The following is a 72,089-nucleotide window of genomic DNA, read 5'->3' on the forward strand; positions in this document are numbered from 1 at the left end:
AAAACAACGATGGATACCTCAGAGCCCTACACTAAGGCAATGAAAGGCACCATGCATAAACCTCTAGTGAACTTAGGGGCAGATTAGAAGTTCTCACCCAATAGGTTCCCAGCTACAAGGTCATGATGAAAGATAACAATTGGTACCTCAAAGCCTTACACTAGGGCAATGAGGGGCACTATGCATGAGCCTCAAGCGAACCTAGGGGCAAACCAAAAGTTCTCACCCGTCGATGTTTTTAAACAAAAAAGGGGGGGACAAACCCTAGGATTTCAATGGATTGATTAAATGTCAAATGGCTCCATTGTCGTCACTCCAAAATGGTCAAAAGACTAAATCAAATAGAACATACACTCTGGTTACGGGCCTCTGTTAGTCCTACAGGGTGCCCGACCCCCCCCCCCCTGCCAACAAGGTCACGCCATCGTGACATAGGTAAGTATGCATCGCTCAACTGATTTCTGATGTCATCTATTGTTTGCAGGGATCACGCCCGCAAGACACCCAGTGGACCCGGAGAAGTCCAACAGGGTCTTGGGGTTTCCAGCTCTGATTACGGGCCTTTGTCAGTTCTACGGAGTGCCCGTCGCCCCCAACAAGGTCATCAGGCCCCCTATTAACCGGGCTTTCATCAAGAAGTATTGCGCCCCCCAGGCAGGCGCAGAGCGAGACACCACAGTAGCCTGGGGATGGCTGGCAGCGAGCAATAGACTCATCGCCGCCACCTCCAGAGCCCCTCAACTCATCTACAAAGGCTAGAGCATGGCCTACGACCTGTGGCCGACCAGCAGGAGACCAAGTCCAAAGCCAAAGGTAAGCAAAAGTACTAGGTCCGTGACCGACAAGTCATCACGCGTCCAGCTCAAGACGTTAAAGAAGCGCTACTAGGAGGCAACCTAGTACCTTTTATATTTCTGCTTGTTATTTGATCACCTTTGTTTCTCAAGTCATAGTAGGACACACCTAGTTGCTCATGATCCTTGGAATTTAAATAAAACAAGCACAAGCTCGGAAGGTAGTCATACCTCACAAAATATATGTATCAAAAAAATACCTCACAATATATATATATATATATATATATATATATATATATATATATATATATATATATATATATATATATATATATATGTATGTATGTATGTTTAGGTAGCAAAATACCTCATGAAAAAAAACAGAAAAAGTAAAATAAAAATAAAATTGGTTAGCTAAAAAGCCAACATGCTTTTGAAAGGAAATGAACTTGCCATTCATAACACAAGATTTTTGAAGAAAAATATGTATGCACCTGAAGGCTGAATGCTGTGAAAATTTTCCCGAACGCTCAAAATGGACTTGGATGAATGCATGAATTGATAAAAGAACATGTTTTGGAAACATTGGGTTGACTTAAATAGGAAAAATGAATCCTAAGCCCTAGTGTCACATGACCATAAAAACTTGATGCTTGAGTGTCCACATGGGTGTATGCATGACCAGTTTTGCATAAAATTTCCAAATCATCATTGTTGTATGTGTGTCATGGAAATAAATGTGGGACATCCCCTTTATCCTTGAACTGCTGGCCATACCAACACCCTGACATACATCATGTTCGGCCGTTCTACAAGCCTTTTGACCCAAGACCTCAAACCACCTTAAACCTTGACCCAGGATGAGAATTTCCATCCCTGTCCTCGGAAGAAGGAACAATGGGGTCTCCCAAGAAAAAAAAAGTCATTCACTATTGAGCTACTAACACGCTTCCAAAACAAAGAAAGTTCCCGATCAAAGATCGGAAGAAAACAAAAGAAAAAGAGAAATTCTCGATCAAAGATCGAAAGAAAACAAAAGAAAAAGAAAAGTTCTCGATCGAAGATCGGAAGAAAACAAAAGAAATATACAGAAAGGTCTTCGAACTAGACAATATTTGAATTGTCACAAGCAAATAAAAAAAGAAAGGAAACCACGACTTGAAGTGGTCCTCTCCCTTTGATTGCCAACCAAAATCCTGTGCGTCGGTGACTTTTTCGACCCGCACTAAACAAAAACAGAAAAGGAAAACAAAAAGGGCCAAAACACTCAAAGCCAAATTTCCCACCAAAAACACCATTCCCGAAAAAGTCTTATTGATCCATGATCACACATGTAATCTTTGATTTGATAGGAGATGATTTGCAAAATCAAGTCATGACATATCTATGGTTCAGAATTAGGATAAAACACTTACATGCGTGAGATTGATACACTTTGAGTGATTTTCTTCTATTTTGTTGGACCCAGTGTTTCCTCTAAATGGTCGTTTCGAAATGAAACGCTAACATCCAAAATCTCATTTATGGTTATGAGAAAATTTTATCAACATACCCTCCTTCCCCCTGGTAGACACATTTGTTTTTCTCCAAAAACTATACGTTGCTCTGACCTATTGGAAGTTTTGTTTCTTTGCTAAAGCATGTTCGCATTTTAGGGAAAGAACACCGAGACTATTTTAGTCTCACACAAAGTCAAGAACTACGTAGGTCTGAGTTCCTCATCACAAATTGAGGATACGTAGGAGCAAAACCCTCGCTTTCTTTTACCGCCCCACCTTTTGTTACCGTGACCCAAGAGTCTGGTGGCATGCAGAGACACCCGACGGTAACCCGCACACACCCTTTGCTATCCAGCGACCCGAGAGTCCGATATCATGCGGAGACACCTTACGGTTATCCGCACCTCATCATTAGGAGACCCTAAGTCCGATTGACAAGCAGAGACCAATGTGGTCATCTGCACCCTTTCCTGAGATGTCAACATCTTCCGATAGAGACTCTTTTAGTCTCACACCGCTTTCGCAAGAACTACGTAGGTCTGAGTTCCTCATCTCAAATTGAGGATACGTAGGAGCAAAAGCCCCACTTTTGTCGACCACCCCACCTTCTACTATCGTAAGACTCAAAGCCCGATAGCATGCAGTGACTAACATCGTCACCTGCACCTTTCTCGGAGATGTCAGCATCTTCCAGCCGAGATTTTTTTTTAGTCTCACACTTCTGTTAATCCTAACCCGTGAAGTCAGGTGGCAAGCGGGGGTACCTTATGGTTATCCGCACCTTTTGTCAACCAAAGGCAAGCTAGCCCGTTGACACGCAGAGACTAATATCGTCATCTGCACCTTTTGTCAACCAGAGGCAAGCGAGCCTGTTGACACGCAGAGACTAATGTCGTCTTCTGCACCTTTTGTCATCCAAAGACAGCGAGTTTGATGACATGCCGGGGTACCTTATGGTTACCTGCACATTTATGTTAATCCAGACCTGTGAAGTCAGGTGGCAGGCGGAGATACCCGAGTGGTTATCCGTACAAAGACAACTTCTGTTAATCCAGACCTGTGAAGTCAGGTGGCAGGCGGAGATACCCGAGTGGTTATCCGTACAAATACAACTTTTGTTAATCCTGACCCGTGAAGTCAAGTGGCAGGCGGAAATACCCCAAGTGGTTATTTGTACAAAGACAACTTTTATTAATCCCGACCCGTGAAGTCAGGTGGCAGGCGGAAATACCCCAAGTGGTTATCCGCACAAACACACTTCTGTTAATCCTGACCCATGAAGTAAGGTGGCAGGCAGAAATACCCCAAGTGGTTATCTGTACACACACAGTTCTGCTACCCCGACCTGTGAGAAGTCAGGTAGCATTCGGAGATGCCCTAAACGGTAATCCGCACATATTTCGAAGACAAAAATGTCTTCAGTCATTCCATGCCTTCAAAGGCGACAATGTCCTCATCTACATGTCGAAGACGATAATGTCTTCAGTCATTGCATGCCTTCAAAAGGCAACAATGTCTTCGTTTGCATTTCGAAGACGACAATGTATTCACCTCAAAAACTTCAATATCCTTTTTTCCCTGTGCTTTGTAGGACTCGACGTCCTTTGTTTGTAAGCTTTAAAAAAAAAGGGAGAGTGAAAATGAAAATGAAAATGAATTAAACGAGAAAAGAAGGAATTTCAATATCTTCATGTCTTCACGAGTTTTACTGCTTGGATTTGCGCTAGTGGCCAGTCGGGTAAAGATTCAGCTCGAACGAAATTAGTCTTATATTTACTTCCCTTTTATCTCCAATGAAAGATAAGTAAAGAGGGGCAACTATCATACCCTAATTTCGTCCGGGGACCATTATTTGTTGGCATGTGACCTTCGCTTGACCACCTCAAAATGTTTAACACCCATCGTTGTGTAATCTGTAAAGTCTCGCAACATTCCGGAAGTCAAAACAAGCATTGTTGCACAATCCGTAAAGTTTCGCAACATTCCGGAAGTCAAAAAGAGCATTGTTGCGTAATTCGTAAAGTCCTGCAACATTCTGGAGGGCAAAAAGAGTATCTTTGCATAATCCGTAAAGTTCCGTGATGTTTTGGAAAGAAATAGATATAAAAACACAAAAAGGGGTGTATTTAGTAAAATAGGGGTGCAAATAGAAATTATCAAATCTGGGCCATTTTAGAGGATTCTGGGCATTTCCTTGCTTAAGGTGGAAGCAACCTAGTTTTCCTAGGCGAGCTGGGCAGCAACCACCTCCCCTGTTTTGTTAAAAAATGGCTTCCGGGGCTTCTTGGACTTCCGAAAAATTTCCGAAAACCTTGGGTAAGCATATTTCACTTTATATTGGTGAAAGGGAAGAGGAAAAAGAAGAAAATCAAGTCCTATATGCTTTCATAAGGCTTCCGTAACTTTTTTGTAAATTACGAAAAAGGGGGTGAACTTAACAAGATGGGGGTGCAAATAGCCATTTTCAAATTTTCGAATCTGGGCCCTTTCAGAACATTTTTAAAGCTGGGTTACTTAAGGAAGAAGCAACCCAGATCGCCTGGGTGAGCTGGGAGGCAACCTCCTCCCTCTTTTCTTATAAATAGGCGAAGGGAGATTGTTCCAAAGGGTCCCTAACCCCTATGCTATGCATTTTGGCTGTTTTGGGTGAAAAAAATTGCTTCCGTAACGCTTCCGAGACGTTTTCGTGAGCAAATCCGTGAAGGTTTTACGCCGTTCTTCATCCGTTCTTCGTTCGATCTTCGTTCTTCAACCAATAAGTTTTCGAATCCGAGACTTTCAATTCATTTCTTGTTTTGTTGGCTTTCATCTTTATTTCGTTCACTTTCGGTTTTTTTTTTCTTCCGTTTTTAACAAGCTTTAACCGATCGTTTAAGCCGTTATCTCACCTAATAAATGATAAAATGAATTTCAACCAATCATTTGCATTGTAATCTCGTTTAATCACTGTTAAAGCAAAATCTAATCAATTGTTCACACTACAACCACGGTTAAACCAAAAAAAGTCAAAATAATAATAAAATAATCAAAATATCTTTGAATAAAATAATCAAAAAAATCAATCGGACGTTTTTCTTTGGAAGTTTCCTTGAATGAATTGACTAATAACCAATGTGAAACTAAGGCTAAAATCAACTCACAAATCAAGCTTTGTCCGCAAAAATCACTAAAGATCGTTTTAAGGTCCAACGCCTTAAACGGTCCTCTTTGCTTTTATCGGTTAACATGGACCGTTCAAAAGCATAAAATCAACATGTAACTTTGCCGCTTTTGCAAGAACTACGTAGGTCTGATTTCCTCATCGCAATTGAGGATACGTAGGAGCAAAAGCCCCGCTTTTGTCGACCACCCCAAGAGATCGTTAATGGTCCAACGCCTTAACGTTTCTCTCCTTTAAAAAACAAGAGATCGTTAATGGTCCAACGTCTTAATGTTTCTCTCCTTTTAAAAACAAGAGATCGTTAATGGTCCAACGCCTTAACATTTCTCTCCTTTCAAAAGAATCAAAAGATCATTTAAATGGTCCAACACCTTAAACGACTTTTGTTCGGTTAAAATATATCTTGCGAAAAAAGATAAAAACAACTTAACCAACGTTTAGTTCTCAAAGAACTACGTAGGTCTGATTTCCTCATCGCAATTGAGGAATACGTAGGAGCGAGGGAAACACCCTTGTCGACCACAAAAAGTCCCATAAAAAGCTAAAAAAACATAAAAAAAAAGGGAAAAATACATAAATTTTGAAGTCATGTCCTTGCACACTTGATTAGAGGCTGTTGTCCCTTGTGATGGACGCGTGAGGTGCTAATTCCTTCCCCGTGCGTAAAAATAACTCCTAAACCTTTCACACTTAAAGTTTGTAGACCACACCTTTTCGGTTTTTCTAACGTTTTCCTCGAATAAACGTTGGTGGCGACTCCTCGCGCCTTCCTCCCTTGGAAGATGCACCCGTGAGCCCCGCGTCGCCCTCCCGCTGAAAGGTAGGTTGTGACACCCATCATATCATCCGAAGAAATGAAAAATACCAAAAAGTTGGAATTCACAGCTAATAACATTGATTCAATTGGCATTGACATAATAGGAATATTTCGTCTATTACAGAGGATTCCCCAAATACCTAAAATAGAGAATTGTGCCTATGCCAGAGGTTGTTATTCCTTCCGAGTCAAATTCACCACCAACGAACAATCTGATGTCCTCTTTTGGATATGATTCCTCATCTGAGGATACTGAGGCCATTTCCCCTACTCTGATGTCTCATCAATCTGTGTTGCCTGAGTTTCAAGTACTGCCTAGGGTAGACTTGGTGGATCTCGTGTCGGAGGATGAGGAAGAGGAGTTGGAGGAGGACACATCTTTCGAGGAGGACCCATCGATGGATGAGGATGACCCCTTCACAGAGTCAGAGTTTATGGATGAGTCTTACTAGGAGGCTCCTTATATTTGACTACACTAATTCTTATTGTGGATACAACTAACTTTGGGCTTAGGTATAGGTGATTGTTGTATCCCAATTTTCCATGTGTGTGTGGTAGACAATGTTATTGTTTTGTTATGTGATTGGGTAGTGTTTTTAGATTATTGAAATGGTAAAAAATGAGATGTTTAGGATACCTAGGCATGGTTAAACTCTTAAGTTTTTAAGCTAAAGTCTAGAAAGAATAAGGATAATTCAGAGAAAATTCTTTGGTCAAATAATGGTCAACTTATTAATGAGCTAGATGTTAATAATTGGATTTTGGTCTAAATATAGAAATTAGAAGCTTAAAAGAAAATTAATAATTAATGTAACTAAAGTTAGAAATTAAGTGGGGATAATTAAGGTTGAGTAATGGTGATTTAGATTCTAGAGAATTAGAAAAGGGATAATTAAGTCATAAGTGTTGGACAAGTGGCCTCAATAACTTAAGAGGGAGGGGAGGTGAATTAAGTCTTACAAAATTTTCCACTAAAAAATTTTAACCCCCTTTTAAATGATATATGATAGGCTCAAAATGCAGAAGAAGAATAAGAAGCAATCAATTTAACAATGTTCTATTAAATGCGCAAGACAAAGTAAACTACAGTAAAATAACTGAGACAAGGGTAGAGAGAAATGCAAACTCAATTTATACTGGTTTGGCCATTTCCCGTGCCTACGTCCAGTCCTTAAGCAACCTACTTGAGATTTTTCACTATCTCTGTAAATCCTTTATAGATTTTGAACACACCTTGGGATCCCTCACCCTTGTGTTCAAGATTGTTACAATCCAAGAGACAAACAGTCTCTTGATTACAACTGAGTTTATGAGATGAATAGAAAGATTTCTCTCCTTTAGAGTAGATGATACAAATTGAAGTTCCTTGAAGAATTCTCAATAGATTTACAAGTTTTTGGCCAATAGTTGTTTAGAGAGCATTCGACAATTAAGTTCTCTTAGAAAAATGTCTCTCTTGCTTTTCAAAGTCAGACACACACATATATATAGGCCCATTGTGCCTTTTCAAAATGGTTGGAAGAGATGTGTCTTTTCAAAAAGCTTTTCTGAAATTTTCAAACTTCAAATTTCAAATTTTCAATTTTCAAATTTCAAACTTTCTGAAAAAGCTTTTCAAAATAATTTTACTTCTAGTAATCGACTACAATGCCTGGTAATCGATTACCAGTGAAAAAATGTCTTTTTCAGAAAATGTTAAAAATATTCTAAAACCTTTTTATAATCAATTTAAAAACTATGTTGTGAGGCCAAACCTTTGCAATCACTAAGAGAATCTTTTAACGAAGATAGACTAAGACTTAGCTTTCTTCTTGATCTTTGTTTTCATGGTCTTGATTTAATCTTGAAGCAATATCTGTTTGCTTAACCTTGAATGTTTCTTGAAGCAATCTTGTTTGATTATACTTTGGCATCATCAAAAACCTGTATTCATACATTCACAATAAGAGTTTAAAGTGGAGGACATTTTCATAAATGATTATATAACTAGTTTAAAGTGGGTGACTAATTAAAGTGTCTAATTGTATGATGTAGAATAATTAAAATAAGTTAGAGTTGTAGGATCCTGAAAAATTATAGCTCAGACTGATAGAGGAAATTTTGTGTTGTGTCATCTGTGCATGTATGAATTTAATTTCAATTTTTAATCATAGAATTTTGTGCTATGTATATGTGTGTGTGTGTGTGTATGCAATTGATTTAGTAAAACTTAACAGAGAAATAGAAATTGTCTAAGCTAGATTTCCATCTGTGCAAGAATTGCGCTGTGCATTGAGTCGTAATGTAATTTGTCTCTGTGTGAGTGGACTCTATGCAAGGTTCACTCTGAGTACATATATCTCAAGGAAGTTTAGGACACTAATCAAGGAAGTTAGCACACTAATCTAGAAGATTAAGATAAGATTTACCAGTTTTAGCAAAAACAATTTTTACCATTTTTGGCAAAACTCTACTTTATCCTTTTATAGTTAGTTTTAGAAAAGTACAAGAAGCCATATAAGGCATGGCGGAGATCGTGGAGAGCACATCAAGAGTTGTCCAAGCTTCCAATTAGTCATTTTAATGGTCATTCAAAGTGCTTATATTAAGAAGATAAGGATTCCTTGCAATTCCATTGGTCCAAGCATTTCACCTACAATAAGTGTTTTTTTAAAAGCCAAAGCCTAGGTCAATTCTCCCATTTTCCAGAAGCTTTTGAAGAAAGAGGAGACCATATTTTTCTTCTTCTTCCAAGTTTTACCAAGAGTTCTTGAGCCCTTCCTCCATTGAGCTTAGGTAAGTGACCTCCATTTCAACTCTAAACATGATTTTCACTTCATTTTGTTGCTCTATTCTCACTTGCAGTTTCAAAACCTTATTTTTCACTCTTGAAGGTTGGAAACTTGAATCTAAACTCCTTCATTATTCCTTCTAAATTTTGTGCAACTCTTGAACCATGTTCTTGTTGTTGAACTTCCTTGAACATGTTGCTTTGAAATTTTCAAGCTTGTTGTCATGTTCTAAATTTGTACGTTGAGCTATTTTCCTTGAGTTTTTTATGCCAAAAATGAGTTTTTCCCATGTTAAAACATAAATTTATCCTTAAATTAAACTTAAATTGGAGTTTCCTAGCAAAAGTTACAAATAGAACAAGTTTAAGGACCTTTAGTAAAATGAAAAATCTGTCACAAATTTGGACTGAGAGTTATAGAAGTATGGACTTTTTTATTAAAGTTTTGACCTCAAAACTGAGTTTTTTAGGTTTGAAAATGTAGAGTAGCATATAAGATTTGAGAAAATCCGACTCCCAAAACACCGAGAGCGCTAAAAAAAAGTTAGGAGCAAAACTGTGAAAAATCGAGCAATAGAGTGATTTTAGACCGTAAATAACTTAACTTTGTAATCCATGTCTCCATATAAATTATCTTAGAATTATTTATTTTTTGGAACTGCTGATTTATTTACTATTATATTGCTGAGGTAAATGCAAGATCTTATGACTGATGCATATTCTAAAATTGTGATAATTCTCTGCTGATAAAATTACTGAAATGCATGCTTTAATTCTATTTTGATTATTAAATGATAAGACGACAGAGTGTGAACTCCAGTAATTATATCTGTGGCATGTGAATTTATTTCTAGTGTGTGTGTCTGCTTATTGTCATTTTTATCTGTACGCGTTTTGAGTTTGGGGGTGTTTGACTCTCGACAAATTGTTTGTTATGATTGATTAGATAGCTATAATTACAGTCGTTATGTTGCCCGTTTTTTTGCATGGCAAGTGGTTTATACCACTTAAGGGATCACGATTGGTTCCTTGAGAGTAGTTCGTAGGCTTGAGTCTCGTCTCTCTTTCTTTGTTTACTTGTTTGTACGTGTTTGTTGATGTACGTGGTACAAGGATTGTGCACATGATACGGTGGCAAGATTCAAGAGGACTGGATAGAGACTAAAAGAACCAGTGGTTCTGTTTCCTTCTGTGAGAAGGTGAGGTTGCATTAAGGAAGTGGATGATAAATAGAGATGCACTGGGGTGTAGTGGGCGAAAAGGTTCAAAGAACCTAGAGGAATTAGCGAGTGGTGACTACCTAACATTTGGTGCACTCATTTAGTGCGAGTAACTCACATGCCTCACTTTGTTACTCTTTACGGGCTCTAAGACTATGCTTTTTGAGTTGGGAGATGAGGGGTCGATGTACGATGTATCCATATGTAGCGATTGCTCCCAACTATATCCACATGATTTTTGTAAGACCATCAAGACTTGGGAGGATCGGTGGTAGTGATTGGGCTTTATTGTGAATTAAGAGTAATAGTTATGCGCTTAGGATGCAACAGTGTTGTTTGTTTAGATAACCACATGCAATGGTTACATAAATTGTATGTTTTATTTTTGTTTTACTATTGTTTGTTGTTTGTGGCATTCGAGGAGTGGGGGACTCACCCCTACAACCAACAACTTTTAGGTACTGACAATGCCAAGTACACTAAGGCATTTCCAAGCTCAATGTAGCTTGCAAAGAGAGCAGGTATGACCTTCCACCGTAACGCATACTACACGTTACACCTGTCATACTCGAGTCCACATAGTGTCAGCTGATAGACCGGATACAATGTGCATCGAGTATACCTAGTGGAGGTTACAAAGGACCAAGGTGACCATTCAAACATGTCGTCTGAGGAGATTGAGGAGTATCAGAAACTACTGAGGTAGTTGGAATCGACATCTGAGGAGGAGAGTGAGGATTCTTCCAAGGACACATCTTAGTTAGTTTTGTACTTCTAGTGTGATAAGTGGTCTACTCTGGTCCTAGTTTCTTTACTGTTTTGATATATTTTGAGAGATATTTTCTCCACAGACATGTATTTTGTTGTAGCAAGGATCAAAAGTGTATTTTGTTTATTATCACACTATTATGGGTTGTATCCATATATTTCTTTGTGACATTACTAGTTTTTATTTTATTTATGTATGGAAACTAAATTACTCTACATTTGTATTTATTTTAATTTGATGCAACTATTTTTCATTTTTCGACTATCGCGTTTTGTTTTTAAAAAATACTAGGACAATCCTCCCTACTAAGAGTAACTTTTATTCCTATTGGCAAATAGTCACTTTTGGAGTTTCCATGTTATACCTCTTTAGGATGGTACCAATGTACCTAGATTGGGAGAGTCCAAGAACCTATTTAGATCTATCTCTATAAATCTTTATTCCTAGAATATAGGTTGTCTCTCCTAAATCTTTCATGGAGAACTTTTCTGATAGCCAAATCTTTGTACTTTTCATTGCTGGTATATCATTTCCAATATGTCATCCACATATAACAATAAGAAAATGATTACATTCCCACTAACCTTTTTGTACACACAAGGTTCTTCCTCACATCTAACAAAATAAAAAATTTCAATTGTTTTGTTAAAGTGAATGTTCCAACTTTTGGAACCTTGTTTCAATCCATAAATGGATCATTGCAACTTTTAAACTTTATTATGATCAAACAAGGATGTGAATCCCTTGGGTTGTGTCATATACAATCCACTTTTAGCTCACCATTAAGGAAAGTTTTTTTCACATTCATTTGCCATATTTCATGATCATAGTATGCTGATATAGAAAGAAGAATTCAAATTGATTTGAGCTTTGCCACGGGAGAAAAGTTTTGTCATAATCTATACCTTCCTTTTGACGATATCCCTTGGCAACAAGGCAAGCTCAATAGGTCTCAACCTTCCCATCTGCTCCAATCCTTTACTAGTAAACTCATTTACAACCAATTAGTTTTATATCCTTTGAAGCTTCAACTAAAGTCCATACTTTGTTGATCTTCATTGAATCCATTTAGAATTTCATAGCTTCTTGCCATTTCTTACAATCTAAGTTTCACATAGCCTTTTCATAGCTTCTTGGATCATCATCATGATAAACCTCATTTGATGTGTCATCTAGGACCATCAAGTTTAATCTATCAAGTGCACAATGCACTCGAGTAGATCTTCTAGAAGGCTCATGCATTTGGTTCATAGGTTGCTGAATTGGCTTTAAGATTGGTTCATTAACCTAATCTTCAACTATAGCTGGCTCTTCAACCACAATTTTTGGAGGTGATGACCTTTGTGGTAACTTTAGAACATTAAAGAAAGGTATCTCAATTTTCATCTTATAGTCTTGAGTTGTTTCATTGGCTAATTGAGTTTTATAAAGCTCAATTTCTTTACAATGACTTCCTCCAACAAGGAATTCCTTTTCTTAAAAATAACTCCTATTGTCACAAACTCTTTATGGTCAGAATGTTGGTGTAAAAAATATCCCATAATTTCTTTGGGATACCTAATGAATCTACATTTCTCAGACCTTGCCTCAAGTTTGTTTATTTGCAATCTCTTAATGTACATGGGACAATCTCAAGTCTTGTGTTTGAGATTCATTCTAGCCCTTTCCATATCACATATGGAGTTGTAGAGAGTGATTTTGTAAAAACTTTATTTGGCAAATAAGTTACTGCTTTTAAAGCATATATGCACATAAACTTACTAGAAGACATAGGTAAGTTGATTCTCATAGTCAATTAACATATTAAGCATCTTATGCATGAGAACAATTCTTAGGTGGGAAATTCAACCAATTTTGTTTCAATATTTCTTTAAGTGGGAAATTCCTTAAAACTATGAATGAGTCACTCGATTGTCAAGTCATTTCTCAAACATATTCTAAGGCAGAATATATCACATTTTTCTAAGACATGATGCATCACATATACTTTGAAAAGATAATCATACCAAATAAGTACTTGGTTGTCAGGTGAATCCTATTGGTATCTACAAATTAAATTTAATACCCCTCGGGTGGTCAAGATGTTTAGTATAAAAAATAATTTCGAAATCCATATCTCATGTTATATTAATTGATTATAAGTCCTCTCGTTGTCAAGTTGTTCCTTATTATTAATTAAATAAATAACTTTCATCACATGCTTTTATTTTAAGTTACAAGTCTCTTGGTTGTTAGGGCAATCCTTTTGATAAAAATAATTATTTCCAAATTACAAGTCTCTTAGTCAAGTCATTCATTGTAATAAAATAAATCAAAACAGTTTACATCATATGCTCCAATTTATTTTTAAAAAAACAGAAGTTTCTTGATATTGAGGTTGTTCCTTGTAATTAAACAATTTGGTATGTAAAACAAATTGGATGATATATCAACATATAATAAAACACATATCACCATATGTATTACCATAAAGACTATAAACAACATGTGGAGAAACAAAATTTTACTCCTAAAATAAGATTTTTATAGTCATTGACAAGATACAACTTGAATTAAATCATTTTGATTTGAAATCATATTTTTATATTAGTTGTTTGAAATAGAATTAACTTTCACTATCAACTTCTTTGACAAGCGGAACAAAGAAAAAACTTGAAATTTTTGTGTGCTTCCATTCTTAGAGAATAATAAGAAAAGGGGTAACTATGTTTTTTGATCAATGTGCATTCTAAAGCTCTTCTTACGGCACATAAGAAACTTCTTTTCTTTTCCAATAGGAAAATACTCACATTCATCCTCTCTCTTGTTTCTATCTAATAGCTATTTAAAATTTTAAACCAATGTGTCTTTTGTTTTTTATCTACTAGCTATTAGCATCTTCAAATTTAAAAACAAAATCCATTTTTGTTTCTAACTGCGCGCTATTAGCATATTTAAATTTAAAACAAAATATTTTTTTGTTTCTATCTGCCAACTATTAACATATTTAAATTTAAAACAAATTCCTTTTTTTTTATTTCTATATGCCAACTGTTAGTATATTTAAAAACAAAATCTTTTTTTGTTTTTAATCAATAAATCAAATATCTCATGCAGAAGTATATAATAAAAAAGATACATAATATGATCGACATAATATCATATATTATTAACTTTTATCACAATAATCAAAATCTTGTACAATCTTATAAATTATATAATACAATATATCTCTATATATATATTGCAATCATATAATGTATCTAATATATATTATATGTATATAATAATATAATAAAACTTTTGCATATATTATCAATATAATATAACAATCTAATTAATAAGTCAAATATCTTTATAAAGAAGGATATATCATCCTGTCGACATAATATCATATATAATTGACTTTTATCACAATAATCAAAAATTTTGGTACCATCTTGTAAATTATATACTACAATATATATCTATATATTGCAATCATATAATATATCTGATATATATTATATTATATATGTATATAATAATATAATAAAACTCGTACATATATTATCAATATAATAATAAGAATCATGAAAAAAAATCATCAATAAAAAATTGACACATATTAATATATATGATATTTCACAAATAAATACTAACAATGAATTATAGAACAATTTAAATGTCTCTCCAAATATTTAATAAATATTCATGTAAAAAAACATATGTGAGATATTAATTTTAGAATTTTTAAACATCTAAATAAATATATCACACTTTATAAATGTATATTTTGTGAATAATTTCACAATGAAAAGTGTCAATTCTAATCATTTTTTAAATTATAAAAAATATAATTTCACTTAAAATGAATGGACTCATCAACATTTAATCGGACACATTTTCATGATTTCAATATTTGATATACTCAATTATACCAAAATCATCAATATATATAGCAATGTTGAAAACAATAGTTTTCATCTTCAAAGCTAATGAAAACATGTTACATCTAATAAAGATTACCTTAACATCTTATAATTCACATATTTAATCTATATTTATATAACCTTTCAATACTGAAAATTAATCTACTATTATATATTTGATATATAATAAAAAAATGTATATGTCAATACATCACATGTACACTAATCCAATATCACATGGTAATCATGATAAAAAAATCTACTATTATATTATTTTTACTTGTGTAGTCTTAAAAAATCGTTGGTTTTATTCCATGTAATGAGAGAGCCACAAGCAAAATAAATGAATCCTACACAAGTAAGGGTGGGTCATATTATAATTATTCTATGCCTTTCTCTCTTCATAACAAGACCATAACAAAGATGAGAGGATCCCAATCCATGGATAGATGAATACCTCTTCCTTCATGCAAGCATCCAAACACATTATCCGCATTCCATAATTTGATATAAACTCTGTTATACACAATGCTTTGTTACTCCTCATGGAGCTCTAAAGATCAGATTGTGAAGGGTCAGCCAAACTCCAGAGTTTCAATGTTCCTCTAGGATCAGCTGTGAAGACATACCTACACAATTGTGTCACCAGAGAATGATAATATTTTGTTAATTTGAAACAAAGCAAAATAAAAGAATAGTTTAAGAAATGGAATGGGGCAAACTAGAAAAGAGTGTAATATACTGGAATCTCCTATTTGATAGTGCTATGTGGTATATACGGTAAGATGAAACTAAAGAAGTACATTTTTTTTAATTACATACACTCAATAGCGAGACCAGGACACTCATCAGGGGAAAGTAAAGAAGGGTAGATTCACATCTCATCAACGAGCATTATGTATCTATGCATGGTTAAAGAAATTCATTACCTACATCCCATAGAGAAACTTTCTCAATTTATCTTTTAATTTAAAAATACAGCCTGCACAGTGCACACTTTTTGTAACAACAATAAATTACAGCTTGCATGCACGAGCTCCTTTTTTAGATTAGTAATATTATGTGCTAAAATTTAATTAAGATATAAATTATACATTTCTCATATAAAGGGTTATAGTATAATATTCGTTTTCTTAAATAAAATAAGAAATAAGTAGTTAAAAGGAATTTATCTCCTAAATGTTGTTGTCCTAAAGGTAAAAATAAAATAAAATTTAAGAAAATATTGTTAATAATTTTTATCTCCCAAAAAATTTACTAGGACCTTGGAATCCCTCAAGATAAAAAAATAAAACACTAACCACGTACAGGCCATCAAGTTCAATTTAATTGACTACAACTTCCTAGGCAAATATTAATTGACTACAACTTCCTATACACTAGTACCCATGAGTACTGATTGCATTTTATCATGTTATACATGAACGTACTATTTCCTAAATGCATTAACTAATATTTCCAAATTAAAACTTCCCAAACAAAGGAATTGAATAATATTCAAGTCTTAAGGAAAGGTAAATTTTAGCATGTTTATATAATGATTTTCTTGTTAATTAAATTTACCTCACAAAAGACAAGTTTAGATTTTTTTATTCTTAACTCAACTAATGATCGTAATCCAAACTCGTGCATATGTCTCATAAAAATTAAATTGTTAGGAATATACACACATAAAAGTTGGAATTGATAAAAGACAAAAGTGAAATGAAACTGACCTCATCATTACAGTCAACATGGTATGATTAAGATATCCATTCAATAGAGAGAGAAAAAAAAGAATAATATGACTAGACATAAGAGGGAACAAAAAAAAAGTTGCAAGTTATTTTTTTACAGGGCAGGAATATATGCTGCTACTCCCACAATCAAAGATTCAAAATTAACAGTCATCCTCTCCTGTTATAATAATGGAACTCTGTAACCATTAGCCACAAACACACATTAACGATTCAAGAACCAGATTTCAGAATTGATTAAATTAAATACCTCAACAAACAAATAAAAAGGATAAGCTATATGATATTACTTAAATATTGGGCATGCTCTAAATTATCAGGCAGAACACAGAAAGGCCAAGATAGCAATGAACACTAACGGTGACAGAATGAGTAGTATAACACATATAAACTATGTAAAGTGCGTCTACAAGAACATTAAATCACGCAAACATAGACTCAGAGAGTAGCCCAGTTCCCCTTAGTTGTAACTTGCACATACTAACGGTCAGAGTGCTGTAAGGATCAGCAACCAACAAATACAACAAAAAAAGAGGGACTTAAGCATCCAATTTCAACAGATTAAAGTCTCCTAGAACCAAATGGAAATGAATCAACAATATTCCACCTTCTTAAAAGAGGAATAAAAAATAATCGTGAAAGCCTTTCAATTGCATCCAACCACCCACTATAATTGTTTTATTAACAATTTAATTTTAATGAGACAAAAATTATACTCACAAAAGTTATAATAACACTTAATAAAAGGCCAAATAAATTACTAACACATTGTTATATCTCATTGAGTGCTAATATAGAAATAACAGAAGCTATAGAGAAGTTAGTTGGCATAAAGGTAACCTGTCTAGCCACATGCGCATCGAGAGCACTTAGGGGATCATCAAAGATGTACACATGAGAATTGGAGTAGACAGCTCTAGCCATGGATACTCTCTGCTTTTGGCCACTGCTGATGTTTACCCCTCTTTCACCAATTTCAGTAAGATCATGACCACCCTAGTCATTAAAAGAAAGAAGGAAGCAAGGCCTACCAACTTAAAAATCTAATAATTAAATTGAAAATTCATTGTATGCACTTAAATGCTATAACTCATATACACTCACCGACAGTATATTAGAATCATATAACTTGACTAAGACACACTATATAAATAGCAAAAATGTACCTGCAATTGATGATCAATGTTCCCCACAAATCAGTCCACTCTGCATCCTTGAAGACATGTAGCCTGTATATAACAACCTTAAAGTAGAAATTGCATTCATTCTTACTGCCTGTCCTATCACTTCTAACAATCTAAATTAACTTTATAAGCACCAAAAATACATGTTTTGAATATCTTCTACCATGATCACATCCAGAAGCAAGAGTACAGAATTAATAACATTGTTTTAAATGAGAAAAAGGAGGAATACTAGTAGAGCATGTTCCTGTACGTGGAAATATATATATATATATATATATATATATATATATATATATATATATATATATATATATATATATCAAATATAAAATTCATGAACCAATGTCAACTGTGTACATGCTTACAAAAAATTGTATATTATCATCTGTGTACATCACAAGCAAGGTACTTCATCATTTTTTTATTCACATGAAATGTATTCTTAAAAGGAAATGTTCCAGGCTAAGTATAGGGAAGGAGATGGATCCCCAAGCAACTTAGGCATGATTTGGTGGTTAGCTGAAGAGAGAGAATGCTAAAATATCAATATATATTTGATAAATTTATATCCATCCTTGCTTCTAAGATGGATTGAGAACATCAACCATAAGAAATATATAGTTCAGAAAGCATAAGCAAAATAAATAAGTGCGAAGTACTGAACAAAGATATCTTACATACCTAAAGAAGTGGCCCATAGACCAGCAAGTGCATCAAGATATTTCTTCCCGTTAATGTCATATACATAGCTTCCCTGGATCAATTAATCAGGTAAATAACATAATTGAAAAAGTAGTTATCATTAAATCTTTAAAATGAAAACAAAGGAAACTGTGATTTCCTAAATATATCACATTAAAGTAATATCTAAAAAATCACAAAAACAGCAACAAAGTTCACCTCTGACTTTTCTATGACCAGAGAATGCAAATTAGTAGTCTGCCACCCAGCTGTGAAAGGAGCAAGCATGCTATGGCCTTTGAACCTGACAAAATTGAAGCAATTCAGCAATTTTACTGACACTAAACATATAGGGTTTGCAAATTTATAACTTCAAAATGATTTGTCATTGTTTTGTTAAACAAAAAAAAAAGAATAGAGTTCATACATGGACTCTCCAAATGAATATCTTTTCAATTTATAGTTATCATAACTGCCAGTGAACTCAAAATAGGAATCTAAAGAGAAAAGAGAGGTGTTAGATAATGCATTCAACATATTTTATTATAGAAAGCAATGATTATGATATTGAGTTTAAAGGCACTATACCAATTAAGAGACATGCAAGACAGAGCTACTATCAATACACAAAAGCAAACATGATCAGAAAGTGGTAAGAAGTTATCATAGAAGAACCATATACCCTTGACCATTTTTCACATCATTAGAGGAAGTATCCTTTGCCAAGGAAGCCTCCATGCTATTTGATCTAGACAATAAGGGAGCCTGAAGGAGATTTTCTTGACCACTTCTGGAAACCGCAACATATGCTAAAGATGAAGCAGTTTGTAAATAGAAAACAAAATAAGTATCATAAAACAAATAAGAGTTATGTGTAACAAATAGGACTGTTTTTGGACCATCCATTTACATAAAAAGAAATCAATAAAATTGAATGAACAACGAGCTTCTTCCAACTTCCGTTGTCCAAGGTAAAACTGCCCAAGGTTGTGAACAGCGACCCCAACCCTGCATGATCAAAGATTCAAATTGAAGCCACCAGACCAAGGTTGTAGAAATGTGGACATATTAATTTTTACTTAATTAATATTTGCAAATCACATGGCACGTATAAGTGTGATTTGTCCATAGCTTAAATAAGAAAAGGCACATCTAGTTCAAGGACCAAGCCATGTTTATCGATACCATAACCTAAGGAAAACTGGAAGAGCAACCCACACGTGAGATTGTTTTATAATATGTATGATCAATATGGTTTTCTTATTAGACCATGAAAAGTAAAAGAAAGACTGAGGTTCCCCTTTGAATTGAATGCTCTAATTTATTCTTCAATCTTACAATTGTGGGGCTCCATATTTTGTTCTTTAATCCTTTTCTTCTTTTATTTTTTTTTCTTCTATAGCATAAATAAATGTAAAGATAAGGTGCCATTCAGCACCAACTACGAGCTTGCTGGAAGCTGTAATAGTCAGAAGAGCTGAATGTCCCTCTCAGAAAAATTAAATTGAATGAACCCCAATTCCTGTGACAATGAAAGTTGTGTTCTAGTTTCCATTTTCTACTGGCAAGTTTTGTATTAAAAATGTTCTTTAGCAGCAAAACCTTAGACAAACTATCTCATAAGCATCAAGAGGAACATCAATCAGTACATCCTATCAACTAAGTCAAGACCCTCGGATATTTAAAGTTTTTTAAAACAGAAAAGAATGGAAGGAAGACAAAAGAAACATATTTGCAAATGATGTAAACTCAAGAAAGAGTCAGGGTACCATTTGATTGGATGATGAATCCACAATCAATGAGATTAGAGCATCTAAGCATGCACCTTGCTCAAGCACTCCACGAGTGGATAATATATTCATTAAAACCTGCAAAGGGGGCAGCAAATTTTACATAAACAACTTAGTAGCTAACAAAGTGTTTTCACAGAAATGGAAAAAACGAAAAGATGTAAACAAAAAAATGATGGACACCTGACTTGAATAGCGTTGTGTTGATGGGCGAGAGCAGTACTTTGAGGGTGAAGCAAAAAACACCCTTCCAAGACTCTAAGAGCGAGTTCAACTTCAGCATCATCAGATCTGGTCTGACCCGGTCACTGACCGAGTCGACTCTCCCGACTCACCTACCTCCACCGAGTCCCAATCACTCCTCTCCAAGGACCACATCATCGTCGCCATCTCCGATTTGCACACTCACAGCAACAATCGGTTCAACTCGCTCTTGAAAAGCGCGTGTTTCATAGAAGATTTCAAGGAGAACTGTGATTTTCTCTTCGGAACAGAATGCTTCATGCCGGTGCTGGTTGGAAGCTGCGAGAGAGGAATTCACATTCAAGAGAGAAGGCATTGGGTTTGGTTTCGGTGGTGGATGCGTCTTCTCGAGAGCCTAGGGAAGATGAAAGAGACAATGAAAAAAGAAAAACGAGCGAGACGAGGAGAGAGGAATTGAAGAGTCATGCGTTTTTTTAAAATTACTCTGAGTCAACTATGATTTTTATGAGAAACCGTTTTTGAATGGTACAAAACAAAGGCGGTTTTCATAAAACCGCCTTCGTAACATTTATATCAAATGCGGTTAACGAAAACCGTCGTTAACGCTTTATAAAAGTTTGATTTAATTTCAAAAATTCCACCAAAAGTTTTATTACATCGTTTTTCTCATAACCGACTTAAATTTAACGATGTTGAATCACACTTTTCTAGTAGTGTAAATGCCATATTAGTAATAAGCAAAAAAAAAATCTATTTATGTTAAAAGTACAATAAAAATAAATTAAAAAATAGTTTCACCCTAATAACTTAATTGTTAATGTAGTTATAGGTAAATTGTTCCTTTCCATGAGTTAAGTGTAAATTTCCCTGCATGATTTAATAAAAAATGTTCATCCCAAGAGTTTGACTTAAAAATTTAGTTTTTCATTAGATTAAAAAAATACAAAATTATAATTGTAATAAAAATGCTTTTTAAAGGCCAATAAAATTTAATATCTTAATTAAAAATCTTCTTGCTTAAATTTGTAAGATAATATAAATTTTTACAATAAATCATGATCAATTATATGCATTCATAAATTTTCATGCTTCATTTCAAAAGAGAATGTTCATCCCATGTTTAGATAAAATAACATATTCAACAAGTTAATTAAGTCACATGTTATTAAGCAAGATAATTTATTTTTATATTAAAAGTATAATAACAATAAAATAAAATAAAATAACATTAATTAAACTCTAATAATTTAAATTTTAATGCAATTATAGGTAAATTGTTCCTTCCCATGAGTTAAGTATAATTTTGCATTCTTAATTTAATGAAAATATTCATACCAAGAGTTTGATTTTATACATGATATATATGCATGATTTATATTACTAAATTTACTTATATAGTATCAAAATATAAGAGAAAAATTAATTTCTTCTAGGTTTAAGAAATAATTTATAATTTATATTGTACTAATATGATAATGAATTAAATAGAATTAATTTAATCCAAAAAAATTAACTGTTAATAGGATTTTAGGTAATGCCTACTTGATTTTGCAGAAAAATGTTATTTTCATTAAATTTATTTATATATAATTTATATATTAATAAGCTTATATATAAATATCATTGTATAAAAGAAAACTTAAATTTGCATACACAAAATAATTTCTCAATAATTAACATATTGAAAGATAAGAAATAAAGAATAAATAATAATTTATAACAACAAATTTATATTAACTTGTTCAATAAATTATTTAGGTTTAAATATATTTTTTATTCCTAATAAATACTCAATTTTAGTGTTTTCTCCCTAATAAATTTTTGCTTTGCGTTGAGTCCCTAATAAAATAACACTTTTATTTTTTATCCTTGATATTTTGTTTTAGTCCCTAATAAATTAGAAAATTTTGTGTTTGCTTCCTAATAAATTAACAAATTTTATTTGAGTTTCTATTAAAAAATGGGAAATATTTATCATGGAGCAAACACAAAATTTGCTAATTTATTAGGGGTTAAAAATAAGTGTCGAGGATAAAAAAAATTATTGTTTTATTAGAAATTCATCACAAAATTAGGAAATAAATGCAAAATCAGATATTTATTAGGGATCAAAAACATATTTAAGCCAATTAGTTAAATCAAATGATGGAGTTAAGTCAATAAAATATTTATGTCTTAAAGATGAATCAAGACCCTTAATTATTTTGGTTAAATGAATCAAGACCCTTATGCGATATCAAACCATGTCTCATACATCTGCATTTGTATTATTAGACAATAAAAGAGACATGTCATGATCTAATACAATATTAAATCAATGACATTTAAGAATTCATTTATTACTTTGTGTTTGAGATTCATTGTACAAATATATTCTCCTAGGATATGTCGAATCCTATGAAGAATAAATGAAGTTCAAGATCTGAAAGTTTCAAAACACCATTAAAAGATTTGCACAACTAATGAAAAACTTGCTCTAACTTAAAGCAAGTGATTTTCTACTGAAGTGATCGACATGAAAGCTCACAAGAGTGATGTCCCAACATAAAGGAGTACTTGCATTTAAATGAAAGCATTAAATGCTCCAACAACCACAATCTTTAGATGCGAGCTCAAGTGAAGAAATCTAATCGCTTAGAGACTACAAACACTTACTGAAAAGACCTATAAATATTAGAAGTTTTGAAGACATGAACGAGGAACTAACGCGCTCTTATTCGCTTTCTTTCTGTAAAAAAAACTTTCAATATATTTATGTAAAGTTCTTTAAAAGCTCTTAAAACATCTTAAGAGAAAAGATTAAGGGCTGAGATTGTATACTCGTCTGTAAAATGATTGAGAATTAATCATTGTGCAATCAAACAACAATTCTATTTGATTTGTATAAAGCCAGCAACGGTTTGGTAGGACAAAAAATATTGAGTTATATCAAGCTTTAGGTAAAGCTTGAGTTGTAGAGTTAGAAGTGACAATGACTAATACTTGTAACTTATAAAAGTTAGTGGAGCTTGGTGGTTTGTCAAGAACTTGATATGGTCTCAATGATAGAGACGAAAATGTATAAATTTTTATGTCTTATATGTTTTTCTTATTATTCTACTTTAAACTGTCCTAGGTTTGAATTTAATTTCTTTTTGGAAAATCATGTCTATTTTGTAAAATATATTTTCATCGTTTAAAAGTGTTTTCTGTCAAAAAAATTTATGTCTTATAAAGTTTTTCTTCAAACAATAACTTTGTTTTCTTCAAAAAAGTCTTGAAAATTTTCTAAAATTATAATTCAATCCTTCTTGTGATATTTGCCTTTACAGGTGGTAAGCAACAAAAAACACATTTATATTAAAATTATTATGAATACAAATCTATAATATACTATAGTAATCACAATAAGAAAATCATTTAATTATGAATACAAATGTATACTATATTATAGTAATCACAATAACAAAATCATAATAATTACAAATGTTGCCAAAGAATTGCATACATCAATTTTCAACTCTCTAGATGCAATTAATCTATACAATAACATATCATGCCACAAAAGTTAAAACATAATAGAATGTTAACGAAAAATGAAGTAATTAAGGGATACATAAAAAAAGGAATACATATATAAAATAATGTTGTTATCATATATGATTCTATGTGCATGTAACACTTCCTTTTGAACTATTGAGCCAACCGAAGTCTTATTTGTTTGCCATATAACATATGTAATTTGAACAATCCCTGAGTTCTTCAACTTTTCTGTTCTGTTTACCTCTGTGCAAGTACCCTCGACAATTCTTCTTCTCAGCAAGAAAGAAAAGAAATAAATTAAATAATATATAATTAATAAATAAGTTAACTAACAATAAAAAAAAACTCAAATCTAACTATGTAAAAAAAAGAAACATAACAGTGTTACATACACCTTGTTAGCTATAAGACTCATGAATTCTACCAGTATCATGATATTGTGACTATAGGAACGAATTAGAAGGGAATGAAATGTTAAAAATAAAAATAAATTATTATACTTGATTATAGAATGTCCAAGTCCAAACTTCATGGATAAGGAGCCTTAACCAATATGATGTTTTTCAGAAATTATTCATCAACATAACATGCAAATCAATTTTCAAATTTATAGGGTCAAATTTGTATTGATAAAAAAAATAAAACTTTTAATAACAAAAAAAGGATAAATGTCGATAGATAAAAAAAAGAAACTAACAGAATCACAATAGGATAATTTTAAATAAAAATTATTTTTTAATAATATAAAAATGGGGTAAAACATGATAATGAACCTAATACAAAGATAAAATTTGAACAATTAGCCTATCAATATAAAGATAAAATTAAATAATAAAAAAACAAGATAAAACAAAAATTTATCAATACAACATACCACTTGACGCTAAATGATATAAACATAAAATTTGAATTGATAAAAAGAGATAAAGTTCAAAAGATAACAAACTAACTAACACAAGCATAACACAATTTCAAATAAAAAAATAAAATTTTAAATAATATTATAAAAGGATCAAAACGAAAAATGGTGAATGTTTTTATAAGAAGAAAAAAACATAAATGTGAAGGTCAGTTTTAAAACGAACAATTTTAAAATAATTAAGGAATAGTTTTAAAATGGATAATTTTTTATTCATAAATAAAAGGGCGAGTTTAATATCGAAATGAGTTTTAAAATTCACAAAATAACAAATATTCAAATCAAAATGAGTTAAAAAATTAAATAAATGGACAATTTTAATTAACAAAATTCAAAATCGTATTACAATCATTCTTTAAAAATGGTTTATTGTTAATTGGTATATTTAAATATTAAAATAGAGATTAACACGGATTGGAAATTAATTAAAAGAAAAGGAGATGAATATGAATAAAAAATGGAAAGGTGGGATAAATAATTGTTGGCATTTAAAGAGCAATTTCAAAATGAGTGGTATTAGGTTTTAAAATTTAAAAAATGTACAGTTTTAACTTTTAGTTAGAAATTTGTAAAACGGAATAAGAAGAAAAAGAAATAACAGAAAAGATGAAGAAAAAAAGTTGCAGAAGAAGAAATAAAAAAAGAAAAAAAATTAATGTGTACTTGGTTCCAAGTAAAAATAGAAAATGTGTGAAATAAAAAAATGAATAGACATGGATGATATGAGATCAGAGAATGAAGTAGGGAAAAAGAAATTGTAATAATGAGTATTGGAAGGGAATCAGCTTATCGTTGTGGGAGAAGAAAAGATTTGAGAGTGAGAGACTTTATAATTGTGGAGAGCTTGTGGTCACTGAGATTGTAACAGGGTCACTCCTGACATTTTAGACAAAATAATAAGCAAGGGCCGGTTAAATATTTAAATGTTTTAAAATATAAATATATATTATAAAAAATAAACATGTAATTTCATTAAAAATAATATATTTTATTACATTGAGTAAATAACATAATTTAGACAATCTTAAAATAATGTATTTTAATCAACTCCATCGTTACCCTTTATCATCAATCTTTTTTTTAATCTTCTTGCCTGTTGAATCTTTAGTAATTAATTCTAACTTGTTATTTTTATTATAGTATTACCCCCACATTTTTGTTATTAATTTTTAAAGTAAGTAGTGAAATATTTCTCTCTCTCTCTCTCTCTTTTTTATGAAAATAAGGTTTCTAATTTATCTTGTACCAATTTCAACAGCTACTAACTAGGTTAGTTTCTTTTGTATCTGTTTTTGTCTATTAGTGTCAGTATCACTTTTTTTGTTTGACTTCTATATCATCAAATCTTCATGCTAATAAAAACACATTGCTGCCACAAAGGCATAGACCTAGAAAACAGTGAAATTATTTTAATGTTTTAAAAAATTTGAATCTTCAAATAGTTGAGAAGTTGGAATGAGATTAAGTCATTGGGAGTTGAATAGGATAAGTTGGAGAAACAAAAGGTCACACATGTAAATTTCTCTTTAAAAATATCAAAGCTAGAATTTTTTAATGGGCCTCTTTTCCAACATAGGCCCAGTGTGGGTGTCCTGCCAAATCATGCTCAGGGCATGGCTGGATTATAAGTGGATAGATACAAATGAAACCAAGTTCTAAAAAGTAAAGAGTGCTGCTAGGTGCACCCAGCAATTAAGAGGAAAAGACAAATGTACTCCTGGGCTAATTAATTTAAAAAAAGCGGTTCATTTCCGCCATTTCTTCTTCTTCGCCATTTATGTTGCTTCTTCCTCTTCCTTGCCATTCCTCTTCTTCCTTGCCATTGCTGCTTCTTCGTGACCTTCATTGGTGACCTTCGCATCCTTCTTCGAATCCTTCTTCTTCCTCTCGAAAAAGCTTCTTTTGCGTCTTCTTTGTCACCTTCGCTGGTCTTCTTCGTGACCTTCCAATTGCGTGCTTCGTTCGTCTTCTGTGGGTGTTGACGGTGGTGTTGCTGCGTCCTCGCGTCGACATTGTCAAGGTAAGTTCCTCTTCGTCTTCATCTCCGCCATGGGTGTTGACAGGGAAGCTTACGGATCAACTTGATCCGTAAGTAGTGCAGAAACAGCTTACGAATCATGTTGATCCGGAAGTTGTCTGAAACTGCATTTTTAAAATTGCTAACTCTGAATTTTGTGTGTTTTTTATTCTGAAATTTGCAACTTACTTCATCAAGGCTATTTCTTTAATACAAGGTCTTCGTTTGAACTTTGAACAAGGTGAGTACTTGATATATTTGACGAATTTTTTTTTCAACATTTAGCATTACTTTGGTAGAATAGTAAATATTGGTTGTAATTTGGATCATTCTTATTAGATTGTTGTTACAATTTGTTTTGACCTTAGTCACAATTTGGTTGTAAATAATGACATGTTGACATATAGATAGATAAATAGTATTGATTGATTAGTATGAATTATGATTATATATACATATATTGATTATCCAAATATTATGAATTATGATTATATTGACATGTAAATAGTCAATGTTACATTCAACCATTTAGACACTTTTTTTACCCCAAAGTCTTTCACAAAACTTCTCTTAACACTTCTGTAAGTCTCTTTTTTAATTAGGTACATTTCCATCAAAACCTCATTAAAGATAAATGACTTACGTTGTAAACCTTCCTAACATAAATTGATTCTCTGCAATCCTCATGTCTTCCTTTATAAAGTTTCGAAGTCAATGATAAAGGGTCCAAAACTAGCCTCCCGGATGTTGAGAGAAAAATTGTCCCTAGAAGCTTGTTTACATTGATGTAGACTACAAGTGTAGCACAATTTAATCTATTAGGAGAGGGTAGTGTAATTTTAAAAAATATAAGAGAAAACAATATTATTTGAGCATCTCTCAAAGGGAGGGGAGTGTAATTTATTCTAATAGATAAAATAAATGGTTTAGTGTTTCTAGGTTACACCACTATATGACCCATGTACTATTTGAATGTGAAAAGTAATTGATCCTTACAACAACAACAACAACTATAAACACCTTATTCCAACATGCATGTATAGAACCAAATCCCTAAATTTGATCCTTACACCAGTTAAATATATCCAAATGCTATTTTCCAATATTTTAGTTTATTTATATAATGCTTAGCACTTTGGTTAATTTACATTAACACGATTAGCCACACTCATTGTGACTATCTTAAATTCCTCCAAAAATGTCTCTTGAGAAACAGGCTTATCCAAATCAGAGTCATCTTGAGATAGCAGTGCCGGTTCCACAATGTTGCTCAATACCTAAACCAAAAAAAAATGATAAGCCAAGAAAGGAAGGAATTAAATGAAACAAGTTTGAGATTTTTATGTTTCTTGGTTAAAGTATAAAAATAAAGCTTCTTAGCAACAAATGAAAACTTGTTTTAATTTCTCATGACTTTTTTTATAACATAAGTAGCATCTCTAAGTAACATAAGGAATTCCTTGTTCAACAGTGAGCTTGCCAAGAGCTTCAATTATATGGTCATGAAGTGATCTGTCAGGGGACTCAATCTGAGAGAATATGGATACCATTTCAGCTTCATAACCTGAACCATTCCTGCTTCCCATGTGTAAATTCATTCAACACCTATGGAATAAATCATTCTACATGTCAATTCTCTCTTCCTGATTGGCTCAACATCAAAGTCTTGATACACAAATATAATTAATCTTATAGACGAAAAGGAAAATTTAATGAAGAGATAAACAATCCATTTAATCCTCGTAATGTCAAGTTATTTTAGAACTAATTGTTGCTACTTTTTTTTTTGGCTTCTTGTGACATTTATAAAACCATGCATGAGGACATTTATAAAACAATCCATTTAATCCTCATAAGGAAAATTTTACCCTTAATTCTCGCAACAAAGTCCTAAATTCTTTGATCCATTGAATTTTGTGCCTTCTCTGGCCTGAATTAAATTGTCCATACTCTACTGATGTTAGTATCAATGAGACGAACACAACCAAAACAATGCATGGAGTTAGGGTATACTATACTGATGTTAACAGGAATGATCTGTTTCTCAGATTCCTGAATCAAGGTCAATACCACTAAGCATTTGAGATGCTATTGACCATTGTTTCTCAGATTCATAAAGCTGAGCAAGTTTCTCTCTAATAACTAAAACATATGATAAAACAACAAGTTGACATTTAGAGTAATTGAATTGAGTCAACCAAATGCTTGAACAACTATTGGGTGATGGTGCTTTGTTGTCCCAAATCAATTTCCTATATGCGTTAGACGCTTGAAATTTGAGAAAATGAAATGAGTGATGGATTTTGCGGTACTCATTTGCAGATCATGGTTAGGACCAAAGGATTATGTCGTGCCTTAGGTCAGGTAACTGGCAGAGGTGTGGGCAGAGGAGATCATGATGATTCCGATAATGCTCCACAACATCAACGACCTACTGCATCCGCACGGAGGCAGCGACGCGCTGTGACTATGGATCACGTCGATGAGCCAGTCATCCTTGACCCAGATATTCAGGATGACCCGATGGAGGCACCAGCTGCTGTGGAGGACATTCCTGCGGACGTAGGCGCAGAGGCGGCTGAGGATCAGCATCAGGGATTTCCGGGTGGTCCAAGTGACCCATCCGTGTTGACAGCGTATGCGGATCACGTTGCTTGCAGCGTATGGATGGGAGAGGTATTTATACTATTTATTTTTAGTTACTTGTAAATTATACTTTATGATTGAAATTAGTTTTCCTTTAAATGATAATTTTAACGAATTTTGCGTTCCTTTATACTTCAATTCAGGAGCGTCCTGAATTGAAGCTATCCTCTCATGGGAGGAAGGTCCACAGTTTAGGCAGGCCTGTCCCTGTCATTGAGGGACTTATTGTTGGTACCGGACTAAGTCCTCTGATCGCGTGTTCGGTAGACACCGGCGATCGGGGACTTTTGTCCGCGTTTGTGGAGCGGTGGCACTGGGAGACGTCTAGTTTCCATCTCTCGGTGGGAGAGCTCACCATCACATTGGACGAAGTCTCCTCTCTTCTCCATCTTCTCGTTATTGGTGACTTACATGCATTTCAGCCCTTGCACGTGGACAATGCGGTTCAGATGCTGGTGGACTTGTTGATGGTCTCTCCAGAGTCTGCTAGGGCTGAGACAGTCCAGTGTCGTGGACCGTACGTACGCCTACAATGGGTACGTGATATATATCAGCGCCGATGCCAGGCAGGTCATTGGACAGTTGCGGCTCGTGCATATCTTCTTCACCTATTGGGTTGCACTCTGTTTGCTAACAAGAGTGCAACCAATGTCCATGTTGTCTACTTGGAGGCCCTTCGTGACCTCAATATGACAGAGAGGTACGCCTGGGGAGTGGCTGCTTTGGTTCATATGTACGACCAGCTGAACGATGCATCTATGAGCCACAGTCGATAGCTTGGCGGTTACATCACACTGTTGCAGGTAACAAATATGTTTTTCATTCATTCAGGCTAAACAATGTTCAACTTTAAATTTTTTTACACTTTCATTATTAATGTTTATAATTTGAATGTTACATCTGTAGTGCTGGATTTACGAGCACTTTCCCTCGGTTGCGGAGTCCACCGCTAATCAGGACTACGGTGAGGCTTCTCCGCGTGCGTGCAGGTGAATTGCGATGAAGAAGACCGTGAAGAGCATTCGCACACCGTCGTACAGGGAGCGCCTGGACTGACTCCGGATTCTGGATGTCTGTTGGATCCCTTATGGGGAGCATCGGGAGGTCCGGGACTTCCACGTCAGATCATGCTATTCTGGTCTCTTGCGCTGGGGGCCTGTTGCTGTTTATTATCGTCCGGAGAGGGTCGTGCGGTAGTTTGGCTACACGCAGACCATTCCTGCTCCTCCTGTCAATTCATGGGTCTCGTATGATGATATACACGACAGGTGGATGCACTACAAGGATCATATCGTACCAGCAGGTGAGGCGTGCATTGTGCCAGGGGTGTGTTCCAGTGACTACATCGACTGGTTCTTCCGCATCTCCTATCCTTTCATGACACCAGGTCACGCATTAGATCCTCTGCCTCATGGTCATGCCCCGCAGCCCCGAGTCGTCCCTGAGGCCCCGCAGACGGATATCCCTCACGTGCCGGAGCTAGGAGCATTGTCGACATCTGTGGAGGATCCCAGACATGCAGTGGTAAGTAATACTAATAATTTACATCATTTACCTCAATATTTGCATAATAATTTGTGTAATCAGTTTGTTTTGTATGTAACAAGAAGTTTGTGATGACATTGCTGAGAGGTTGGAGCGTCATCTGAATCTAGGGGTGGTCACGCCTGGCTCATCGACACATGAGGTGATCGAAGAATGCCTCAGATTGGCCAGGAGTGTGACACAGGACCATCTAGTATACGTTAGGTGTAGACACAGGCGGCGCACTGATCAGGCGTAGTTTATGTACATATTTTATATTGATATTCCTTGTATATACAGATATTGTACATGAACTCATTTCATGAGTATTGTTGGTTTTATTTATTTTCATTACTAATGTTAGTTTTATTTATTTTCATTGATTGTGTATTCCATTTGTGTCTATATACACGCGTGTTATTAAAATGGTCTAGTTAACTTAGTTATAGTATATGTAAATTATTATAAATGGTCTAATTTAAAATATAACTTTAAATATAATTGAAATAAAGAAGTTGAAAAGGGTGTAAAAAAAAATTAAACAAAAAATGGACATCATTCGTTATCTAAGATCCTTATTTTATATAACGTACTAATATTTTTAAATTCTCTTATAATTACTATTTTCCCACTTATACTAATAATCATGTAAAAAAATGTATTATAAAGTAGTTAGTATTTTAATTTTTAATATAATAGTAATTATTTTTTTATATTCTTTATAATATTAATAATGATATGATTAATTATAAAAATAAAAAATAAATTAATGATGATAATATTAATTTTATAAAATTATTATTATCTTTTATGTATTTATTGATTTTTATTAATATGTATAAAATAACCTTAAATAATATCTTTAAATATGTAGTTAAAAAATTATTATTTTTCTTCTTACGGATCAACTTGATCCGTAAGAAACCAAAATGCTTAACTTTCCTTTCTATTGAAAAACTAATTACCCGATTCTTGTGAATCTAATTCACAGAAATTCCATCGAGTAAAATGGACGAATTATAAATCTCCAAAATAATAGATAGAAATATCGCAAATAGAGCCATTGCAACACCCATCAAAGGAGTAGTTCCCCACCCCGAAGCTACTTTACCATATTTTGAATTTAATGATTTCAATAAATCCAAGTTACGGATCAACTTGATCCGTAAGAAGAAAACCAAGCAAAGATAATTTCGCCATTTTTATAAAATGCTGGGTGCACCAGCAATAATGCTAGGTGCACCTAGCAACACTCAAAAGTAAAAGGATGAGTACAAAGGAAGAAATTACACTAGAAGAAAAAATCACATGTCTAAAGGAGAATGAGATAAATGCCAATTTTTCAAGATTAACTCACAAATGTATATTTATTGATAATGAATTGATATTGATATTGATATTAATATTGATGATATTAAATATTAATATTGATTAATTATAGATATAGATTATAGATAGATTGTATATTTTTTTAAAGTAAATAAATAATAAATCATATCAGTGAAAATAAATTAAATAAAATGTTGTCATGTGACACTTGGCTAATATTCAACAGTCAAACTTTATATTTTTAGAATTTTATTTAAGCATTTAATATAGGAAGAAATTGTGAAAATAAACTAATAAATTTGAGACTCACATTGATATGTATGTCAAATGTTAAAAAATGCACATTCAAATTAAAATTAATATTATAATGAATTAATGATATCAAAATTAAATTTAGCAAAGAAATTAGGATTAAGAAAAATTTTATTAATTGTTTTTAACACAAGAACACGAATGAAGTATTTATGACACTTTAATGTGAAACGAGAGTGAAAATCTAGTGAAATTCCTCCTACAACATTTCCTAACATCAGTTACATCTTTACAATTTTGTTTTGTTTTTAAAATCACATAAAAACATCTACTTTTCTCGCTTTGACACTTGATCTGTTGTCACTTCACAAAACCCACTCAAAGTTCATGTTTTTATTGCTCTCTTGTTCTTTAAGCCTAAGTTAATATTCACACTACATTACTTGTATTGTACAACTCACTTGAAGAAATGATATATAGACTTATTCATTGTGCTACTTGTACAATTTGTGCACATACCAAAATAATCCCAACAATATAGTATGTCAAATATTAAAAATTCACATTCAAATTAAAATTAAAATTAAAATTAAAATTAAAATTCACATTCAAATTAAAATTAAAATTCAATTTATTAAAAAAGGAAAAATATATTTAATTTGATATAGCATAGCAAGATTTAAAATTTAAGCCAAACTAAAAATTAAATTTTTAATATTACAACAACGTACCCATAACTCTTTAGAATATTTTAGTTAGAGAATAAAAATTAAATTAAAAATATTACAATAAATTAAAAAAAAATAGTAGGAGTCGGGGTCCCAAATTCCCAATGATTGGATAAATGAGACAGTTACGTAGGGCCTAGACGGTGGTGGGCCACAGTGAAAGGTGCTGTGTGTAATGTGTATCGAGTTACAAAGTCGCCTTTCTTCGGCCTCATCGAGGGACACTTCCTCTCATACGACACTATCAACCAAAGCAAACAACAATTCCATGACATAACAACTTCAACAACAACACATCATCATCATTCACTATCATCCTAACCCCCTTTATCTTCCAATTCCTCTCTCTCTATATATTCATTCACCATTTTCTCTTCTCTCCCATATTCTCTCGTGCCAACACCTTTTACGTGCACACAATTCATTTAGGTATGCCTTATTCTTATAATTATAATTTTCATCTTCATTGTTATTATTATTATTAAAATTAAAATAATTGGTATGTTTTGTTAATTATGGTAATGGTGGTACAGGAATCTTGCACTGATCATTCAATCAACGAAAAGTAGTACCTTGGTTGTTGCTGCCTCTCCTTTCCCCATTTGTGTATGTTTTTCTTCGGTCCTTTTAATTGAAGCCACGTATTTGGTTGTGTAGTACCATGTTTCATGTTTTTGTTTGTTGGTACTTGATAAAAAAAAAAGTGTTCAATCATGCACATTTACTTGTAATCAAAGAAAATTTCTTGCAATGGAAATTTAACCTAATGCCAGCTGAGCCAAATCCTTTGGCATAGCATACTTGAGGTGCGGCAAGTGGAGATTCTAAGTCGCAAGATGACAAGACTTTTTTGTCCAACTAATTTAGTGCAGGCTTAGTAGAGTCAGGTGAGTGCTTAATGGTGCAAGTTGCAATCCCATAAGTTTCATCCTGGCTTGTGAGGGTAATGACCACATCCTGGCTTGTCACAGTTGCGATTGTGATTTTGTCACATTTCACGATATTGTGAGAAATTGCGTTCAAATGTGGTTCATGTGTCCACAGTTACAGTCACAGACATTTAAAAAATCTTGATGTTGCAGCCAAAATTGTGGCTGCAAACTGTTTTTTACAACCTTGGTCATATGTTGGAATTAGTTGAGCTATACAGCTGATTAAATTTTGCCACTTGGCATATAAAGTTTTAAGAATTTATGATGGTGCTATTATATGGTTATAGATGTCACAAGTGATATTTAACTTGGTTACTCTGCTTTTGACATGTATTACTTTTTCAGGGGTGAACATTTGGCGATTCATTGTCACAGGAAAGACATTCTGCATACTCATGAGCACAAACCTCAAAATATAATTGAGTGCTATGGGGATTCCCATACGAAGGTGTGACTTGGATACATTTTTATGGCATGAATTGCTCTCCCTACAAGAGAAACAGCAAAGAATTTTGCTTTATACCTGATTCCTATAATTATTTTTTTTCAATTCCGGCATGCAGTGGAAATATAAAAAGACAAAATGAAGCAATGAGGCTCACCCTAGCAACCTTTGTTGGAGTTGTTTTTGGCTTCTCTCTAGGAGTATCATTTCCAACACTGGCATTGACTAGGGTCAGTAGGGTGTATAATTTTTCCTTCATATTCTTAAATTGCTCTTTCATAGCTTGTCAAGTGAGAAGTGACCTAGCTAACACATGAATTTTGTCCCATGTTATTAATTGTTAGATGAACCTTCCATCCAGCCTTTTACCATCTATTGATCTAACTTATGTTGATGACAATTACTCGAAAATTTCAACCAAGTCTTTGTGGGATGCTTGGGCTTCATTTAGGAGGGATAGAAGCATGTACAAGAAGGTTCACAAATTAAATGACACAAAGGTATGGTTTTATAGTGTTTTAGTATTTCATCATATCTCATTAATTTTTCACTTCACCTTTTGTGGGAGAGATATGACTGGACTGGTGAAGTGATATTTTATTATAAGGTCTATCAGACAATTCTCTTTGTCTTTCATAATTAGAAGGTATCTGAACTCCTGAATCATGGTTAAAAAAACTAAATAAAAACTTGAGATGGTTCTCTAGAAATTCATAGACCATATTTTCTTGTCTTTCATGGAAGGCACAGGGGTTAGCTGCTTTAATCCCCTACTTACAACTATTGATTGAGGGTAACTTGTGGACTGATGGCTATATGTCTACTTTGTTCCGTTTTTTTTTTTTTTTAAAAAATGCTTTAAGAAAAAGTTACTCTCAAGATGAAAAGTATACCATCATTAGCCTATTTTATACTTTGCTGGTTTTAACCATCGATTGTAAAGGAATTAATAATAGTTGGATCCATTTCAGTTTTGTTTCTCAGTTTACCAAGATATGGTATTTTTTTTTATCACCAAACAAAAGATGTTTTAATGAATAAACCAGTATGGCACAAGTTGTACCAATATTAGTTATAATGGAAGTACATTTTGCTACATATAAAAGTTCCCCTCCCTTCATTATAACACATGACACTTCTACTCTTTCCCATAGTATGCTGTATCTATTAATGCACAATGCTCCAGTTACAATGACCGAAACATCATACTCCTATACAATTCGGTCAGCTATGTAGGAAGCTGTAACTAGGATCCCTTTCCCTCACACTAGCACCTGAATAGACTTATGCATAGTACTCACACCTGCTACACGTGAATTTTTGAACAAATTTTGGCCAGCAGACTTTTGGCGCTGACAGACGCAGAACCGTGTTGTTCATGACTATCTTCATGACTTTGCTCTTCACCTCCTTTGAGTTTCAAATATTTGCCTCACCCTGCACACTTCAATGAATACAACATCACTAATATTAACTCATCCTCCCACAAATGCCACATATTGCCATCAGGATCTAAGATACTGTTAGTAACCAAGAATTGAAATGAGAAAGAAAATAATGGATTTTATTGACTAGTAAGAAAAGAACAGAAAATAGGAGAGGAAACTCTCCTCCAAGGGTTTCCCCTTCTCAAATGATTTTTCCTTTCACAAAGAACTAATGCTCGATCTACAAGTGATAAGATCTCCCTCTCTCCCATCCTTCCCCTGTTTATATCTAATAAACTCCTTTATCTAACTAACTAACCACTTAACTAACTAATCAATATCCTAGCTGTAATAACTAATTTATTAATAGTCTAACTATGTTAACTAACTTTCCCATCTCCTTATATCCTAAAAATAAACCTTTCCTAAAATCATGTCCTCAAGGTTGGAATTTGAAAATTGAAGTGACACACTTCCTCAAGTTTTTTCCTTTGCTCTTCAGCCTTTCACCAGGCTTCCTCAGCCAATGCAACTTGACTAACAAGTTCTTGTCTCTGTCATACTAGCTGCTCTTCATGCTCAGATGCTTCAAGATTAACTTTAGCAGCCGAAAGCAAGTGGTTGCAGTATCCAGCATGAGTGTCAATTCAAACCCATGAATATGTTGGTTGGAAGCAGAAGACAACCGACTAAATACACGAACAACATTTTGCAGCTCAGCAACAGTTGCTCTCACCTCGTCAGTAGTCCTCTTTGCTTTTTGTAGTGTTGATGTTGAAAACTTTTGCATTGCAACCCCTGCATCAAACCTTAAAGTATAGTTCGAGGGTGCCAAATGGATGGCTCTCAATGGAGTTTTTATACAGTCTTGCCACCGTTCAGGCTCATAATGTGTACAAGCTAAATAAGAAGTATTTGAGAGTCTGTGTTATAATAAAATTCCGCAAGTAGTTTTGATATATTTTCACAACCAAAGTAAAATTCCCTTGAGCTAAATAAACATGTGCCAGATTTATCCTCACATCAGGCATCTGGACAAAAACACTACTACTGACAGCTTCTTGAACCAGTGTAAAGATATCCTTTGACACATCAAAATGGCTCTTTTCCGCTAAGACTACTTCAGCACCATTGGCAGAATATAAATTAGAAGAATGCTGAATCAGAACTTTGGTATAAAGTTCTTTGGCATTTTCCAAATGAGTAGCTTCTAGCTTTGGATTTCGCTTCTCATTGTAAACTGCTGCAAAGTAGTTCTAGTTTCCCTGTAGTGACTCTATTGCCCTTAACATCTTAGAGGATGATTTACTAGTTGTTGCAAGTGGGTTGGTGTCTAGCGGTTTGGCTTACATGCCGAAATTCCTTAGCTTTGTCAACAAAGAAGACCCATCCCTCTTCTTGAGAAGTTGTAGCTCTGTTAATGATAACCCATCAAGGGTCGTATGTGAGCTTGCATCCAATGTTTCTGGTGGTGGTGTAGGCGCAATCAGTCTCCATATAATCCCAATTTTCATGGTTATGGTTTTCATAAAGAAACCATTATCACCCTCAACTTCTATGAGATTTACTACTCAAGAATGAGATTCTTTGATGAAATTGAGAAATCCCCTTCTTGTTCCTGCATTTCTGCTGCAAATTCTCAGTCTCTTCCACCCTGATCTGCTCTACCACCCGACATCAACGGTTTTCGAGTCTTTTTCTTCAACACCAAGCTCCTCCCCACGGTGGCACCAATTATCTCATTGGAAGAACCCTCAAGGGTTTTTACTGAATCACTGTCTTGCTGTGACTTTGTTACCCACACATTCAAATGTAAAGTCGAGACTGTCTGCATGGGTTGTTTATCCTCTTTTTCAAACTCGAGACTAACGCCCTTTTTCTTGATCAACAATTGTAGCATCTGTTTGATTTCTTTAATTCCCTCAATGGTTATCTTGATCTTGATTTCAGAGGGCTCCTCCTCCTCCATGCTTTCCTCCCTTTTAACCTCAAGAACGTTTTCTGAACTTTTTAGTCATCCGTGCTTCAACTCTAAAATGCTGATTTTGCAAGAATGATGGTGAAACCCCCAAGAATTGGGTTCCTCTTCCTCACTGTCACTGTTTTCCTCTTCCGGTTTATCTCTGTTGATCGAGTTTTTCCAACCATCTGAAGGCCTTTCTTGAATTCAAGAAGTAATTCCTTGTCTCATGTCCAGCAATCTTTCTTTGATGAAATCCATGTTTGTTTTTAGGTTTGTAATCACTTTTCCATGCTCACTAGCCAATTTCTCCAAAGCGCTCACTCTACTCTCCATCGTGCAACTTGAATCCGGCAAGTCAGACCAATTGCTAGGAACCAAGAATTGAAATGAGAAAAAAAAAGAAATGATTTTATTGACTAGTAAGCAAAGAACATAAAATAGGAGAGAAAACTCTCCTCCAAAGGTTCCCCCTTCACAAAGGATTTTTCCTTTCCCATTAACTAACTAATCAATATCTTAACTGTAGTAGCTAACTTATTAATAGTCTAACTATGTTAACTAACTTTCCCTTCTCCTTATATCCTAACAGATTTATGTTGACAGACGTGCGTTTTGACATTCCAGTCTTCAAATTGTGATTGACCCCACTGTACTTACCCTTCCTAAATCACAAGCCTCTCAGACAAATTCCTGGATTGGTTATCCACTGGATGGTTAGTTTATAAAAAGGGATGATTAATGGTATTGCTCCCTGACAGATAGAAATTGAGAAAACATATGTTCTTTTTTTCTGGAAAATCATATGTTCTCTTTTGGTTTAATTTTTCTATTAGAATGAAATTGATGGTGATTTCTAATGCATTAACCAGTTAAAATATGCATTGGATATTTCTTACCTTTGAGCAACCTGACTTTTAGTTTTTTTTAATACTCAACAATATTTTTTACTTTTTTTTTCATTTGATTTTTTTATATTGAATGTTTAACAATCAATGTGGTCTAGGTAATTCCAAATAATTCATCCTTTCTTTTTCTTTTTTTTCCCTTCTCGTCTTTCTCTTGTTCGTTTTTTGTCCTCCTGTAGTTCATTCACAAGATGATTATCACTGTTTTAAAAGTTGCAAAAAATAACTAGTTTCAGATAGGCATTGTTGATCACAGATTCCAAAACTAATGACATTTTTATGTTTGACTGGTTATTGGGTAATCTTTATAAGCCCGGTTTCCTAGATTTTCTTAAATTCCATTTGGTTGAGTGATACATTCTTACCTTATATTTACATTATCTGTTGCCTTTAGCCTACTTTTTTAACATGCTTACCTTATATTTGCATAATATTTGGTGTGATATATACATGTCTGTAATGCCATGCTTTTTGTCAATGGCAACCATTGTATACCCTTTACAATCTTGTAGAATCTTGCACTGAATAGATACATTTGATTATGATGCAGATTTGGGTTCCTACAAATCCTCGAGGGGCTGAAAGGCTTCCCCCAAAAATTGTCAAATCTGAATCAGATTTCTATCTTCATCGGTTATGGGGCATGCCCTATCAGGTGCGCATTTTCACTGCCCCTTAATGTAAAACATGCATTTGAATAAAACATTATTTTTCACCGTAAAGGAAACTTAGTTAACTAAGTGTTCACTAGTGTCAAAGAATCTAACCCTTTACTTAGAAAGTAAATTACATCCGTTTTGGTGGTGAAAAAATGCATTGCAAAATATAACATGTATTTTTGTAGTGCAACAAGCATTAGCTAATGAAACTTCTTCTAGTTGCTCTAGTAAGATTGAGGTTCACATGTGAATTTGAAGAAGAAATTAAGTGATATTAATGAATTCATACAAAAATAAGCTGCATATGCTAGCTTGTGACCATGCTTCTGATATGGACAACAGGAATTTCAAAGATTTTTGTTATGACTGTTGAGGTACAATTTTGTCCTCTAATCTGACTCTTTTCTTGATGGAGGTGGCACTTGCAGGACCTAAGTATCAAACCGAAGTATCTTGTAACATTTACTGTTGGGTCAGATCAAAAAGACAACATTGATGCTGCAGTAAAAAAGGTCATTTCTGTTTCTGCCCTGCATCAATCTGTTCTCTGACTAGTCTTCACTCATTGACAGCATTCTGCTCATTCTGCCTATTAGTTAATTTCAATTTGCTTAGCTCTTTATGTGACCCTTGGGTTTAACATTACAGTTCTCTGAAAACTTCACCATAGTGTTGTTTCACTATGATGGACGGGCTAGTGATTGGGAAAAGTTTGAGTGGTCAAAGCGAGCAATTCATATCAGTGCTAGGAAGCAAACTAAATGGTTTGTAGTGGATCTTGTATTGAATTTTTTGTTTCATTTTACAAATTTTGATCAGGCTTCCTATTTATCAAGTTTTGACATGAAATCCATAAAATTCTGTTTAAGGTGGTATGCTAAACGCTTTCTGCATCCTGACATTGTGGCTCCTTATGACTACATCTTTATTTGGGATGAGGATCTTGGTGTGGAGCATTTTGATGCAGAAGAGTGAGTATCTAACAGTCAAAACCGTTCCTTATAGTGTGGGAATCAAAGTGTTAGTGAAATTTTTTTAATCAAATATCTCTGTCCCAGGTACTTAAAAATGGTAAGGAAACATGGTTTGGAGATCTCACAGCCTGGTATAGACCCAAGTAGTAGTTTTACATGGCAGATGACAAGGAAAAGGGATAGTGGTGAAGTCCATAAGTAAGTGAATTATGTTCTTATATGTTTTAGTTTTGTGTATTATATATGTATTATAAAAAACTGGTTGGAATTTTGTCACAAGAGATGTCAAAAACTCCAACCCAGAGAACAGTACATAAATTCAATTACACAGTACAGCTATAACAGAATTACAACATAAGCACCCTATTAATTTCCTTCTGTATTCCAACTAGATAAAATCATACCCGAGGCCACAACAACCTGCATGTAACTGTGTCCAGTTGCTGCTATAACCTGGTGTAAGCTCTCCTGCACAAGTTTTCCACAACCACTGTCATTTCTGCTACATCACAACAGCTCTTATATCATACCAGCACATGTTACGATCTTCAAGCATTGAAGAGGTTCCATACACCGTACATACAAAGGCACATCAAACCTCGTCATATTTGTTCTAAGCCAATTCCATGATCTATAATTGAAATCACCAACCACAACAGTAACATTAATAAAGCCTATTCATGTTATAAGGGACCGTTACATGTATCAAACAATGCCATTGTGCATTTGAACTCAAAAATCAATTTTCTGAAAGGCCATTTAGATTAAGGTCTTCTTTATTGAGTTGTTTCTGAATTTTCCTCAGTTTTCTACATCTGATTAGCAGGATATCCTCCATTAAACAATTATTGCTGCTTAATCTTTTCTTTTATAGTTGTTCCATGTTCTAGCTTAAACTATATTTGTCAATCTCTTGCAGGAAAGCTGAGGAAAGAAGTGGTTGGTGTTCTGATCCACATTTGCCACCATGTGCTGCGTAAGCAAATATTGACTCCTAAGAGATTTAGCGCATGTTTAGTTTAGCTTATTTTGATGATAAAATTATTGCCAAGTTCATGAGGGAATTTTGAAAAGAAAAAAACTATTCCCCCTAAAAATAAGTCCCCAAATATGCACTTAGTACTTAATAACATGCACCTTTCTTTCTTTCTGTCTTGTGAGCTTCTAAAGGGATCATATCAAATGTATCTAACATAGCTTTGACACTTGAAATTTTCTCAGATTTGTTGAGATCATGGCTCCTGTATTTTCCAGAGATGCATGGCGTTGTGTGTGGCACATGATACAGGTTTATATGAGGACTCATTTTGTGTCTTCTATTTTTTTTTATTTTCACCACACAATTCGATTCATATATATCTAACTTGTTCTTCACGTGCCACTTTGCAGAACGACCTAGTTCATGGATGGGGCCTTGATTTCGTTCTCAGAAAATGTGTGGAGGTTAGTAGTTTTTAACTTTCTTTTGATAAGAACCCACTTTGGCACGATTGGATTTGTACCAAATGATATTTATTGATTTGATTGGATGCAGCCTCCTCACGAGAAAATAGGAGTGGTTGACACTCAATGGGTTGTCCACCAAAGTGTTCCATCACTTGGGAACCAGGTAATTGAAGATTTAATTTTTTTATACAAGGCATATTTGAAAGAACTTCTATGAAAGTTATTTAAACTTTATCCCATCATATGAGCAATCAAGTAAAAAATTAAAGGTGTTAGGTTAAGCTTGTAAAGGTAACTTGTAGATCCTGTAAAGTGCGAACATGTACTTTAAATAATAAAGAGCATTCACAATTATTATTGAAAAAATCAATAATTAAAAATTGTGTAAAATCAAATACATATATAATAAAATGTACAATGACGTGTTTAATAGTTGATTTTCTAATGTATTGTCCACGTTAGTCAAATCTTAACTTGTAACTTTTTAGTTTTATAAGTCATTATTTTCTTGGTCCTGGGTCAAAGATCACTAGTGTTTCTCAATTCATTAAGTCATAGACTAATGCCGCTTGTAATGTGTGATTATCGTTGATTTAAGAGAATTTTACAGACAAGGGAAACTGAACACAAATTCTTTCGATAAATAGATTGTTCTCCCCTCCCACATGTAAATACAAGAGTGTCTTCCACCACTACACCAACCCCGTCAGCTTTTATAAGAGATTATTAACTTATTTAATTATGTTTCGTTGGTCATCAAAATAAGCTTGTTGAAAAATTAAAATACTTACGACATAATCACTCATACAATACGCCCTGAATAAGCCTTGATTGACCACTCAAATGTCTTTTACATCTTTTGACTGGTGTTTCTTTCAACAGGGCCAAGCAGAGAGGGGAAGGGCACCGTGGGAAGGGGTATGTGTGATTTTTTCCTACCACAACAATGGTTTAATGATGTGCTTTGTATTATTTTAACAAATATTGACCTTAGAAGTTTTTTGGGCATTAATGCTGAATTTACATCCATATATTAATTCGAGACTTTGCTTTCGCATCAGGTGAGAGAGAGGTGTAATAAAGAATGGACAATATTCCAAGAGCGTATGGCTGAAGCTGAGAGGGACTATTTTCAAACAAGGGAAGCTATTCCCCTTAACTCCACAGGGCAGTGATTATGCGAAAAAAAAAAAAGCGTTTACAATAACCCCGTAAATGTAGCTTGAGCAGTAATAGTTAGATTCTTGTTTCAACATTGGATGTCCTTTGGATTGATCATATTTTAGTATTAGATACATCGGATTTTTTTCCCTTTTTTTTTTTTTCTGAATCCCTGTTTTTATATATGGGTTATTATAATGGTATGCTTACTTTCTCTGGCATTTTATTTTCTTTCTATTTTTATATTTTTTCTAATACATAGGAATGGTTCCCAGGATTTTAAGAAATTTTTGAAGTTGAATTGTGGGGATAGAAATTACAAATTAAATAGTTTATAAGATACACTCCCTTAAAAGTAGGAAGTAACTGCCAATCATATGAAACTCAAAACGCAAAACTGAAGGCATTTAGAAGATGGAGATCGTGCCTAAATTTTAGGCCAGCAATTACTAACAGTTACTAGAAGATTAGTCCAAGAGTAGCTGACTTTGCATAAACTAATCGAATGTACATAACTTAAAAAAAATACTTTTTACAATGATTCTGAGGAAATTTTAAGACAATTTTTGAAAAAAATATTTTAAAATCATTTCTAAAACGGTTTTAATACAAACCATCTAAAAATATAAATTTTTTAAGATAATTTTTTAAACAATGGTCTTAGAATATTTTTGTTTTAATTTTTTTTTAAAAAAAAGTCACTCTTCACACAATATAAATTAGATATAGCACAATTTAGAGCATATATAGAAAGAAACCAAAAAACTATACACAATGCATTTGAACTTTTATTAAAAGAAAGGAAATAGATATCACAACCATGAACCCAGATACACAATGTCAAACTATGTCTAAGTTCAACAAATCCACACAATGTACTCTTACCCATCGATGGGAATATTGGTTGTGGTCAACTTCACCGGAAACAAAAGGTGTGCCACTGAAATATAAAACCTGTAACATAAAGAAGAGAAAAATATACAAATTTGAGTGATGGGTTAAAGAAAATGGTAAACAATAAATGCATAAGAAGTTTCTTTCAATTACAAGAGAATATAACTGATTAAAAGAGGAAGAAATCGTCCAAGACAACACACATAGCATTCATGAGAGAATTATAATCATGTCTTCGAAATGAATGTCCTACCAAAATTAAAAGCCTCATGATGATAATTAGAATCTCTGGCATGCTCGTCCAACCCATCTGTTAGAGTTTGTGGTCTTAGTTCCTTTGTCCCACATCGCTTAGTCTGTAAAACTTGTGTGGTCTTAGTCCCACATCGCTTGTTTTGTAAAAACTTGTGTCTCATTAGTGTTATATATAGAGACACCTTGTAAGCTTTTATGTGCAAGTAATAAAAAGTTCTCCTAGTGTAGCCGTGGACGTAGGCACATACATTGTGTGTTGAACCACGTTAAACTTTGTGTCTTTTTCTTTCTTCCCTTTATTTCTTTCTCTTCTTTTATTGCTCTATACTAACAACTGGTATCAAGAGCTTTTGGTTACTCCACGAGATTTCCTTAGTTTAAAGGAATTAGTGGGAGTCTTCTCAGTTTAGAGGAGGCAGTGGGAGCAATGGCATTAGAAAAGGGGAAGGTGAAGATTGAGAAGTTCGATGGCAGAGATTTTAGCTTTTGGAAGATGCAGATAGAGGATTATCTATATCAGAAGAAGCTGTATCAGCCCTTATCAGGGGTTAAGCCAGAAGACATGAAGCAAGAAGAATGGAACTTGCTAGATCGATAGGCTCTTGGCGTGATCAGATTGACATTAGCCAAGAACGTCGCGTTCAACATCGTGAACGAGAAGACTACTGCAGGCTTAATGAAGGCGTTATCAGATATGTACGAGAAGCCGTCGGCAGCCAACAAAGTATACTTGATGCGCTGGTTGTTCAACCTCAAGATGGGAGAAGGTATCTCTGTAACTGATCATATTAATGAATTTAATACTATTCTTGCCCAGTTGGAATCTGTGCAGATTAAATTTGAGGATGAGGTGAAGGCATTGATTCTATTGTCATCACTACCAGATAGTTGGGCTGCAACTGTTACTGCAGTTAGTAGTTCTACAAGGGAGAACACATTAAAGCTTAGTGACATCCGTGACTTGATCTTAAGCGAAGATGTTCGCAAGAGAGATTAAGGAGAATCTTCCAGTCATGTTTCCAATTCAACATTGAATATTGAAGGTAGGGGAAGGACTACCCAGAAGGGTTAGAATGGTCGAGGCAAATCAAAGTCAAGAGGGAAAGGTCAGAGAAAATTTCAAAGTGACATTACTTGCTGGAATTGTGACAAGAGAGGTCACTTTAGCAATCAGTGCAAGGCACCAAAAAAGAACAAGTCGCACAAAAACAAGAAGCGCGATGATGAATCCGCAAATGCAGCAACTGATGAACTTGATGATGCATTAATTTGCAGTTTGGATAGTCCTGTTGATTCATGGATCATGAACTCAGGTGCGTCGTTCCACACTACTCCCTCTAAAGATTTATTGTCTAACTATGTTTCTAGAAGATTTGGAAAAGTTTACCTTGCAGATGGAAAATCTCTTGACATTATCGGAAGAGGTGATATCAACATCAAGACCTCCAGTGGATCCCTATGGACATCGCACAATGTCAGACATATTCCTGCCTTAAAGAGAAATTTAATATCTATAGGGAAGTTGGGTGATGAGGGACATCACACCACTTTTGGAGATGGAGCTTGGAAGGTAACAAAAGGCAATCTCATTGTGGCTCGTGGAAAGAAGCGAGGATCTCTTTACATGATTGCAGATGAGGATATGGTAGCAGTTACTGAGGCTGTCAATAATTCAACCATGTGGCATCAAAGACTTGGACACATGAGTGAAAAAGGAATGAAGCTTATGGCGGCAAAGGGTAAGCTATCAAGCCTCAAGCATGTTGATGTTGGTGCTTGTGAACATTGTATCCTTGGAAAGCAGAAAAAGGTTAGTTTCTCAAGGGCAGGGAAGACTCTTAAAGCTGAAAAGCTAGAATTGGTGCACACAGATGTTTGGGGGCCAACCCCAGTGAAATCTATTGGAAACTCATGCTATTATGTCACCTTTATCGACGACTCTACCAGAAAGGTATGGGTTTATTTTCTTAAAAATAAATCTGATGTGTTTTCTGTGTTTAAAAGGTGGAAAATAGAAGTTGAAAATCAGACAGGTCTAAAGGTTAAAAGTTTGAAATCTGACAATGGCGGGGAGTATGATAGTCAGGAGTTTAAAGACTTCTGTTCAGAACATGGGATCAGAATGATCAAGACAATACCAGGAACACCTGAGCAAAACGGTGTTGCAGAAAGGATGAATAAAACCTTGAACGAGAGAGCAAGGTGTATGCGGATCCAATCTGGCTTGCCTAAAGCATTCTGGGCAGAAGCAATAAACACAACAGCATATCTCATCAATAGAGGACCATCAATTCCTTTGAATTATCAGTTGCCCGAAGAAGTATGGTCTAGAAAGGAGGTAAAACTTTCACATTTGAGAATTTTTGGTTGTGTTTCATATATACTGACAGACTCTAATAGTAGAGATAAATTGGATCCGAAGGCTAGGAAGTGTTATTTTATTGGTTATGGATCTGACATGTATGGCTATAGGTTTTGGGATGACCAAACCAAGAAAGTTATCAGAAGCATAAATGTTACTTTTAATGAGAACTTATTTTATAAGGACAAATTTTCTGCAGAATCTACATGTGCAGGTAAACTGTCCGAAATTTCTAAGAAAGCAATACTTGAAGAAATTTCAGAAAGTGATGTAGCCAATAGAAACCAGAGTACAGGCGTAGAGGTTGAGTCAGAACCAGAACCATAAACTCCTCCAAGAAAATCTAGCAGAATTTCAGTACCACCAGATAGGTATTCCCCTTCATTGCATTATTTGTTGTTAACTGATGCTGGTAAGCCAGAATGTTTCAGTGAGGCTACACAGGGGAATGACACTATTAAGTGGGAGCTAGCGATGAAAGATGAGATGACATCCCTTCAAAAGAATAAGACGTGGTCTTTAACTAAATTGCCAGAAGGAAATAAAGCGTTACAGAATAGGTGGGTCTATAGGCTAAAGGAAGAATCTGACGGTAGAAGAAGATACAAGGCGAGACTTGTGGTGAAAGAGTTTTAGCAGAAACAAGGAATTGATTTCACAGAGATCTTCTCTCCAGTTGTAAAGATGACTAACATCAGAGTTATTTTGAGAATAGTAGCTGCCGAGAATCTTCACTTGGAGCAGTTAGATGTTAAAACTGCATTCTTGCATGGGGATTTAGAGGAAGACATCTATATCAAGAGTACCATATGCATCAGCAGTTGGGAGTTTGATGTATGCTATGGTGTGTACCAGACCTAACATAGCACATGCAGTGGGAGTTGTCAGTAGGTTCCTATCAAATCCAGCAAAGGAGCATTGGGAAGGCGTAAAGTGGATACTCAGATATCTGAAGGGTACTTCAGAGATGTGTTTGTGCTTCAGAAAAGGAAATCTCACTTTATAGGGATTTTCAGATGCAGACTTGGGAGGAGATTTTGATACCAAGAAAAGCACCACAGGCTACATTTTTACTTTGGGAGGTACTGTTGTGAGTTGGAAGTCTAAACTTCAAGATAGAGTTGCTGTCTCAACCATGGAAGTCGAGTACGTAGCTATCTCAGAAGCAGCTAAGGAGATGATTTGGCTAAAAAATTTTCTCAATGAATTAGGGAAAGAACAAGATGATGCTCCAATGTTTAGTGACAGTCAAAGTGCTATAAGTCTTGCTAAGAATCCAGTCTTCCATTCTGGATGCAAGCATATTCAATTAAGATACCATTTTATCAGGGAGTTGATAAATGATGGAGACTTATCTTTATTGAAGATCTTAGGATCAGAGAATCCAGCAGATATGTTGACTAAAGTTGTTACAACTGACAAAATGAGGCTTTGCATTGCCTCAGTTGGCCTTCAAGGATAATTGAAGATGAAGGCGCTACACTAGGTAAAGAGTCGATGAACTCATTGCTTACAAGGAGCTGCTAGAGTTTGGAACTTAGACCCCAAGTGGGAGAATTGTTAGATCGCTTAGTCTGTAAAACTTGTGTGGTCTTAGTCCCACATCGCTTGTTTTGTAAAAAATTGTGTCTCATTAGTGTTATATATAGAGACACCTTGTAAGCTTTTATGTGCAAGTAATAAAAAGTTCTCCTAGTGTAGCCGTGGACGTAGGCACATACATTGTGTGCTGAACCACGTTAAACTTTGTGTCTTTTTCTTTCTTCCCTTTATTTCTTTCTCTTCTTTTATTGCTCTATACTAACACCATCCTGGGATACCACAGCGACCGCTGCACCTCCCGCTTCGCCACCGGCTCCCTCGCTGTCGTCTTCATTATCGGCTACACCATTGACCTCCATGTTCGGTGACTCCTTAGCCAAAAAAACCCACCCCCGTGCCATCGCCATCTTCGTTGTCATCTTCTGGATCCTTGACATCACCAACAACAGGCTACAAGGACCCTATCGCACTGCATCGGTGACCACCACAAAACGCGAAATGCCAACGTGGTGGATGACGGCGGCGCACGGTGGCCGAAAATTGCCTCACTGTGGCAGAGACTAAAATCAAAGGAGTTTTGTTGCAGACATGGAGAGGAGGCCACGATGGTGGTTTCTTGATTCACGACTGGAGTTAGCCGGAAAAAGGAAGGGGAAAAAATGTTAGGATAAGAGGAAGAGGAAAAAAACAAGAGTCGGAGAGTGAAAGAGAGAGTGAGAAACTAGAGAGGAGAGAGAGAGAGGGAGAGTGGGAAATGAGAGAGTTGGAGAGTGAAAAACCAGGAGGAAGAATTTTAAGTGTCTCATATTGTCCTAACATTTTAAGTGTCTCATAGAAAAACAATTTTTTTAATAGTAGTAACGGTTAGAATTAGCTGAATAAGGTTGAATCCATATAGTTATTAAGTAGAAAAACATGACAAATCTAAGTAACTGAGTTCCTAACCTTATATTGTTCCTGGTTCGTGTGTTTTTTATTTTTATTTTTGAGTTGAGCATGATCGTACCTAACACCAATACCGATGTCTTAACATCCTCTCTTTTATTAGTTTTACTAATGTAAAAGTATAATACTTTTAATGAATATAAATATTATATTTGTAACTGTTTTGGAAATTACCTTTTGATAGAAACTATTTTGAAAGAATTCGTATTTATTTCAATTCAAAGAAAATCTGGTTAACTTAAATAAATTAAAAATTTTGATAAGTCAAAATTGAATAATAGTGGTATCTCCTGTTTCTTAATTTTTATAATGATGAAAACAAATGAAATAGTATTTTATTTGTTTGTTTCTAATTTAATTGATAACTTTAATAAGTGTGTTATAATTTTTTTAAAATTCAGAAAATAAATTAAAATAAAAAGATTATATTAAGTATTGTTGGGAAAATATATGAATGAAAATAATTTAAAAACGGTGTGTAAGTTAAAATATTAAAAATATTGGATAATGAAAATTTAAGAAATTATTAGGTGTCTTTAAAAAATGAATTAATGAAGATTTAAATTAAATTAATTAAGTGAAATAACTAGTATTACATTAAATTAGGTTAGGTGTTATAATCTTTCTCGTTTACTTAGTCAAAAAACGTGGGCAGGAGTGTAGAGTGTGTAGCAAATTCTTCCACTCTTTCCCTTGTTTTTGTTGCTCTGGCCAGGTGTTGTGTAAATAAACCCACAAGGGGAACTACTATTCCCACTACTAATCTTTGTTGTGGGCACTACCATACCAACCTTGGGAATTCTTCTTTTGCCCACTCACCACATCCCCACACCCTATTCCTTCCCTTCCCCTTAGATCTAAAACCCTTTCCCCCACCTAGCCAAGATTAGAACATGCACCACCACCCTCCCCTGCGCTACCACCCTCCCCAGGTAACCCTTACCCAGCCCAAATTCAAACACAGATTTGAGTGTCTATGATGTTTTGTTGTTGTGTTGTTTGTTAGAACTGAACTATCCCTCACTGAACCATCAACTTATCTCTTAGTTTTGATGAAAATAAAGATATAAATTTATAATAATTAATAATTTTTTTGTAAGTGGATGATCGAGGCCGTACCCGAATCAAATAAACATTAAAATGTAGTAACTAGGAAGTGATCCTAGGTCGTTTCCCAACAAGCAGTGACAAGCCAAATGTTCATAATATACTTGCAGTAACAGTAACAGTAACGATGGGGGGGGGGGGGTTGTTTGCTTTTGTAAATTAAACAGCGAATATATGTGAATTAGAAAATATCAGAATTAAAACACGTTGCTTCCCCTTGATTCACAAGCAAGTCTCTTATCCTAGGTTACGAGAGTTTATCCTTTATCAGTTTAACCACTTAATCCAACCCTAAATTAAATTACTAAGCGAAATTCAACATAAGGCATTCATTATGTGATTAAGCATCACATACACCAATTACTCATAAACGATCATTAAGCATGAACGTAAATTAAGCGCAGAGACAATTAATCAAGCACTAAGCATGCGTGAATTAAAAGCAACAAATTCAAAGTAATTAGTGAAGAGGAAAAACTAAACAGAATTTAACAGTAATAATAGAACCTCAAAGAGAACTGTGCTTGATCCTCAAGGGAAAACAACGCTGCGGACTTAGCCTTCCATTAATCAAATAGAGAATGAAATTTTATTGATAAAACTAAAAGTCTGAATTGGAATTGTAAAAAAACGAAAATAAAAGAGAAAGAGAAGAGAGACTAAAACTAAAAACGAAAATAGGAGAGAGAAGAAGAGAGAGAGAGAGAGTCTCCTGCGAGGGAGAGAGGGCGCCCCCTAAACTAGAACCTTGGTGCTGTTATATAGTTTTTTTCAGCCCCAAAGCTTACAAATATGTTTTAAATCCAAGCCCATAAGTAAAATCAAATCAAATCTAGATAAGATAAGATAAGATAAGATCTAGATGAAATAATATCTAGATGAGATCAAATCTAAATAATATCTAGATAAGATAAGATCTAATTTTATAGAATAAATTAGTCTGCCCTCTTCAAGTCCAAGCCCAATTCTAGATTCAAGCCAAATGCTTCATTAATTCCTGAAATTAGATTAAAAACATCAAATTAGCTGAATGGGCCCAAATAATAAAACTGCCTAATTAATTGACAATTAAGACCAATCAATAATTAAAATGGTGCAAAAAGGGTTTAGAAAATAGAAGAAAATGATGGCACATCAGTGGACAAGATGTATTATTGAACCAAATATGGTAAGGCTTCTATAGCCCTAAATGGTTGTTGTCATAATCCATTATCCTTTAATGGAATATGCTCTATATCACTTGTTCTCTATTCTTATAAATGAATCCAATATATTACTTGAGTATGATCCATTTATTACATTTTGTATAAATATCCATCTATACAAAGAATATTATGTGTCATCATATTATCTTTCCTTTTATAAGTCACTGGCATTTGAAATCAAAATGTGAAGGACAAATTTAGAAACAATTAATCTGCAATCATTCTCACTAAGGAGAACATTCCACACTTGCTATAAATTATGCCAACTCCATCTGTTCCCAGCTGGCACCAGAAGAATCAAATCAACAATGATAAAAAAATTAAATGAACAAGATTATGCACTGATTTAATCATAGAATCTATACTTTGCTTAGCAAAGTTCTTATACTCAGTCTTACTTTATTGTCAATGCACTCTTCGTGTGTTAGAATTTGGGATTCTTCAAACTGTGTTTGTGAAACCCAGGAGTAGCTTATTGACAAAACAATACTTGATATTCTTAGATTCAGGGGGAGTCTAATGCTTATACTAGTAGTGGCCTAGAGAATACTTGTAAAGCCAAGAGTGACAGGTTAGAATGTTTGTTGTAATCAATCATTAATTAGTGGAACCCTTTATTATTTTGTAAAAGACAACTGGATGTAGCTCAAGTTGAGTGAACTAGTATAAATAAAGTATTTTTAATACTCTCTTTAAGCTTGTCTAAGTATTCTTTAAAGCCTAACATTGACACTGCGTTGACACAAGTTTTATATATATTAAATTGTTCTCAAATCATTCGTTTATTAATCACTAGACAATAGCTCTTGTTACTCGACGACAAAACTAAAACTCTTTATATATATATATATATATATATATATATATATATATATATATATTATCCTTTTCAATTCCAAAAGTATCATAAATTTATCTAACACACTACTCAACCTCCTTTGAGTGTGATTTACTGCATTTTCATTATTGTGAGTGGTTTGTGTTGTCTATAGGGGTAGAGGAAAGGGAAGGAAGGGGAAATGGTGTGGGAATTTTTTGCCAAAACGGAAATACATTTCTGTTTTGGATGGGGGTGGGGATTTTGCGAAATGGAATTACATTTATGTTTTGTTAAAAAAAGAAAAAAAAGGAATAACAAAAACACAATTTTGTTTCGTAAATTTTCAAGAGTGCAATGGAAACATGTTTTTGTTACGTAAATGAGGGTGAAAAATCAAAACACAACAGAAATAATATTACATTGCACACTTGGACAACAAAATCATGTTTCCATTGTGTTTTGATTTTTTCACCCCCATTTACGTATCGGAAACACATTTCCATTGTGTTTCCATCCTAGGGACAATTTGGGAATACAACTAAAAGACACCCACACGGGTAGTGCTAATAGAAAAAGTGATTGTGCCAATAGCAATACCTATCCTCAAGTTGTTGTACAGCTCTTGCTAGGCTGGAAGCCCATTCATTAAACACCTAAAATTGGGCAACTGCTATTTACACTCTTCTTTTTGCTAATGCACTCCCCTATCAAATTTGTTTATCCAAAATACCCTCTCACCAGAAAATAGATTATGGAATTTATTTACACTCCCATTTTCCCAGAATTTAATTTTCGGAAGGAAATTCTATATTCAAATTACTCCCATCAAAAGCAAACACAAATAGCTTATGTTACGGAGCATGAAAAGGAAGACGCTTGCCGCATGTGCGGGTCATATGCTCTAAAGAATGATAAGTTCACATGCTTGCTTGGATTGGACTTCACTCAATCTGTTTTTCATTTCTCATTCATATACTCGTGGTGGCAATATCTTATGCTCATTTTTTTATATTGAAAGAATTCACTGATGAAAAAACTCAAGCACAAGGCGTGCAAGAGCCGAAATTACAAATACCATATCAATTTGTAGCATCAACCCCCAACAACAAACAATACATACATGTTCCTAATACTCATCTAGTGTGATTCACAAAACCCAACTCATCAGACCACCTAGCCTTATATTCTCCATCATACAGATTAGAAATCGCACCTCCTGCCTTTAAATCCCCAATATACAAATTAGAAAACGCACAACCTGAAAGCATAATTCTATGCCTCATTTTTAATCATTTTCCTTCTATATAATGCAATAACATTGTTATTGCCACATTAGTCCATTTTCCCTTCATTCCTACAACTTACAACTTAATGCATCTGACTCCAAGATTCCATATAATCTTCAATTTGGTGAGTCAACTTGAAATTGCAATTGCCGAAGTTAGAGGTGTTAAAGTGTGTCCAATTTGGTGAGTCAACTTGGCCCATCATGTCCCTCAGACAAAGCTGGTAATGGATATTAAGGAAAGATTTATGTTCATGATGAAGACACTATTATTGTTACTTCTGTTGTAAAACATGGCGTCCATATGCATACATCGACCTAGAATAGGTGCGTCCAATGCATTCAAAGATAGCAAAAAAGGACCCAAAAAGATTTGGGTACCAAAGAAAAGAATAATTCTTGTTGTAGATGTCTTTAACAGCAAGAAGCAAATGCCAATCATGGTACCTGGACAGTAGCTGCTCGCAACACATGACAAAAGAAAGGTGTATGCTCCAATGTCTGACTTCCTACCATGGTGGAACCTTCACTTCTGGAGGAATAAAAAAGAAGAAGAATAGGAATGGATAAGATAGGTATTCATCCTTATCCTTCTATTGATAATGTTGTGTTTGTTGAAGGACTCGAACACAATCTGTTGAGCATAAGTCAATTATGTGATTATGTTGTTTCCTTTAATAAGGATGAGTGCATCATCTAGTACAGAGATGGGTCACCCTTCTTCTCTGCCAAGAGAAAAGATAACCTCTATAAGATTAGGATGAAAAAGTTATTAGATCAAAAGGTAGCTTGCTTACAATATGCAAAATAAAATCATTAGTTGTGGCATAAAAAACTTAGTCATGCAAGTAGGAGGTTAATATCTAATTTGCAGAAAAATAACCTTGTAAAAGGATTACTAAGTATGTCATATAAAGATGATTTATTTTGTGAGGCATAATAGGGGAGAAAAATTAAAAACACTTTTTCCAGTAAAACCATTGTTTCCACCTCAAGACATTTAGAGTTGTTTGATCTAGCCAGAACAACATCCACCAGTGGAAAAAGGTATAGACTTGTCATAGTGGACGACTACTCTAGAGGGATATGGGTTACCCTCCTAGCTCACAAGGATGAGTCTTTTAGTGTCTTCTTTGAATTCTGCAAATGAGTTCAAAATGAAAAATTATGCATTACTTCAATCAAAAGTGATCATGAGGGAGAATTTGAGAATAAAAATTCTCAGCAATTCTGTGAAGAAATTGGTCTTCTTCATAATTTTTTAACACCTAGAACACCTCAACAGAATGGGGTAGTTGAAAGAAAGAACAAATCTCTACAATAGATGGTAAGGACCATGCTCAATGATAATTTTATCTGTAAGCACTTTTGGGTTGAAGCAGTGAATATTGCGTGTTATCTTTAAAACAAAATTTACATAAGACCAATTCTCAAAAAGACTTCTTATGAACTATGGAAGGGATGAAAACTCAACATATCACACTTCCATCCATTTGGATGCAAATGTTTCATTCTTAACACTAAGGACAACTTAGGAAAGTTTGACTCAAAGAGTGATGATGGAACATTTCTTGGATACTTTGAAACATCTAAGGCATTTAGAGTTTACAACTCAAGAACCTTAGCAGTTGAGAGATCTATTTGTAACACCTTGAAATTTTTGCTAACTATAAATTGATGTTTAAATGTATTTATCAAGTTATTTGATTATATAATTGACTTGGATGATTTGAGGTATGGTGTGAATTAGCCAAGTGTGATTTGCTTGATGTGGATGTTGAGTTATGTGGAGTTTTATTGACCTAAGTTAAAATTACGAAATTTCAAATTTTACCTAAACTTGTTCGGGTAAAACCGTGATCCTCAATTTGTTAACTGTTGGATCGTCTTCAAATTTGGACCGCGTGTTTATAAACCATGTCTCCATGGTTTGACCATTGGGATTTGCAAAATAACAATATTGGGCTTCTCCCTTAGCGCGATAAGAAATTCCAACCCGGGAGGGAATTGCGCTGAGTGCGAATTGTCGCGCTTAGTGCAAGTGGAATTGCGCTCAGTGCAAATTGTCATGCTTAGCACAAAAAGTGGACTCCCACTTAGCTAGTTCACTAAGTAAGATCTGCAGATTATAAATACGTTCTTCAACATGAAAAACACAATTTTTCACTCTCTTCCTCTCCAAACACCAACCTAAACCCTTAGACCTTCTTCTCCACCACCCAGGACCAGCGATGGCCACCACGAGCCATCGTTGCCTTTTGCTGAACCACCACACGGAGATGAACGTTTTAATCTGAGTAGAATCCTCAAAATCCACCTCAAGGATTTGGTAGAGAACAAGCCCTCAATCCTTTCTTTCGTAGCTTTTCTGAGGTAATCTTGACTTCTAACCCTTTTTCCTTGTTAGTTTGAGCTTCTCTTAGTGTCTCTTGTGTTTTGGGTACTGCAATAGGGTGTTTTTACACTTCCTTTGAAAAAACCTTGAAAATGAGACGTCGTAAAAGTTATTTTTTTATAAAATTGATGTTATTTTCGTGACCTTCTCTGAGCCCTGGTCACATTGGCGTGATCGGAATTTCAAAATGACATCCCCTTGTAGTAGAATCCAAAACACCCTGAATGTTGATATTAACCTTGTTTTTGAAATCTATACTAAATTTCCTTCAATTTGGTATATAGAACCGTGTGTTTGGACTGACAAATGTGAACAAGAGAGGTCTTTGAGCGACGCAAAAAGGAACTAATGGAGAGCTCACGATAGGTGAGGGGAGTTTATTATAATTTTATGGCTTTGATACCATAATTGGGGTTAGGGAACCCAATTATGGGAACGTATGTCTGTCCATGTGTATGCTTGTTTCCATGAAAAATAATGTTTTCGACTAATGGGATGCGATACATCTGTTATTGATAAATGACATTATTGTTTTTATTATACTTGTGTTGTCTGAAGACCTGGAAAGTGTGAATCTTAGGCATGAACTATATATGTATGTATGTGTGGAATGTAATTTACTGATGATATTGTGATTGATGATATTAATTGATATGAGGTGACGTTGGCGTTTACGATAATGTTGATAGAGAATGATGTTGTTATTGAAGATGATATTGATAATAATTGATACGTTGGTGTTTATGATAATATTGATATAAGATGATGATGTTATTGATGATTATGTTGATATGAGATAATGTTGTTGTTGTTGATAATGTCATTGAGATGGGATGATGTTGATGTTGAGAAAGACATTAAGATGAGATGATGTTGATGTTGAGAAAGATATTGAGATGAGATGATGTTGATGTTGATAATGGCATTGAGACGAGATGTTGTTGATGTTGAAAATGTCATTGTGATGATGTATGCTGTGTATGTACACAGGGGGTGCAGTGACCATGATGGATATCCCTAGTTGGGGAAAGAAAATGGTTAAAGAGTTTTAAGCATCTATGGAGGTGGATGACTTAGAATCTTTAATTATCCATGGTTAGTGCATTGATGGTGCCAATGTTTCATGCTTCATATTGCATGGAAATAGTATAAACTTTATCAGTAAGCACTTGTAATTTCTCATGAGGGGAAATACTTGTACTTGGGGGCATGTTACTCCATTTGGAACTCCCTTAAGACTTAAGTTGATCAACATGGGGGGGAGTCGCCTATCCACGACAGGGTCACCTCGACACTTATTGCTTAGTTTTCCTAAGTGAGAGTGTTGTGTGGACACACTTAGGCCATTTCCTGATGAATGGTATCACATTGCATTTGAGAGTTGAGGTCAGGTGCATGCATCATACTGAGCATGATTGATTGGAATTATGAAAGGCTGATGACTACTTGTTCAGTGTATGTTGGACTAATGGATGTTTATGTATAATTATGGTATTTGTTAATGTTTTTTTTTGTACTAATCATGATCATTTTATTTTTGTGTTAATGTCTTTTATAATAAACCCACCTGTCGCAACCTACCCTATGGCGGGAGGGCGAGGCGAAAAGCCAAAGGTGATTCTTTCGAGGGAGAAAACGAGCGGGAGTCGCCACCAATGTTTATTCGAGGAAAATGTTAGAAAAGCCAAAAAGAGGTCTACGGATTTTGAAAATAAGGGTTTGGGAGTTGTTTACGCACGGGGAAGGTATTAACACCCCATGCGCCCGTCACAAGGGAGGACAACCTTTCATTGAGTGTGCAAAAATATGACTTCAATATTATTTAGTTTCCTTTTTATATTTTTTTTAGGGGTCGACAAGGGTGTTGCCCTTGCTCCTACGTATCCTCAGGTGCGATGAGGAATTCAAACCTACGTAGTTCTTTAAAGTGAAAAGGTTGTGTCTTGAATTGGTTTTGAGGCTTTTGAAAGATTCATTTTTATTGACAAAAACAAAAAAGGAGTCGTAAAGGCGTTGGCCTTAAACGATCTCAAGTGGCTTAAATGGAGAGAAATTCAGTTATATGTTGATTTTATCTCGGTTTTGTTTATTAACTTTCAATCTCTTTAAAAGATGACTTACGACACTAATGATCGGTTAAAATTTACTTTACAAAAGAAAAGAGATTACTGATGATAGAAGAAGGAGATGAATATGCACAAAAACAACAAAGAAGACCTCCTAAGGGTGCATAGATCATGTTCAAATCTCTAAGAACAAACACTAACCGGATGATGAACAAAGAACACCAAATGAAGAACGATGAAGAGGTTGATTACAGTCGCGATTCGGCAATGCCTCAGCCTCGTTTTCTCTTTTTTCTTCTTCGCCTCCCTTATTTCTCTCAAAATCTCTCAATGCTGAATGCTGGAACCCTTTACTCAGCCTCCCTCATGCCAATTTATAGCAAAAAATGGCCCTTGGAACCATGGCAGCTCGCCCAGGCGAGCTGATGCTTCATCCTAAAGTAAGCTGGCTTGCCCAGGTGAGCTGGTTCCTTCAGCCCTATGAAATTTGGGGGCCCAGGCGAGCCAGAGGCTAGACTGGGTGAGCTAGGGTCCAAAAAACTTAGCAAAAAGGCCCTTTTGCCCCTCCTTTTCGGTATCTTTCGCGTTCATCGAGCGATCTCTCGCTTCGTGCGGTAACCGGTGTCGAATAGTGCAGTTCAACTAGTGAGAATTAAAACATCGGTGAATGATAGTCCCCAGATGAAATAAGGACACTAATTTTGTTCGAATGGGCAACTGGCGGAAACCAAGGAAGAAAAACCTGTAAACAAAAGGACATTGAAGTCTTATAAAATGTAAAAAGGGAGGACATGGAAGTCCTATAGAGCAGAAGACATTTGAAGTTTTTCTTTTTTGAAAGCATAGAAACAAAGGACGTTGAGTCCTAAGAAGCACAAAGATAAGGACATTGAGTCTTATAAAAGACAGAAGAGGTTGAAGTCTTATAAAGTGTAAAAGACAGAAGACATTGAAGTCTTGTAAAATGTAAAAGACAGAAGACATTGAAGTCTTGTAATGTAAATAAAGACATTGTAGTCTTTGAAAGCGTAAATGACTAAAGACATTGAAGTCTTTGAAATGTAAATAAAGACATTGTAGTCTTTTGAAAGCGTAAATGACTGAAGACATTGTAGTCTTTTAAAAGCGTAAATGAATGTAGACATTGAAGTCTTTGAAATGTAAATTTAGATATTGTAGTCTTTTGAAAGCGTAAATGACTGAAGACATTGAAGTCTTTGAAATGTAAATGACTGAAGACATTGAAGTCTTGGAAATGTAAAAGACAGAGGACTTTGAGTCCTATGAAAGCATAAAGATAGAGGACTTTGAGTCCTATGAAAGATAAGGCGAGGACTTTAAGTCCTATGAAAGATAAGGCGAGGACTTTAAGTCCTATGAAAGATAAAAGTGAGGATTTTGAGTCCCATGAAAGATAAAAAACGAGGACTTTGAGTCTTGCAAAAGATAAAGGCGAGGACTTTGAGTCCTATGAAAGATAAAGGCGAGGCTGTTGAGTCCTATGAAACAATCTAAAAGGCACTAGTACCAAAGGGCTCAAACTTATGAGAAAGTGATGGAAGCTTGCTTGTGGGGCTTCTACGGAGGCTGGATCTTTGAGCTTCAATGAGGTCCTTTAATGGTGATTTTCCATCATGGAGATGCAGCGGAAGACAAAGGAAAAGAGGTGAGAGGAGGCGCCATCCACTAGGGAATAAGCCATGAAAGAAGGAGCTTTCACCACCAAGATGAGCCTTGGATAAGAAGCTTGGAGAGGATGCTTCAATGGAGGAAAAGAAAGAGGGAGAGAAAGAGAGAGGGGGTAGCACAAAGTTGAAGGAAGAAAAAGGGAGAGAAGTTGAACTTTGAGTTGTGTCTCACAAGACTCTCATTCATCAAAGTTACAACAAGTGTTACACATGCTTCCATTTATAGACTAGGTAGCTTCCTTGAGAAGCTTTCTTGAGAAAACTTCCTTGAGAAGATTCTTTGAGAAAACTTCCTTGAGAAGCTAGAGCTTAGCTACACACACCCCTCTCATAACTAAGCTCACCTCCTTGAGAAGCTTCCTTAGGAAGATTCTTAAAGAAGCTAGAGCTTAGCTACACATACCTCTCCAATAGCTAAGCTCACCTCCTTGAGATGAGAAGCTAGAGCTTAGCTACACACCCCCTATAATAGCTAAGCTCACCCCCATGACAAAATACATGAAAATACAAAAAAAATCTCTACTACAAAGACTACTCAAAATGCCTCGAAATACAAGGCTAAAACCCTATACTACTAGAATGGCCAAAATACAAGTCCCAAACGAAGGAAAAACCTATTCTAATATTTACAAAGATAAGCGGGCTCTTACGTAGCCCATGGGCTCGAAATCTGCCCTAAGGCTCATGAGAACCCTAGGGCCTTCCCTTGGATATCTGGCGCAATCTACTTGGAGTCTTCTATCCAATGCCCTTGTGGGGTAGGATTGCATTATTCCCTCCACCTTGGAAAGGATTTGACCTCAAATCTTGAGGTTCTTCATACTCTGGGCTCCTTCCCTCAACACCTGTAAAAAGAACAAAAACATATGTATTAGTGGTGTTTGGTATGTTGAAGTAAGGTAAGGTCTGAAAACCCATTTCCTGGGCATCTTCCCATGAAGGAACATGGTTTCTCACCAACTCAATGAGTGGTGCTACAAGTATAGAAAAATATGGGACAAACCTTTTGTAAAAGTTTGTTAAGTCATGGAAGCCCCAAATTTTTCTTATACTTGGTGGAATGGGCCACTCAGGAATGACCTTTATTCTCTTAGGGTTCATGGGAACCCTTTGATCACTATTTGAAAAATTAAGAAAAGTAACGCAATAAAACATACCTTTTTCTGTATTTTCATATTAATTATTCCTACCAAAAAGTATGAAAAACCTAAGGTGTCCCATATGAGTACCTAAGTTTGTATTGGAACTAAAAATAAGAACAAACCTACCTAATGGTCCCTATGTACACACACCATGAAGATGTTAGGTGCACGAATGATTTTACAAAAGAGGGTTGCACCACTCAAAACATTCATCATACCACCTATTTTAGGGACTTGGTGCCTAATAATACCTATTTTGGGCACCAACAAAGCTCAAGGATTTAAGCTCTTGCGAACCAAACCCTCATCCAACAACTTCTTTACTTGAGGAATAAACTTAAGCCTAAGAGGTGTGGCAATGCTACTAAGTGTCTTTTTACAAAATAGAAAATGTGGAGGTTGTCTAAGAGGGAAAGTTTCTTTAATATTTGTCTTTATTGTAAAATGAGTTTCTTTCTTAGCTAAACTCTTGGAGGAGACACTTACCTCCTTACACTTCTCTTTAACCACTAATGGTTGTCCTTCTTCTTGGGGGTAGATTTCTTCACTAGATTCTTCCCCTTTTGCTTCTTCACTTTCACTAGAGGAAGGTGAAGTAGTAGCCTCATCTTGGCTACTATAAATGTCTTGGCCCCTCATAATCATGGTTTTTGTGGTGGGGCATTGAGAAGTAATGTGTCCTCTTCCAAGACATTTAAAGCACTTTATAGAGCTAGTTTTCTCTTGCATACTAGCCTTAGGGGCTTGCTTTTCTATTGTCTTCCCCTTACCATCTTCGGGCTTAGAAGGTGTCAGCCCTAAGATTCCTTGACCTTGGTCTTTCTTTGGATAAGAGTGAGAGCCATAAGATTTTGAAGTAGAATTCCTTTTAAGTTGTTTCTCTACCCTTATTTCCCAATCTAAGTTAGCCTCTACATTGTCCTTCCCATGGAAGTATGAGAGGTTAATGTTAGCCTCTTGAGGCTTTCTTTCCTTTTCTCTTCTATGGGAGTGAGGTCTAAGATGTGACCTATGCCTTCCTTCGTAATAGTCACGAAGTTCTTCACTTAGGCTCTTGCAAGAGTTATGACTACTATATGAGGCATGTTTTTCTCTTTTCATTTCTTTCATTATTTTTCTTCTTTCTTCCTCTCTTATTTTCTTTCTTTCATCTTGACTTATTTCTTCCACTTTTTTTTTCCTTTTTCTTTTCTCTCCTGTTTTTCTTTCCATAACTTGAGGGAACTCAACTCATCTAAGATTCTAGATAATAAACATGAAAATCCTAATGATTCATTGGAGAAATCTAACAACAACCTTCAAATTTCCCCAAGCATCATACATAGTATCGCTTGACAACATCAGAATTCATAAGCAATTCTCCTCCTGAAATCTCAGCCAGCCTGCATCAATCAGACTTTGCACCTTATATTTCAGGGTCATACAATGCTCAATGGAATGCCTTGGAACTCCTCCATGATAAGCATATGTTGCATTCGAGTTATATTCTCGGGAAAATGGAGGTTGAGGAATCTTTGCTGGGATTATGGCTACCATTGCATTATTGAGTTGATATGGGAGTAAGTTAGCATATGACACTGGAATTGGGGTGAATTCTACAGGCTTCTTTTCTGGAAAATTCCTTCCCTGGTTGGTGTTTTGGATCGTGTTAAGGGTGGTGGTTGGTATCGGATATGCGGTAGGCGGGTGTTCTTGGCTGATAGGGTGGTGGGTAATGAGAAGGGCTGATATTGGCTGAGTATTGATATTGTTGAGCTAGTGGGAAATTTGGCCATGTAGGAACGACAGTCACAACATGGGTTCCTCCCTCCTTCTTATTCTCTCCATTTGCCCCAGGCTTCCTATTCATCAAAGCAGGATAATCAAATTTGCATCTTCTCAGACCCACTTCGATCTTTTTGTCGGTGAAAACTAAATCGGCAAAACTTGAAGGCGTGTAACCCACCATCTTCTCATAGTAGAACACCGGTAACATGTCTACTATCATTGTTATCATCTCCCTCTCCATCATTGGGGGCACTACATGAGCTGTCAGTTCCCTCCACCTTTAGGCGTATTCTTTGAAAGATTCATGCTCCTTCTTACACTTGTTCTGTAACTGCATTCTATCCAAAGCCATATCAGAATTGTACTGATACTGCCTAATGAAGGCAACCATTAGGTCCTTCCAAGAATGGACTCGGGAAGGTTCCAGATTAGTATACTAGGTGACGGTTGCCCCAGTAAGACTTTCCTGGAAGAAGTGCATCAATAATTTTTCATCTTTCACGTATGCCCCCATTTTCTTGCAGTACATCTTCAGGTGATTCTTAGGGCAATTAGTCCCCTTGTACTTATAGAAGTCTGATACCTTGAACTTCAGAGGAATGATCACGTCGGGCACTAGGCACAACTCTGCCATGTCAGCAAAGGCATAATTTCCGCCTCCTTTGATGACCCTCAACCTTTCTTCTATATGATCAAAATTTTCCCTTTCTACCATGGTAGGAGGCAGTTTTTCCACCACAAAATGTAAGGGTTGTGGTTGTGGGCGATACTGAGGGCCCCCCAAAGTGTTTGGCAGGGGTATGCCACCAAACGCCTGCCCCTCAGTGGCATATCCGAGGCAAGGCTCAGAGTCAGCTAAAGTATGGTCTCAGGGTACTTCATGTGTCTCCCCCATGGGTTAAGAGACCTGTGCATGACCAGATTAGGGTTGTTGGCTCTCAATGGGTATGGGTGTGGAGTTGTTGACATTCTCATCGAGAGTGTGTACAACATTGAGTGGCGTATAGTTGGAAGGCAAGCCATATGGTGGGAAATGATGCTTGCTCTGGACCTGCACAAAATGGGGGCCACCCGTACTTCCCAATGCTTCGCCTCCCTGGCCTACCATATCCGAGACTGGACGACTTACTTGATTGAGGGTAGATGGGTGAGTTGGGTCCACCTCAGTGGCGGTACTTGCGGCAACGACTATAGCTGCATTGACCTCCATCATCCTTCTCATACTCATCATGGCTTCCATCATTGTGGTCATTTGCTCTTTCATGGCCTCCATGCTAGCCTTCATTTGCTCTTGCACTTCCTCTATTTCACTCATTACTCTAGCTCTGGCACACGATCGGTAAGGGCACCATAAAGCGTGTTCTTTCCTTTTGATAACAATGATTATAGTTCTAATTTCAAGGAAAGAATGCAATGAGCAATGCAACCAAAGTGAAAAGAAAAATAAGCATGGATGTATGTGAATGATGTATTGTTGAAGTATTGCAAATTTTACACAGGACATTTAGTAGAACATAGGGTTGAATCAATTTAGATTTTCAATAAAACAACATTGTTCATTACATCTTGTCGAAGTCAAAGTGCAACTAGAAATAAAACATGGATATCAACAGTCCCTAGTTTTTTTGTAAATTATTTTAGCTCAACCATGTGTTGGCAGTAGCCAAAGAAGCTATGTAAACTCAATCCATCTTCTGCCCCAACTTTTGTAAGCTTGTTACCTCCATACTTGACCTTGACTTGATGAAAACCTTTTCTTAAAAGCATGTGCTTGGTTCGACCCCATAATCCAAGGAATAGAAATTTTGATTGTCAATACTTCGACAACATATCATAGAGATGAATGACTAGGGCATACTTATGCTATGCATGACAAATGTAATTATGAGATTGACATGAGATGCCCGAAGAACCATTATTTCCTAGCTAACAATTCATTAGGTACCATGTTCACATGCTTTTCAATCATTTTTTAAGAGAAATGAGTGTATAATCCCAACATGTTTGTTTATAGTTATCATCATGGTACCCAACACATGTAACTAAGAATGTGGTGTAAACTTCATTCTTCATTGTGACTTCTTTTTGTTCTTTTTTTTGTTTTTTTGTTTGTGTTTTTTTTTTGTTTTTTTTCAGAGGAAAATGCAAGGATCATGAATGAATGAACATAACACGCGAATAATGAAAATATAATGTATGCAGTTGGCAGAACAAAAGTATGCTAAATGAAATGTATGACAATGCAATGACTTATGCAAATGCAATGCATGAATATGATAAATGATAAATACATGAATGATATGTGCATTACGATGCCATAAAGGGATGCATGATGCGATCAAGGAACAAGCTAGAGTGAGTTTGCTATGTGCCCCCTAATTCAGGAATCTAATGGAAAAAGATCCAAAAGTCCACTTCTAGTGATAACTCCCAAAGGTACTTTCGTGTAACCTTACCGGTCTCTAGAGATATCATCCTCTTAGATAATACATTATGGAGATAGGGACTATTAGCGACAATGGATCACCAAAAGAGGAAAACTCAAGATGAGGCTTCACTGTTATCAAGCGAGTCAGAGACCCAACATGACCACAGATCGACCTCCACTCCTTATGGCTCACATAGACCTGGGTATAGGGCCTAATATCTCAATGTGTGCACGAGGTGTAGGTGCCATGTGTGCATAGAACAAAAATATTTCTAGCTATGAATGTAATAGATAGACAGACACACCAAACATAACAACATAGCAAAGGTTATATACAAACATGGGCAAAACAAACGATAAAAGGGAACATAAATAAAGAAGAAGTCACGATAACATTGCACACTGATCGAATGGCTTAACTCTTTAACATCCCCAGTGGAGTCGCCATCTTTTGCAACCTACCCTATGACGGGAGGGCGAGGCGAAAAGCCAAAGGTGCGTCTTCCGAGGGAGAAAACGAGCAGGAGTCGCCACCAATGTTTATTCGAGGAAAACGTTAGAAAAACCAAAAAGAGGTTTGTAGATTTTGAAAATAAGGGTTCGAGAGTTGTTTACGCACGGGGAAGGTATTAGCACCCCACGCGCCTGTCACAAGGGACGACAGTCTTTCATCGAGTGTGCAAAAGCGTGACTTCAATATTATTTAGTTTCTTTTTTATATTTTTTTTATTTTTTTGGGGTCAACAAGGGTGTTGCCCTTGCTCCTACGTATCCCCAGGTGCGATGAGCAATTTAGACCTACGTAGTTCTTTAAAGTGAAAAAGTTGTGTGTTGAATTGGTTTTAGGCTTTTGAAAGATTAATTTTTATTAACAAAAACAAAAGAAAAGTCGATAAGGCGTTGGACCTTAAACAATCTCAAGTGGCTAAAATGGAGAGAAATTCAATTATATGTTGATTTTATCTCGGTTTTGTTTATTAACTTTCAATCTCTTTAAAAGATGACTTAGGACACTAATGATTGGTTAAAATTTACTTTACAAAAGAAAAGAGATTACCGATGATAGAAGAAGGAGATGAATGTGCACAAGAACAACAAAGAGGACCCCCTAAGGGTGCATAGATCATGTTCAAATATCTAAGAACAAACACTAACTGGATGGCGAACGAAGAACACCGAACGAAGAATGATGTAGAGGTTGATTACAGTCACGATTCGGCAGCACCTCAGCCTCGTTTTCTCTTCTTTCTTCTTCTCCTTCCTTATTTCTCTCAAAATCTCTCAATGCTGAATGCTGGAACTCTTTACTCAGCCTCCCTCACGCCTATTTATAGCAAAAAATGGCCCTTGGAACCATGGTAGCTCGCCAAGGTGAGCTGATGCTTCATCCTGAAGTAAGCTGGCTCATCCAAACGAGCTGGTTCCTTTAGCCCTAAGCAATTTGGGGGCCCAGGCAAGCCAGAGAATAGCCCAGGTGAGCTAGGGTCCAGAAAACTTAGCAAAAAGACCCTTTCGCCCCTCCTTTTCGGTATCTTTCGTGTTCCTGATGTCAAACGATCTCTTGCTTCGTGCGGTAACCGGTGTCGAACAACACAGTTCGGCTAGCGAGAATCAAAACATCGGTGAATGATAGTCCCCGGATGAAATTAGGGTCTGACACCACCCTTGCAAATTTTGCACCATGTGGTTGGTACCTGTGATGATCGCGAACCTTTGTTCGTAGCAGTAAAGTATGTGAAGTGAGATTCTTTTATGGAGCCACCAAGCTGATGTGATGACGTTGGGATTATTTTGGAAGAAAGTTGAGTTTTGTTAATCAACTCCTCCATAGCTGGTTCTGTAATTCTTTTTGAATTGAGGATGTAAATCAGAAATTTAATTATATGTATGAAATTTACTTTCATTTTTCATAAGCAAATGAATAGTTTTCATTTAAAAATTGAAATTTACGTGGTTTAGAGTGGTGATATCATAGCGATGAGGAGTGTCATTATACTATTCATGAGAAGTTTAATGAAAAAAAGTCTGATAAATATTTATTAGAAATAGGTGAGTCATTTGTAGATCTTAGGTTGGATGAAGGTAGAAAAGAAAAAGGTTCATCTAGTCAAAGCTCAGAGGTTGAAGCGTCCACTCAACATGAACCTCAAGAAGAAGCAATGGAACGCATTGGATGCATTGTGAGAAGAAATCATTCGAAAAGCCAAATCATAAGTGACCCAATAGATTATGTACAAATAAGATCATCACTTAAATAACAATGACACACAAGATTGATTTCAGAGGTAGAACCCAAACATATTGATTATGTGATACGGGATGGCAACTAGGTAAAAGCTATGCAAGAGGAACTTGATCAAATTCAAAAGAATAATGTTTGGAAGCTAGTTGAGTTACTAAAAGGGAAGAAAATCACTAGAACAAAATGGTTCTTCCGTAACAAACTAGATGAAAATGGTAATGTTGTGAGAAACAAGGCAATATTAGTTGCCAAAGGGTACTCATGGAAAAAAGGTATAGATTACAAAAAAAACCTATGCACCTAAGGCTTGTTTAGAGGCAATACATATTTTACTTTCATTTGAAGTTTATTGCAATATGAAGTTATATCAAACCGATGTAAAAAGTGCATTCCTAAACGGATTAATCCAAGAGGAAGTTTATGTTGAACAACCTCTAGGATTTGAGAGTGACACTCTTCATCATCATGTTTTTAAACTTAACAAAGCCTTATATGGACTAAAGCAAGCTCCTAGAGATTGGTATGAAAAACTAATTTCTTTTCTTCTAAAAAATGGCTTTGAATGAGGAAAAGTTGACATAACTTTATTTCGTAAAAATTACAACTCACAATTTCTATTGGTACAAGTATATGTGGATGATATTATTTTTTGTGCTACTAACGAAATGCTTTGTGATGATTTTTCCAAGCTAATGCAAACATAATTTGAAATGAGCATGATGGGAGAGTTGAAATTCTTCCTTTGATTGCAAATAAAGCAAACAAGCAATGGTATCTACCTCCATCAAACCAAGTATGTAAAAGAACTATTGAAGAAGTTCAACATGAATAATGTAGAAGAAATGAAGACACCCATGCATCCAATAACATATCTTGGACTAGACGAAGAGTCAACGAAGGTGGACAGGACTCAATATAGAGCAATGATTGGATCACTGCTATATCTCATAGCGTCCAAACGCAATATCATGTTCAATATTTGCCTATGTGCGAGATTTCAATAAGAACCAAGGGAAATTCATCTAACTGCAGTTAAATGCATTTTTAGAAATCTAATTCGAACTTCTAACTTTAGTCTGTTGTTCAAAAGAAGGGAAGATTTCATACTCATAAGCTTCTGTGATGCTAATTATGCTAGAGGCAAAGTCAAAAGGAAAAACACAAGTGGAAGTTGCCATTTCATTGGTAGAAACCTGGTTAGAAGGATATGCAAGAAGCAAGGTTCAACTACATTGTCCATATCTAAAGAAAAATTCATATCAATCGTAAGCTTTTGTGCTTAACTTGTTTGGATAAAGAACCAACTTGAGGACTATAACATCTTTGAGAGTTAAATTCCTATTTATTGTGATAACAAAGCTACCATTAGTCTTTCTAAAAATCCAACATTACGTTCAAGGGCAAAATATATAGAAATTAAGCATCATTTTATAAGAGACCATCTTTAGAACAAGACAATGGATTTGTAGTTTCTACCCATTGATGATTAGCTTGTTGACATTTTCACAAAAGCCATCACTGGAGAAAGATTGATTTTGCTGAATTAGCTTGGAATGGTTTCAATAAATGAGTAACTTAATTTCTATATGTCGTGCATCATTGCATCAGAGGGCATATTGTCTGATGACTCTTAGAACACTCAACATCGTTCAACATATGGACGCTCATATAAGCATTTGCATTTATTAAGTTAAACACAATGTTTCCATAAAAGAATGCTGTAACGCTTTATGCTGAGTCAACTCTTGGATGGCAGGCCTAATGATTACTTTTCAAAAGCCCATAATAAACCCTTAAACATAAGAGACTCTTGGTATCACTCTCACTCTCTATCAGAAAAACACTTCATCTTCTTCCTTGAAATCAAACCTTACCTTGATCTTCTTTCATGGTAGCTTCAAACTCACCCTCTGTTGAGATCATCTCAATCCATGTTGAACACTTCTTTGATATCAATGAGCTTGAAAAAGTAGGTCTCAAACTCAACAAGACACTGCTTTTTTATGGAGCAAGGCTCTTCTTCAAAGAGTCTTAATCTATCTACCCATAACTCATCAGGATGTTCTAGAGGAATGCATAGTTCATGAACAATAAGGAGATTGTATCCAAAGTTCTGGGAAAAAAAGTCATGCTATCTAGTGACTCTATAGCCAAGGCCACTGGGTGCCTTCATGAAGGAAGCACTTATCATGAGGGATGGGAGAAGAACTATGAGTCCCATGTTGCAAGGGAAATCTACAAGGAAAATGCTGACAAGGTTACTGATCGAAAGACCATCATCTACAATCTAATGTGAGAAAGGGCAAAGATATAGGCCAACATTCTTAACAAGAATGTTCTTTATAAGGCAGGGTCAAAGATAACTCTATCTGATCTTCACAAGTCTGTGCTTATCCACTTGATGGAAAACCTCCCATTTGATCCACCTCACACCATTTACATGAACATCCTAAGAAATCTGAAAGGCCTAAGTGGACTAGACGACATCTACTACGCTGCCTCCATAAATAAGGTGCTTTGGGATCAAAGAGTTTATCACACTTTTAACAAGATTGATGAAGATTCCAAACATAGTATTGTAGCCAAAGGTTTGGTTGTTGCTATGCAGCCCAAGTTTAGCAAAACCAACCTAAAAGCTATAAAGGTGGTGATGGAACAAACCTTGAAGGAAGCCCCGCAGGTGGACTTGGACGCCATCAACAAAAGGAAGCAGAAAATGCAAGCCAAAGCTATAACTTATGAAGATAAGGTCTCAATAGATTTAGGATTGCCAAAAAGATTCAAAGGATCACAAGCGAACAACAAAAGAGGAAATGGACAAGGAAATAGTCACAAAGGGAAGAGAAAGAAAATGGATTAATAGCAAGAAAGCACTAAACAAAGAAAATGCATGAGTAGACTGGTGCATCCATGCTAGTTTGTCCAATTGAAGAAAATTTAGTTCCACGAAGGTTGAAAGATCTTAGTGAGACTGATGATGATGAAGAGGGAAAACATAAGTCAATTATATGATAGTGGATATTGATGTAAGCTCCATTGGAGCTTGTATGCCTAGGATCTTCTTCATCAATGGATTCCTTTGCTTCTTGGAAGATGAATGGCAACGGAAGGGAGAAGGAAGAGAGAGAGGAGACGCCACTTCAAGGAGAAGATGAGTCTAGAAGAAGCTCACCACCATAGGAGGCCATGGATAAGAGCTTGGAGGAAGAAGGAGATGAATGAAGGGAGAGGAAGAGAAGAACACGAAATTTTGTGCTCTAAATGAGCTTTGAAATCTGAAGTTTAATATTCAAATGATCAAAGTTGAAAAAATGCACACACATGACCTCTATTTATAGCCTAAGTGTCACACAAAATTGGAGGGAAATTCAAATTTCACTTGAATTTGAAATTGAATTTGTGGTGGAGCCAAAATTTCACTAATTATGATTAGTGAATTTTATTTATGGTTCAGCCCACTAATCCAAGATCAATTCCAAGATTCTCCACTAAGTGTGCTTAGGTGTCATGAGGCATGAAAAGCATGAAGGACATGCACAAAGTGTGATTATATGATGTGGCAATGGGGTGTAGTAAGCAAATGACCACCTCCCCCTCTAAAATTTAATTGGATTGGGCTTCTACCAATTCAATTAAATTTATTTCCAACCACACACATCAAATATCCACTTAGTGCATGTGAAATTACAAAACTACCCCTAATACAAAAACTAGTCTAGGTGCCCTAAAATACAAGGGCTGAAAAATCCTATATTTCTAGGGTACCCTACCTACATTATGGAGCCCTAAATACAAGGCCCAAAAATAATGAAACCTTAATCTAATATTTACAAAGATAAGTGGGCTCGTATTTAGCCCATGGGCCTGAAATCTACCCTAAGGCTCATAAGAACCCTAGGGCCTTCTCTTGCATCTCTGGCCCAATCTACTTGGAGTTTTCTATCCAATGCCCTTGCGGGGTAGGATTGCATCAGATATGGTGTCTTCTTTAACAAAGACGAGTGTGCCATCCTATATCATGATGTGTCCCCCTTGTTCTCTACCAAGAGAAAAGGAAATCTTCACAAAATAAGACTGGGAGAACTCTCAGATCAAAAGGTGTCATGCTTACTATCTATCAAGGAAAATGATTGGTTATGACATAGAAAACTTGGTCATGCAAGTTGGAGATTAATCTCCAAACTGTAGAAAAATTACCTTGTAAGATGTCTAACAAATATGTCATATAAAGATGATTTACTTTGTGAGGCATGTCAAAAGGGGAAACAAATTGAAAACTCTTTTACTAGTAAAAATATGGTTTCCACCGCTAGACCTCTACAACTACTACACCTTGATCTATTCGGTCCAACCAAAACTGCGTCCACTAGTGGAAAGAGGTATGTGTAACGACCCGCCTCATCGCTACGGTATCCACACTCTAATATTCGATAATTTCAATTTTTATAAAAAGAACTCCCTTAATTTTTGCTTATGAAGATAGAAGTGATTTTGTCACAACATAAATTCATCCAACAACACGCCATTACTTAAGTGAATATGCATGATTACATAGAAACAATAATTCGGTACATGTC

At 35.2% G+C, this 72,089-nt stretch overlaps 2 protein-coding genes and 1 non-coding gene across 7 annotated transcripts; 2 read left to right on the forward strand and 1 right to left on the reverse strand.

Moving 5' to 3' along the window:
• Window positions 1-22,394: 22,394 nt before the first annotated feature.
• Window positions 22,395-22,544, reverse strand: MIR10424D (microRNA MIR10424d). The gene has a single exon (NR_161745.1). It is a non-coding gene; the product is annotated as a microRNA MIR10424d (primary transcript).
• Window positions 22,545-29,267: 6,723 nt separating this feature from the next.
• Window positions 29,268-34,740, forward strand: LOC102668528 (protein MAIN-LIKE 2-like). Its single transcript, XM_006604984.1, has 5 exons — window positions 29,268-29,654; window positions 29,768-30,349; window positions 30,531-30,613; window positions 30,893-31,148; window positions 34,735-34,740. The coding sequence occupies exons 1-5, from the start codon at window positions 29,268-29,270 to the stop codon at window positions 34,738-34,740; spliced, it is 1,314 nt and encodes a 437-aa protein (XP_006605047.1).
• On the forward strand, window positions 33,697-43,590 carry LOC100776711 (uncharacterized). Of its 5 annotated transcripts, XM_006603944.4 has the most exons (16): window positions 33,697-33,886; window positions 33,991-34,063; window positions 34,735-34,837; window positions 34,953-35,064; window positions 35,179-35,334; window positions 39,680-39,784; window positions 40,217-40,300; window positions 40,437-40,552; window positions 40,658-40,759; window positions 40,847-40,960; window positions 41,682-41,738; window positions 41,984-42,050; window positions 42,152-42,205; window positions 42,297-42,371; window positions 43,091-43,126; window positions 43,270-43,590. In XM_006603944.4, the coding sequence occupies exons 3-16, from the start codon at window positions 34,818-34,820 to the stop codon at window positions 43,381-43,383; spliced, it is 1,212 nt and encodes a 403-aa protein (XP_006604007.1). In that variant the 5' UTR covers window positions 33,697-33,886; window positions 33,991-34,063; window positions 34,735-34,817; the 3' UTR covers window positions 43,384-43,590. The 5 variants fall into 5 exon arrangements, with proteins under 5 accessions (XP_006604007.1, XP_014627672.1, XP_014627673.1 ...); XM_014772186.3 differs by lacking the exons at window positions 33,697-33,886; window positions 33,991-34,063 and adding an exon at window positions 34,174-34,400; XM_014772187.3 differs by lacking the exons at window positions 33,697-33,886; window positions 33,991-34,063 and adding an exon at window positions 34,174-34,344.
• Window positions 43,591-72,089: the final 28,499 nt, after the last annotated feature.

The sequence above is a fragment of the Glycine max genome, chromosome 19, assembly GCF_000004515.6.
Source record: "Glycine max cultivar Williams 82 chromosome 19, Glycine_max_v4.0, whole genome shotgun sequence".
Lineage (NCBI taxonomy): Eukaryota > Viridiplantae > Streptophyta > Magnoliopsida > Fabales > Fabaceae > Glycine > Glycine max.

What these genes read in the sequence shown, in the direction of transcription:
- LOC102668528 (XM_006604984.1), top strand. Translation starts at nt 29,268, where the DNA reads ATGAGTGATGGATTTTGCGGTACTCATTTGCAGATCATGGTTAGGACC. An exon ending in GCAGCGTATGGATGGGAGAG is followed by an intron (nt 29,655 to 29,767) that starts GTATTTATACTA and finishes ACTTCAATTCAG; the next exon opens with GAGCGTCCTGAATTGAAGCT. An exon ending in CCTGGGGAGTGGCTGCTTTG is followed by an intron (nt 30,350 to 30,530) that starts GTTCATATGTAC and finishes TTACATCTGTAG; the next exon opens with TGCTGGATTTACGAGCACTT.
- LOC100776711 (XM_006603944.4), top strand. Translation starts at nt 34,818, where the DNA reads ATGGGGATTCCCATACGAAG. An exon ending in CAACACTGGCATTGACTAGG is followed by an intron (nt 35,065 to 35,178) that starts GTCAGTAGGGTG and finishes ATTAATTGTTAG; the next exon opens with ATGAACCTTCCATCCAGCCT. An exon ending in TTGATGCTGCAGTAAAAAAG is followed by an intron (nt 40,301 to 40,436) that starts GTCATTTCTGTT and finishes TTAACATTACAG; the next exon opens with TTCTCTGAAAACTTCACCAT.